The sequence below is a fragment of the Lathamus discolor genome, chromosome 3 (assembly GCF_037157495.1).
Source record: "Lathamus discolor isolate bLatDis1 chromosome 3, bLatDis1.hap1, whole genome shotgun sequence".
NCBI lineage: Eukaryota > Metazoa > Chordata > Aves > Psittaciformes > Psittacidae > Lathamus > Lathamus discolor.
In genome coordinates this window covers 67,288,324-67,349,258 of record NC_088886.1, presented here as the reverse complement: position 1 = coordinate 67,349,258, position 60,935 = coordinate 67,288,324, and the positions used below count along the sequence as shown (strand labels likewise).

The window sequence follows — 60,935 nt, the reverse complement described above, 5'->3', positions numbered from 1 at the left end:
CAAGAGCACATTGCTGGCTCATGGTCATCCTCCTATCCACCAGGACCCCCAGGTCCCTTTCCCCTTCGCTACTTTCCAGCAGGTCAACCCCCAACCTGTACTGGTACATGGGGTTGTTCTTCCCCAGATGCAAGACTCTACACTTGCCCTCGTTAAATTTCATCAAGTTTCTCCCCGCCCAACTCTCCTGCCTGTCCAGGTCTCGCTGAATGGCAGCACAGCCTTCTGGTGTGTCAGCCACTCCTCCCAGTTTTGTGTCATCAGCAAACTTGCTGATGGTGCACTCAGTTCCCTCATCCAGGTCATTGATGAAAATATTAAACAGCACCGGTCCCAGCACCGACCCCTGAGGGACTCCACTAGTCACAGACCTCCAGCCAGATTCTGCGCCACAGGCTGCAGGGGAGCCTCTGCTCTGTCACTTGGGGCACCTCCTGCCTCCATCTACGCTGACTTTAGTGTCTGCAGGGCTGTTTCTATCCCATAGTCTCACTCCTCTCTCTGCTGCCACTGCATAGGGGTTTTTCCCCTTCTTAGCTATGTTATCCCAGAGGTGCTGCCACCATCACTGGTGAGCTTCGGCTTGGCCAGAGATGGAATTGCCTTGGATCTGGTTGGGAATGGCTCCACCAGACACGGGGGAAGCTGCCAGCAGCTTCTCACAGAAGCCACCCCTGTAGCCCCTTGCTACCAAACCCTTGCCATACAAACCCAATACAGCTCTGTGCTCAGATGGTCACCATGCCTGGAGAGCCATTCTGCCCCAGTGCTTGCTTCCCACTGTGCCTATGGGTCACTGTGCCTGTTAGCCACCATGCATGGGGCCCACCAAACCCTGAGAGCCACCACACTGATGAGCCAGTCCTTTATACAGAGGTGACCACTTCAGAGCAGCTTCCATGCACTTCTGCTCCAGGTCAGTGTTCACCCACAGGCTCATGGTGCCGCTCTCCGTGTATGATGCTCAGTCACTGCTTTGTTCCTCCCCACCAGCCCCAGTGCTGCCAGGCTGGTGTAGGCTGGGAGATGTAGTCCTGCCCAGCAGCCTCAGCCCCCATGTGCTACTGGAGGCACCTGAATTACTGCTCTGTTTCAACACTGACATGTTCAGTCATGCAGCCACCAGTGAAGAATGCAAAACTGAACAGAAAGATGCAGTGAAATCCCTAGTTGTCCTGCTCCATGGAATAAACATCCCCTTCTTCCTAACCCTGACATGACTCCAGGGCTGTGCAAGATACGCCTCCCCATCTCCCAGAGCCTGATCTTCTCACTGGGCCCAGCAAAAGTCATCCTGTTGCCTCTCACTTTACATTACCTTGAGTTATGCTGTCCAAAGCTTTTGCTCTTCCACCCAAAAGCCACCTTTGAAACTGGAACAGGGGAAGTTCAGGTTAGAGACAAGGCAGAAGCTCTTCCCTGTGAAGGTGCTGAGGCGCTGGCACAGCATGTCCAGAGAAGCTGTGGCTGCCCCATCCCTGGCAGCGTTCAAGGCCAGGTTGGACACAGGAGCTTGGAGCAACCTGCTCCGGTGGAAGGTGTCCCTGCCCGTGGCAGGGGTTGGAACTGGATGAGCTTTAAGTTCCTTTCCAACCCAAACCACGCGGGGATTCCATGATTCCCACCTGTATCACTTTCACAGGGGCCTACAGTGAACAGGACCTGCTGCTTTATTCCTCTATCCTGTAAGACCCCTTTAACACCAGATGAGTAACCACCACCAAACTCATCCTTCTCCCCATTCACACCCTATTCGGGACATTGGTGTCAAACACCAGGGTCTGACCTCCTGGTGCTATGCTAACAGCACTCATTCCCATGCAGGTCCATGGAGCTGCGGTCCTCAAGAGTCACTCTGGTCACCCCTTCAGCATTTTGACAGCCCTACAGCCACCACTGCTGCATTGTCCCTACCCTCTCACTGGGCAGGCTTGCCTGAAGTGACAGCTACGATATTCAGAGCTATTATGGATAGAAAGCCAGACCCAGACACAACATACATGGGTTGTTTGGGGTTGTTTTCAAGCTGTTTGCAAATCAAAAGGTTGAATTGTTGAAATGAAACTTGATCGCTTCTTGCCAAGGGGAAAAGGAGCAGCAGCTAGTGGCATCAGAAACAGCTCAGGTCAGCAGAGCTGATGGCAGGTTGATGGGAATCGTGTTAATATGTTTGCTTATGACCTTCACAGACCCTATAGAAAGACCCCGTCATTTAGTCATGTCCTTCAATAAGGCAGGCAAGGATCCAGCTCAACCCTGGAATCACATTCCGGTGTCTCCATCCCATGGAGAAGGGAAGCTGCAGAAGCAGGGCTGCCCAGTGTCTCAGTGACAGAGCCCATGGACACCCCCAAGTTTGGGAAGGACATACATAGCTCAGCCTGTCTTTGCACCCAATGCTCTCCTCATGGATTTCTCCTCCCTAGCTTCTACAAATGCCTTTCCAAAGCAGCTCTGCATCACTCTTCTACATCTACTGCCTGCTTTCCTTTAGGAAAACCGCCTGATTTACCTCTTTCCACCCATTGGGGGTAGACTTTGTGTCAGAGATGGAGCAGCTTTTTTGAGCACACAGGCATCTACTGTAAGGCACAGCCAGGCCTGGGGCACTGCACATGTTTCAAGCCTGAAAACCAGGAACCCTTCAGGGGTGTCTCTGGCACTACCAAATGCAGCAGGGATGGGGCTGTGAATGTTCTACCTGAGCTGAAGGCCCTAAATTCATATGCCTGGAGCTGTATTGAACAGGCAAAGCCATACAGCTATAGCTGTATTCTACCTGTTGGGGGTGGAGAAGTGAATCACTTATCAGACAGAGGCAGGAATATGGTTATTGATGTAAAACAGCGATTTAACACAGTTTGATAGTGAATGTGACAGTGGTTTAACAAGACTCGATGGTGAGATTTAGGTTAGACCTTGGGAAGAAGTTCCCACGCCAGAAGGCTGGGAACCACAAGCTCTTGTCTCCTTGGGCATTGGAATACTCAAGGAAAGGATTAGCTTGAAGGTGCATGAATTAGCACCCGAGTTTGGCATTTGATGCTTTGGGATTCAATTCCAACACTGAATCACGGAATGGTTTGGGTTGAAGGGACCTTAAAGCTCATTCAGTTCCAGCCCCCTGCTATCTGCAGGGACACCTTCCACTAGAGCAGGCTGCCCCAGTGGAACTAGATGAGCTTTAAGCTCTCTTCCAATCCAAACCATTCCATGATCCTATGATCCTGGACACAGGGATGTTACGGTTTGCCGGGCACAGCATTCAGGAGAGGCTGGGACAGGAGACGATGCTCCTCGTTCTGCCTGTTCCCTGCCTGCAGAGCCAGGGCAGGCAAGGCTGTTGCGGAGGAGGCGTGGTCTATGGGGGGTGGGGGGGGCCTGCGATGAGGGGGCGTCTCTCTTCCTTGACGTCATCCCCCTGCGCCTTCCGTTCGCGTCGCTCTGTGGCTGGTCGTGTACGCTCGGCGCTGCTGTTATGTCCTTGTGGCTGGGGAGGCTGCGCCCTGCCGCGGCCGCCGCCCGCTGGGGCCGCCCGGGGAGCGCTCTGCTACCGGTGGTGAGCGGGGCCGGGGCGGGTAGGGGTGGTTCATGCTCTCTGTGCGGCTGCTATGGCCGCTGCGGCCTGCGGACGGGCTCACCTTGGGGTAACCCCTGCGGGGATGGCGGCTGCCGGGGTCTGTGGTGGTGGCGGCGTCGGTTTGGCCCCCGTAGGAGCGGGATTGCGGCTCCGGGGGCCGTGTCTATGGCTGGTTCTGCTGTGGAGGTGCCCGTGAGGAGGGGACGTTCCCCTCCTTCAGGTTTGAGGTGGAGACGTAATGCCTAGAGTAGAGTGTTGTGACTTTTAGTTGGTGAATGGGGTCTTTGGTGTCAGCAGAATATGCAGTAAAAGGTCATGTGTGTAACTGAGGCCTTTACATTGCTTAGAAAAAGGGTTATTTGGTTGTTACAAGGGTGGCATTGCTGAGCAGGGCTCAGTGAGGACCTGCCTTTGAGTTTACAGGCTAGGTGGATATGTGTTTCCACTCATTAGGAGCTGTGTTGTGCAGAACTGAAGCCATAACCCTCCTGTGAGACTGGGAGAGGGTTTGATGTTAACATACATCCACTGGCAAGCAACAATACAAGCAAAAGCCTACTGCAGTATCTCCCTTTAGAGTGGAGGTTATATCGTGTATCCATGGCCTTCAGTAAGCCTGGGGACTTCTGGTCATTGGGTTGGTTCCAGAGCAGAGCTTTGGCTTCAGGTTTAAAAAGCACTGAAAATGGTTGCTCTCATCTGTTCTTAAAGAGCTTTTCAGTCTAAATACAGTCTCAGCTGCTAAGCTGAAGTGGCAGCATTAACTTCTTACCTTTGGTGTGTGAGTGTTTATCCTCCTGCAGAAGGGCTTCAAAAGCCCTACTTTTCAGGTGAGAAAAGTGAAGCATGCTCTATTGTTTGTGTTTTCTTTCAGGCAAGAATCCATCTCAGCCCTATGCAGAACCTGGAGTATGGGTGGCTGGCTTATATGTTGGGAGACAGAGCTACAAAGAGGTTCACTGAATACAGCAAGGTCTTTACAGTGGAGGGGAACTTATCTTCTGGGAAGGGCAAGCTTGCACAACAGATAGCAGAAAAACTAGGTACTCCTTTGGCCTATTTCTCTAACAACTAGTAAGATTTAATAGGGGGATTTTTGTGTAAAGCAAGTTCACCAAACCAGCAGTTCTTGATTAGCAAATTCTTAGGGAATGCCACAGTTCATGTGGAAGGCTTGTAGTTACGGGGAGAAGAGAACATTGGTGAGGCTTTAGATGACAGCAGGTTGTTGGATCTGTGGCATACTTGTCTTACTGAGCTCCTTGAGAGGTAGGATTTTCTGCATGGATCTATGCAGAGCATCAGGGTGGCAAAAAGCTTTGTTTTAGAGCATAGCTCAGCTCACTGGTGAGGTAAAAGGTGGCAATAGTTCAAATAAGAGTTGGTCTGCTCTCCATGATGTGATTGACCAAAGAATTTTGGGCTGTTTTCAAGAGCTGTTTTGAGGCCCAGACTTTCATTTTAATTAAGTGAATAGATTCTTGCTGTAAAAGAATATTTCTGATGTGGTGGTTTCTGTTTTGTCAGGCATGAAATATTTCCCAGAAGCTGACATCCATTACCTGAACAGGATCACAGGAGATGGAACGCTGCTGCTGGAGAAGTTTAATGGTTTCTGTAACCTGGAGAGGTTTTACAATGACCCCAAATGCTCTGATGGACACTCGTATCGGCTGCAGGCCTGGCTTTTTGGCAATCGTGTTTTGCAGTATGCTGATGCCTTAGAGCATCTGCTGAGTACAGGTTAGACTTCACAGTAGATAAATTCCAGTTCTAAACTAACTTCTGAGTACAAGGTGTGAGTAAGCTGCTTTGAAGGGCTTTGCTAGTAGCTTCCAGTGTCTGAAGGGGGCTACAAGGATGCAGAAAGGGACTCTTCATCAGGAATTGTAGCAACAGGACAAGGGGCAATGGGTTCAAACTCAAACAGGGGAAGTTCAGGTTAGATCTAAAGCAACTCTTCCCTGTGAGGGTGCTGTGGCACTGGCACAGGGTGCCCAGAGAAGCTGTGGCTGCCCCACCACTGGCACTGCTCAAGCTGGACACAGGGGCTTGGAGCAGCCTGCTCTAGTGGAAGCTGCCCCTGCCCATGGCAGGGGTTGGAACTGGATGAGCCCTGGGTTAGGTCCCTTCCAACCCAAACCATTCCATGATTCTGTGATTTGCGTTTCAGAATGAGAGGCTCTCATATTCTTCAACTTTTTATATTTCCCTGCCACCCTTAGTACAAGTTAACAGCCCATTTAGAAAACCATCTTGCACATTCTATATTAGAAGTTATCTTATGTCCTTTCTAGCAAAGGAAATGCCAGTTACAAATTTAATTAGTTCTTTGGCAATCATAGGCTGGATTGGGTTGGAAAGGGCCTTAAAATCATGCAGTTCCACCCCCCTGCCATGGGGGGTTCTCTTTGCCAGGCTGATCAGCTCCAGTTTTCTTAGCCTGTCTTCATACGAGAGGTGCTCCAGCCACTGAACATCCTCGTGGCCTCCTCTGGAAAATAAAGCTCAATCACTGGTCTTTCTTTTCAGGAAGACATTTTAAATGTACCAGGATAGCTGTGGGTTGTACAGCCCTTCTAAACCTCTCCCTAGGCTTAGTTCCTGATGGTGTCTTTGGTTCAGTCTTTTGGTTTCCATTAAGTACTGTATTGTCATTGTATTGTTGTAATTTGAGTGTTTTCATGTGCAAAAAGATTTCCTGTGCCAACACTCATTTACCTGCTGCTTCTTGTTTAGGAAGTGTTTTCTGAAAAGGGTTGAAAGCTGTGAATGCCAGAAAGTTTCAGGCACATACATAAATGTGCTCCTTAAATAGAGTAGTACTTCTGATGGGCAGAGAAGGAGAATACATGAGTGAGACAGACATGTTCCACACACGTACCCAATATGTTTCTGTGAGCCAAAACCTTGTTCTTTTGTTTAACAAAGGCATTCAGAAAATAGACTGTAAGAGCAGTACTGTCTCTAATTTTCTATCTCTTTGGCCTGTGCTGACTGGAAACTCCCTTCCACTGCAGGACAAGGTGTGGTGTTGGAGCGCTCTCCCTACAGTGACTTTGTGTTCCTGGATGCAATGTTCAAACAAGGCTATATTCACAAGCGATGTAAGTTCCTTGCACTCATCTCTGAACTGTGGTAAGTCAGTTCTCCAAAAATAAATAAGAATGCCTGCTGGGAAGATGAACTCCTTTTAAACATTCAGAGTTGTTCATAAGGTGCTTAGCATCTTGCAGTTGCAGGCATCAAGGACTAATCTCAAGCCATGAGACTTTATTCAACGCTTTGGTTCTGCTTATCATAGAATCACAGGATGGTTTGGGCTGGAAGGGACCATAAAACTCATCCAGCTCCAGCCCCCTGCCACGGGCAGGGACACCTTCCACTAGAGCAGGTTGCTTCAAGCCCCTGTGTCTAACCTGGCCTTAAACACTGCCAGGGATGGGGCAGCCGCAGCTTCTCCGGGCACCCTGTGCCAGCGCCTCAACACCCTCACAGGGAAGAACCTCTGCCTAAGAGCTCATCTCAATCTCCCCTGTTCTGGCAGATTAAAGCCATTCCCCTTGTCCAAAGCCCCTCTCCAGGTTTCTTGAAACCCCTTTAGGCACTGGAGCTGCTCTAAGGCCTGTCTGGAGGGGACTCACTCTAACAGTTCCGCATGCTTCCTATGTTGGAGGGCCCAGAGCTGGATGCAGGATTGTGGGGAAGAGGAGTTGTCTCTATGGTAGAGCCACCCACTTGTACAGACCCAACCTATTCCTCTTTAGATCTGTTTTTCTGTATGGGAAGGTGACGTTCTCTACTTCTGTCCTCCAAAGTGGAGTCTGGTGGTTGTGGTTTTGGAGGGGAGGTCTGCTGTTGCTCAATAGCTCTGTGGTCTACACAAGCAACAAAAACCACTCCAAAAATTGTTGTAGATTCATAATCCAGTAGGTTATAATTTTAATGCTGCTTCTATTGCACTTGTCCTCATTTGTAGTAAATCTTCAGCTGGGTTGCCTTTAGCTCTGCAGTGTGTTTGGTTTTGTTTTTTATATAGGTCTTGATCATTACAAGGAGATCAAAGAGATCAGCATTTGTGAATTCCTGCCACCTCACTTGGTCATTTATATAGATGTACCTGTTCCAGAGGTGCAGAAGAGGCTTCAAGAGAAAGGCGAGGTAATTCTACCTCTTGCTGCAACTACTACCTGTTACTGTGTGTTTGTAGTTGTGTCATTGTGCATAAGTCCTGTGGGGTTTTATAGAATTGGGGGATGGTTTGGGTTGGAAGGGATCTCAAAGCTCATCCAGCTCCAACCACTGCCATGGGCAGGGACATCTTCCACTAGAGCAGGTTGCTCTAAGCCCCATCCAACCTGGCCTTGAACACTGCCAGGGATGGGGCAGCCACAGCTTCTCTGGGCACCCTGTGCCAGTGCCTCAGCACCCTCACAGGGAAGAGCTTCTGCCTAAGAGCTCATCTCCGTCTCCCCTGTTCTGGCAGGTTAAAGCCATTCCCCTTGTCCTGTCCCTACAGGCCCTTGTCCAAAGCCCCTCTCCAGGTTTCCTGAAGCCCCTTTAGTCACTGGGAACTTCTTTAATGTCTTACTGTAGCTTTCTCTTCCCCAGGCTGAACCAGCTCAGCTCTCTCAGCCTGGCTCCAAAGAGAGCAGAGGCTCCTGCCCTCAGCACCTTCTGTTACTGAAGTTGCTAAAATTGAAAAGCTGTGGTTTTCCCATCAGGAGCAATATCTTGTTCATTAAAGCACAGACGCATTCAGTCATTCTCTAAACTGCTGGAGGGTGGAAGGGCAGAATCACTCAAGCAGCAAACTAAGCAACTCCAGCCATGCAGATAATGAAGCAGCAACGGGAACCTTACATTTATGGCTTGAATTCACTTCAGCAATCGCCAGCTTCCCTCTTATATGAGCAGAAAACTGCAAACCAAACTGCTACAAGCTCACCCTAACAAGGATCATTTTATTACACTAGCCAAAAAGCACCCTGGATTTTCTGTCTCATGGAATACCTGTAGAACGGTAGTTTTAAGTTTAAAATGGGTTGTTTTGCTGTGTTAACACAAAAGCACCAAGCAGTAATATTCTTCCTCTCAGAAAATGAACTGAATTTGCTGATCACAAGTGACCCACACATTAATATTGACACAGGTCTGAAAACCCTGGCAACTGGGGAAGCTGGAGACAGGGACCAAATCTGGGGCTTCTGGCTCTCAGGAAGTACAGATAGTCTTAGAGTACATTACAGTATTGTGATAGGACAAGGGGAATGGCTTTAACCTGCCAGAGGGGAGATTGAGATGAGCTCTTAGGCAGAAGCTCTTCCCTGTGAGGGTGCTGAGGTGCTGGCACAGGGTGCCCAGAGAAGCTGTGGCTGCCCCATCCCTGGCAGGGTTCAAGGCCAGGTTGGACACAGGGGCTTGGAGCAACCTGCTCTAGTGGAAGGTGTCCCTGCCCATGGCAGGGGGTTGGGACTGTCTGAGCTTTAAATGTCCCTTCCAACCCAAAGCAGTCTGGGATTCAATGGACCTGAGAGTTCTTTGCTCTTGTGAACACAAATTTTGATGGCTATTTTGAGACCTTTAAGCAGAAATTGCTGGTGTAACTTGTAACTTTTTGGGTCAGTGGTATTGCTAATGACTGTAGTGCTTGTTTGAGGCTGGTATTTTGGGGAATTCTGCCTTCTCAGTAGATGGAGCATTGGGTATTCAGTATGCTGTTGTTGCAGAGCAGTGGAAAAAGAAAAGCCAACTAACAGACACGGATGATTCCAGCATGATGGGCATCTTGGATGAGCATTTGTCTTGGGTTTACCAGGAGCCGTTTTGCTCCTTCTTAGTAACTGGTGCAAGCTCTGTGTTTTGACTTCCAGCCTGGGCAGAGAGCTGATAACACCGATTGTTTTTAATTGTTGTTAAGTAATGTTTATTCTGGCCAAGGACTTTGTGAGTCTCATGCTCTGCTGGGGACGAGGGGAAGCTGGGAGGAAGCAGAGACAGGACACCTGACCCAAACTAGCCAAAGATTCCATACCACAGCACGTCATGCCCAGGGAGGTAACTGGGAGTTACCTGGAAGGGCACACGCTCTCTTCGGGGGGGGGTCGAACTCGTTCGGTGGTGGTATCATATTCTCTTGTTATTTTCTCTTATCAATATTATCATTGGTGGTAGCAGTAGTGATTTGTGTTACACCTTAGTTACTGGGCTGTTCTTATCTCAACCCGTGGGAGTTACATTCTCTTGATTCTCCTCCCCATCCCTCTGGGAACGGGGAGGGTCAGGGGGGAGTGAGTGGATGAGCTGTGTGGATTGGTTTAAACCACGACAGCGTTTCAAGCAGGAAATGTACTTAAATTTTAGGATTGAACTGAAGGAATACATGGTAGATTAGAGAAATTCTTGGTATTTTGCAAATGTGGCATTGAACTACACTGTGTGGAAGAGAAACTGTTTGACAGTAGGTATGATATCCATGTAATTAAAAGAAAAGGTTTTGGAGGGTGTGGTTGCCCACTCGTCTGGCCCCTTTAGACACTGGAAGCTGCTCCAAGGGCACATTTGCCCCCTTATTGGAAAGGCAAACTGAGAGTCTCCAGTTTTCTGGATATGACTTCCTTGAGCATGCAGGTAGGTAGGGTTACTCAGGCCTTAGAAAGCTGATGTTTTTGATGCTGGTGATGTATGGTTCTCTTATGTGAACTCAAGGAAAATTAGATGTTTCCTGTTACAGGCTGAAATTGGAAGAAACTTTTTCACTTTGATATTTTTCTCTTGAACCTGCTTTTCCCTTTCTAGATTCACAAGCACATGAGAAGAATCATACTCCTATGGCTAATCATTCAAATCATGGCTGTAGCAGTGCAGGGCAAAGCAGTGATTAACACAGACTGCCTTGTTGTTTAGGGCACTTTCAATATTTAATGCCACATAAGAGATGCTGAACACTCCAAATGTCTTGGTTCACTTGGATGTTTGACTGCTAATACAGGGCAAGCTGATGTAGCAGCAGTTTCTGCTTAGGCTGGTGTCTGTACTGGTGGGAGAAGAAAGCTCATTTTACAACTTTGTTTTCTGCTTCCTTTTTAGCCATATGAGAAGAAGGTGTCTCCTTCCTATCTCCAGCACATTGAGGATGCTTACAAGAAGACCTTCTTACCAGAGATCAGGTGAGCAAACCCGAATGTTTTGTCTCTTATGTCTTTCGAGTAAAATGTGTGCAGATCCTCAGATCTCTGCCAGTAGAAGTAAATAAACTCATGTCATGTGAGAAATCCTCCTTGTGCCATGTACAATGTTATTTCTTAGTGATGTGGTATAGCATTCATGGCATCATAACTCTTGTGTTCTTGTGTGTAGTTACCTCTGGCACCAAGAAGCCTGATGCCACTGTTACAAGGTTGGAAGCTTGAAAATGAAGTCATTTTAGGTGTGAGCCTTCTAAAACAGTACTTTGATTCTTAATGGGTTTAGAGTGGAGAAAGTGTTGTGAAATAGTAAATGGATTGGATTTCATTGATCTATATGGTGCAAAGCTAAAGAGCCCTCATCTGCAGTAAGGTTTCATCCTGCTGGCTTGGGGCATTACAACTTTGCTGTCACAGCATCAGATACAAAGAAGCATCAACTTGTTCATAGTTAAAAGAGCAATTAAGGAGCAAAGCTGGTCTGTTTGCTCTGCAAAACCAAGTTCTGTCTCTCTGACAGCACTCAAGCACGTGTTTGGCATCAATACCTTTTATTCTGTTAGCTTGCAGGAGTGGTTGGAATGCTTTCTTGGCATGATGTCTGAAATGCCATAGCTGTAGCTGTGTGTTTGCATGACCTTAGGAGAGTGTGATGTAACCCAAGGTCTTTTGGGAGCATTTGGAAGCCTTCTTTCCTAAAAGCTCCTTTCAGCTGGCATAGCTTTGGCTGGTTTCTTGGTAGTGGTATGGAGGAATAGGAAGATTATCAAGGAAGGGACTGTTCCCTTTTCTAGCTTTGGTTCCCCACCTCCTGAGGCATACCCCTGCTTCCACATTGAAAAGGGTTTAATGAATTCTTTAGTGCCGGCAAGTAAAGACTACAGTGCTGCCTGTTCTGAGAGACTAAAGGTGCTCTGCTCTGGGCTCCCCTGGCTTTCTCTTACTTCCCTGTTAGAATATGGTCCTGTGAACCAGAGACGAGGCTATTACAGTTTGCCAGTTCTCCCAATTGTTATGAAAGAGCTTTATCCAAAATCAAATAATCCTAAAATTCCTAAACAGATAGCTTTCTAGAAGGGAAACTCTTACAGGTCACAGAGCACATGAAAAGAGTCTGTAATCATTCAAGATTCATGTGTGCGTGAAGCTGACTGAGTTACGCTTAGGTGTAAGTAGATCTTTGGGTTTGTTGTGGCCTGCTTCTTTCCCTCTTGCTTTCTTGCTCCATCTCCCAGTTTAACTGCACTGTCAGCAGTTGACTGAATAACTTTGTAGAGAGCTTGTAATTCACACAAGGTGGTGTGATGTATGGTCAGCTGCATCCCAGTGTGCTGGCGGCCAGCACATGGCTCTCAGAGGGGAATGACGGGGGCGAAGGATGGAGAGGAAGGGTGGGAAGCCTTGAGTCTGTCATCCCCCTTAGGGGAGAACTGGTTTGAATGTATTGGTGAGGAGCAAAATGCTGTTTGTTCTTTGAATCAAATCAAGTGGTGTTGGACAAGGCTAAAGCAAGAGCTGGTCCTGCTGTGATTTCAACTCTTTCCCCATTGTCTCTACATGGTCAGTACACTTGGAAAGCAGACACCTTCTGGTTGGCACCCTCCTCAGCAGATGGGCTTGCAGGAACTTGTCAGATCCATCTTTGTGCTTAGATCTGAAGGATGCATCTGTCCTCTTGATGTAGGGGAGTTGTGATGGTGTGAAGCTTCAGCTTTGTGCATCTCTGGAGCTCACTGCTGGCTTGTTTATTGGATAAATATGTCCAAGCTTTAACTGTCTAACTGTTTGCTGAAGTGGTCTAAAGGCTGGTAGTCTTTAGACAGAGTAAGAAGTATTTGATTCTGTAACTTTTGAGGATGACCAAAATCTGATTAAAATAGGCTTTCATGGACCTTGAGATTCCTAATGTTCTCTTTCATATTCAATACTGCCTCCACTGAGCAGCTCTTTGCTCTTAATGAAAACTCTAAGAAGCTCAAATCAAGCGATTATAAATGAACTTTCTTATCAGAGCAGTTTTGACTGACCAGTGTCCATGCAGACCAGGAACTAGTTTGGTCTGCTGCAATTATAAGTTGTTTTGATACTGTGACTACTCAGAGCAACCAAGGTTGCCAGCTTTAATCTGAACTTGGGGGTGCTTGGGCTAAGCAGAACTCTCCATGCTCTTCAGCTTTTCAGTGTGGTGTCTGATCCATTGCACATCTGGCAGCTATTTTATTTTATCTTCAGCTTTTGTTAGCTAAAGGGAAGGTTTTCCAGGGCAACCGGTGCAGGTTTGGGATCAACGCTTGTAAGCAGGTTTTGGAGCAGCTCTGCTATGGAGCCAGGCTGAAAGAGCTGGGCTGGTTCAGCCTGGAGAAGACGAAGGCCCCTGAAGGGGAGACCTTAGAGCAATTCCAGTGCCCTAAATGGGCTACAAGAAAGCTGGACGGGGGCCTGTAGGGACAGGCCAAGGGGAATGCCTTTAACTTGCTAGAGGGGAGACTGAGATGAGCTCTTAGGCAGGAGCTCTTAGGCAGAAGCTCTTCCCTGTGAGGGTGCTGAGGGTGCTGGCACGGTGTGCCCAGAGAAGCTGTGGCTGCCCCATCCCTGTCAGTGTTCAAAGCCAGGTTGGACACAGGGGCTTGGAGCAACCTGCTCTAGTGGAAGGTGTCCCTGCAAGTGGCAGGGGGTTGGACCTGGATCAGCTTTCATATTACTGAGGGTGCCTGTGGGTATGTAGTAGTGAAACATGTTCAAGTAGTAACTCCTGTCGTGGCTCTGCTCTGCAAGTGACTCTTACGTGCTGTATGAATAAGAAAATAATCATGTAACCAGGAAGCTCTTACCTGTTTTAAGTGTTATACTTACAGATCCTGCTGCCTGCAATGATATTGGTTGAGTTAGCTCAGTCATGGTAAATAGTGCTGAATGAAGCTATTCTTCTCTTAAAAAATTACCCTCAGGTATTAATGTGCTTTTAAAAAGGAAGGTCTATGGAAGTTTGAAGTTAGACTGGTTGAAAGTTTCACTTGGCTTTCAAACAGATTGGGAATTGTAATTGGGGCCAAGTATCCCCAGTAGTGAAATGGAAACAAAGGAATAGGTGGGATTTTGATTAGTTTTCAAGTTTGAACTGAAACTCTGTAGACACCATAAGCCATTTGTCCTTTAAAAGCAATTTTCCCACCAGGAAAGGGGCAACTTACAGGTCTGATAGGAATTCAGCGGCAAGACCTCTATAAGCACTCTGAAGTAATGATTCTGGTTCTGTGTTTGGGCCTTTTCATTTCTGCTTCATTTTGGAGCAGGGGGGAGGATGGGTAGAGCAATGAGATCAGGGCAATTCACTCTTTCTCCTCTTTGCAGTGAGACCAGTGAAATTCTGCAGTACACAGCAAGTGAGGCAGAGGATGTGGAGAAGGTAAGAGTTTGCTGTGTATACCGATTAGTTGTTAAACTTCTAAGACTGAAATGTAAAGAGGACACAATGGAAAGAGGTGAGTCACCCCCAGCATTCAAATGAGACTTTGTCTTCCAGTCTAAGGTCTGTCTGGCTTGGCTTCTGTCATTGTGCAGCTTCTTGTGATCCAGGTTGGTGCAGAGGTTCCTGTGTGATAAGGTAGCTGTTTTTATCTAAAAGCTAGTCATGATTTGGTTATAGCAAAGAGCCGGATATCCAAAGCTGTTCCTAGCTCTGTAACCTTGGGTCATTCATCTGTATGACCTAGCATATGGTATCTAAACTGCTATTCTGCCTCCAAATGGTTTTGCCATGCACTTTAGCCCTGGACCAAGCCAGATGAATTGCCTTCTCACTGCTAGAAATAAGCCATCTCTTATGTGGCAGGATTTACATGAGATCAATGCTTCCTCCTGCATAAGTGTGTTAGTTTTTTTGGAGTAGGTGTAATACATTTCCCTTATTTCAGCAAGCATTATTGCTTATGGAGAGTTACTAGTGGTAACAGAAGCTTTTTGCTTCTCCACTGTTATCTGTAGCTGCTGTTCCCTGCTGTTAAGAGCAACAAGCTTTGTGTGATTTGGGACAGGTTTGTAGTGGGCCCTTTTCAGTTCTAGGGATGACTGATCCATGGTGAATCGCTAATTGAATTCTGCAGTAGCAATAAGGATCTCAGCTTGCACTAAAAATACCTTTTCAGATACGTCTTGCTGATTTTAGTATTTTTATTATGTTTCTTGTTTGAAAACTCTGATCCTTCTAGAGTCCGCTTCATGCTCTCCTTTCCTCTGTTAGAGGGGAAGAGAAATGTGAGACTGACTATATTGCTTTAGGTCCAGCCCCCAGTGCAAGAGAGGTGTGAGAATGAAGAAGGGCCACAAATAAGCCCCGAGGGCTGAGGCAGCTCTGCTCTGGAGCCAGGCAGGGAGATCTGGGCTGGTTCAGCTTAGAGAAGAGAAGGCTTCTCAAGGGGAGACCTTGGAGCAGCTCCAGTGCATAAAGGGGGGCTACAAGAAAGCTAGAGAGGGGCTTTGGACAAGGGCCTGTAGGAACAGGACAAGGGGAATGGCTTTAACCTGCCAGAGGGGAGACTGAGATGAGCTCTTAGGCAGAAGCTCTTCCCTGGGAGGGTGCTGAGGTGCTGGCACAGAGTGCCCAGAGAAGCCGTGGCTGCCCCATCCCTGGCAGTGTTCAAGGTCAGATTGGACACAGGGGCTTGGAGCAACCTGCTCTAGTGGAAGGTGTCCCTGCCTATGACAGGGGTTGGAGCTTGATGAGCTTTAAGGTTCCTTCCAAACCAGGCTGGGTTTTTTTCATCAATGGGTAGTTTTGTCGTTGTCTTTTTACTTCTTGTGAAGAGTATATTTCCTGTGCTCTCAGCTCCAGATCTGACTTGTGACTTTGCCTCTTTGTAAGACCTCAAAAATGGTTAAAGAACATTTGTACTTGCCTGAAATTTTGCATTCTTGGTGATGTCATGTCAACCATAGGTCTTTCAAGTCTTTATCAGCAAAATTAGCATTTAAGAGCTACAAATACCTCAAGGAAAATGCTAATGCAGTCATAGCTCTAAGCTGTTATTTCTTACCATAAAACCAATACTGGTAGTAAAGTGGACCTTTATAGTCAAACCTGATTTATAATAGCACTTTATTGGCTTTGAAGTGGTAATAAATGGCATTTGGTGTTTGCTGTGATTGCAGGGAATAATTAGTGGACTTAATGTACAGTAAAGAATAGCATTTTTTATTTCTTTTTCTGTCACTCACTGTATTCCTGGCATCTGCTTACTTGTCATTAATGAGTTCCCAATGTGTTAGCAGGATTTTAGAATCATAGAATAGTTAGGGTTGGAAAGGACCTCAAGATCTAGTTCCAACCCCCCTGCCATGGCAGGGACACCACACACTAAAACATCCCACACAAGGCTTCATCCAACCTGGCCTTGAACATCGCCAGGGATGGAGCACTCACAACCTCCCTGGGCAACCCATTCCAGTGTCTCACCACCCTAACAGGAAAGAATTTCCTCCTTATATCCAATCTAAACTTCCCCTGTTCAAGTTTTAACCCGTTACCCCTTGTCCTGTCACTACAGTCCCTGACGAAGAGTCCCTCCCCAGCATCCCTATAGGCCCCCTTCAGATACTGGAAGGCTGCTATTAGGTCCCCACGCAGCCTTCTCTTCTCCAGGCTGAACAGCCCCAACTTCCTCAACCTATCTTCATACAGGAGGTGCTCCAGTCCCCTGATCATCCTCATGGCCCTCCTCTGGACTTGTTCCAGGAGTTCCATGTCCTTTTTATGTTGAGGACACCAGAACTGCACACAATACTCCAGGTGAGGTCTCACAAGAGCAGAGCAGAGGGGCAGGATCACCTCCTTCGACCTGCTGGTCACGCTCCTTTTGATGCAGCCCAGGATACGGTTGGCTTTCTGGGCTGCGAGCGCACACTGCCAGCTCATGTTCATTTTCTCATCGACCAGCACCCCCAGGTCCTTCTCTGCAGGGCCGCTCTGAATCTCTTCTTTGCCCAGTCTGTAGCTGTGCCTGGGATTGCTCCGACTCAGGTGTAGGACCTTGCACTTGTCGTGGTTGAACTTCATAAGGTTGGCATCAGCCCACCTCACAAGCGTGTCAGGGTCCCTCTGGATGGCATCCCTTCCCTCCAGCATATCAACCGGACCACACAGCTTGGTGTCATCGGCAAACTTGCTGAGGGCGCACTCAATCCCACTGTCCATGTCAGCAATGAAGATGTTAAACAAGACCGGTCCCAACACCGGTCCCTGAGGGACACCACTCGTTACCGGTCTCCAGCCGGACATCAAGCCATTGACCACAACTCTTTGTGTGCGGCCATCCAGCCAGTTCTTTATCCACCGAGTGGTCCATCCATTAAATTCATATCTCTCCAATTTAGAGAGAAGGATGTCGTGTGGGACAGTGTCAAATGCTTTGCACAAGTCCAGGTAGATGACATCAACTGCTTTACCCTTGTCCATCAATTCTGTAGCCCCATCATAGAAGGCCACCAAATTGGTCAGGCAAGATTTTCCCTTAGTGAAGCCATGCTGGGTGTCACCAAGCACCTTGTTGTTTTTCATGTGCCTTAGCATGCCATCCAGGAGAATGTGCTCCAAGATTTTACCAGGCACAGAGGTGAGACTGACTGGTCTGTAATTCCCCGGGTCTTCCATTTTCCCCTTCTTGAAAATGGGGGTTATATTTCCCTTTTTCCAGTCGTTGGGAACTTCACCTGACTGTCATGATTTTTCAAATATGATGGCCAGTGGCTTAGCAACTTCATTCGCTAGCAACTTCATTCGCCTGCTCCTTCAGGACCCGCGGATGGATTCCATCAGGTCCCATGGACTTGTGCGCATTCAGATTTTTAAGATGGTCTCGAACCAGATCCACTCCTACAGTAGGCCCAAGGTCTTCATTCTCACAGTCCCTGTGACCATCTTCTAAGAGCTGGGTGGCGCAGTCAGAGCCTTTGCCAGTGAAGACCGAGGCAAAGAAGTCATTCAGAACCTCAGCCTTCTCCAAATCCTGTGTAGCCAGTTCTCCCGAGAGCTTCCTCAGGGGGCCTATGTTGTCCCTAGTCTGTTTTTTGTTTGCTACGTACCTGTAGAATCCCTTCCTGTTATCCTTAACATCCCTGGCTAGGTCTAATTCTAACTGGGCGTTAGCCTTCCTAACCTGGTCCCTAGCTTCCCGGACAACATCCCTGTACTCTACCCAGGCCGCCTGTCCTTGCTTCCATTTTTTATAAGCCTCTTTTTTCCTTTGAATTTTCCTCAGCAGCTCCTTACCCATCCAAGGAGGTCTCCTGGCCCTTTTGCCGCACTTCCTTCTAGTTGGGATGCAGCACTCCTGAGCTTGTAGCAGGTGATCCTTGAATATCAACCAACAGTCTTGGACCCCCCTGCCCTCCAGGTCTATATTCCATGGAACCTTACTAAGCAGGCTCCTGAAGAGGCCAAAGTCTGCTTTTTTGAAGTCCAGGGCAGTGAGCTTGCTACACACTCTTCTCACTGTCCTGGGGATCTCAAATTCAACCATCTCGTGATCGCTGCATCCAAGGCTGCCCTGGAGTACCACATTCTCAACAAGCCCTTCCCTCTTGGTGAGCACAAGGTCAAGCATGGCCTCCCTGTTTTATCCTTTCCTTCTGGAAACGGGTTCTGAAAAGTGATGTTTGGAGCTGTAACAACCTGTTCCTTCCCGAGTACCTCTACATAGTATCTGCACCCCATTGTGCATCTGAAGCGCATCGTCCCAGTACTAGTTCAGGTTTCCTTCATATCTACTCAGTTGTGTTTGATAACCCGAGGCTGTTGTAAAGCAATTCCCCAGTGAACCAGCAAAGATCTGTTTTTTCAATGGAGCCAGGCTGTAAATGAAGCTCAGACATGGGATTGAGAAGCTTGGGGATGCTTAAGGAATGATTTGCTCAGCTGGTGTTCCATGTCTGAATAGTTCAGTGCTGAACTGTGAGTTTTGCCTTTCTGCTTGGGGTGCATGCATGGGTAGGTCCTGATGACTGATGAAACTGTGAGCTTTTGGATAGCTGCTTTCAAGGTGTTTAAGTTTTCCAGCCTGAAACATGCCTCAGTTTCTGTGCTGTGAACCACACACAGCAACACAAGAAGTAGTTGCCATGATTGCTCTGCAACCTTGTTGAAACAGAACAAAACAATCGACAGGTTTCTTATGTAGCATGATGGGTTTTACGCAGTGTAAGCAGCAGCTCAGGGAGGGGATTCTGCCCCTCTGCTGTGCTGTAGGAAGATGCCCCCCTGCAGTCCTGATCCAGCTCTGGCTCAACAGCACAGGAGGGATGTGGAGCTGCTGGAGCAAGTCTGGAGGTAGCCACGGAGATGCTGCAGGGGCTGGAGCAGTTCTGCTCCGGAGCCAGGCTGAGAGAGCTGGGCTGGGTCAGCCTGGAGAAGAGAAGGCTTCTTAACGGGACACCTTAGAGCAGCTCCAGTGCCTAAAGGGGATACATGAAACCTGGAGAGGGGCTTTGGACAAGGGCCTGTAGGGACAGGACAAGAGTAGTGACTTTAACCTGCCAGAGGGGAGCCTGAGATGAGCTCTTAGACAGAAGCTCTGGAGCTGGTGCCTGTGTGCTTGCACAGGGAAGTAATATGACTGGGAGATGATGTGTTAGCTTCAAACATTGGCATTGTGAATACAGCTTTAACAGCTAAGCGGTTTTGCTGGGTGACTGAATAGTAGATTTTGATCATCTCATTGATTTTTGGGTAGCATGTTCATGATCAGACCACCTCTCAGATATGACTTTTGTTTACTGATTCCAGGTCATTGAAGACATCGAGTACCTGAAGTTTGACAAGGGGCCATGGCTGGAGCAGGATGATGTTTCTTTCCATCATTTGAGACTTTAGTAAGTATGATGTCTTCCAGGAGCTGCACATGACTTAACATCAGATCTCAGGGAAAATGGTGAAAGTCATGAGTTTTTAAAGGAGTGCTTATATTTGCACCCTGATTTGGCTTTTGTCAGAAGGTAGTGGTGATATCAGCAGGCTTTTGTAATGTAGGTGCTTGGCACTGTAATATGTTGTGGTATGTTGCTGCTGATGATGATCAGACAAGAGACTCATGATGAATAGATCCCCATCCCATTCACAAAGCACAAGAGCTCTCCAAGCATTTCCTCAGCGGTGTGACCTGTGGCCCTTAGGGAAGGTATTGTTGTGAGCACTTCTGTTCCTGGGTGATCATAGAAAAACATTCTAAACCAGAACACCTCTACAGTTTCTTTATCTGGAACACATGGATGAAAGTGTAGGTCTGATCTCTTTACATACACATCAGTGGTTTGGTTCAACATATTTTGGAGTTGGAGGACTACATCTCTTTCCTGCTCATCCCTGTGAGGGTGCTGAGGCGCTGGCACAGGGTGCCAGAGAATCTGTGGCTCCCCCATCCCTGGGCAGTGTTCAAGGCCAGGTTGGACACCGGGGCTTGGAGCAACCTGCTCTAGTGGAAGGTGTCCCTGCACACAGCAGGGGTTTGGAATTAGTTGAGCATTTAGGTCCTTTCCAGCTCAAACCATTCTATGATTCGGTGTTGGAACTGAATCGCAAAGCATCCAATGCTGAACTCGGGTGCTAATTCCTGCACCTTCAGGCTGATCCTTCCCTTGAGTATTCCAGTGCCCAAGTAGACAAGAGCTTGTCGTTCACAGCCCTCTGCAGATATGTAGCTGCCCCATGCCTGCATGAACTTTTCCCTTTGGAAAGACTGTGGGAATTTTAGCATGTGTGTGCTTGCAGCCCACAAGGCCGGTGATATCTTGGGCTGCATTTGAAGGAGCATGGCCAGCAAGTCAAGGTAGGGGATTCTGCCCCTCTGCTCTGGTGAGCCCCCATCTGGAAAAGGCATCCAGCTCTGGAGTCCTCAGCACAGGAAAGACATGGACATGTTGGAGAGGGCCACAATAATCAGAGGATTGGATCACCTCTCCTATGAGAAAAGGCTGAAGATTTGGGGTTGTGACAAGACCCCAAAGGGTCTTAGATAAGAGAAGACTCCAGGGAAACCTTATTGTAGCCTTTCAGATGTTAAGAGGTGCCTATAAGAAAGATTTTATCAGGGCCTGTTGTGGCAGGATGAGGGGTGATGGTTTTAAACTGAGAGGGAGATTCAGGTTGATGTGAGGAATTCTTTACAATGAGTGTGGTAAAATACTGGCACAGGTTGCCCAGAGAGGTGGTGGATGCCCCATTCTGGTAGACATTCCAAGCCAGGCTGGGTGTGGTTCTGGGCAACCTGATCTAGTTGAAGATGTGCCTGCTCATTGCAGGGAGGGTTGGACCAGGTTAGCTCTGAAGGTCCCTTGCAACACAAAGCATTCTGTGATTATGTTCCTGGTGGGTGTCTGTTCCGTATGCTTGCACATGCTGCCCTCTCGTGGGTGTTCCTGGAAGGCTGCACCAGGTATTTATTGTATTCATCTGCAATTGCTTCCTTCACTGACGCCGTTTTGCACAGCCCACTGCTGCCTTGGGCTGTCTCACATCTGGTGCTTGGCAGAGGAGCAATATGCTCTATATGAGAGGGTGCTGCAGTTGTAATCCCACTCTGGTGCTCGTTGGCTGTTGTCACTTTTGCCTCTTCACCTTCAGCTGGCTACAGCATGTTTGATCAGTGGGCAGGGGTCAGAATAACTTTTTCATTGCATGTTTATAGGCTCTAATATGTACAGAAACAAGGTCTGGTTGGACAGGGCTTGGAGCAACCTGCTCTTGTGGAAGGTGTCCCTGCCCCGTGGCAGGAGGTTGGGACTGGATGAGCTTTAAGGTCCCTTCCAGCCCAAACCAAACCCCAGCAGGGCTTCTGACTAACTTGGTAATACAAATAAGTTAAACTGGTGAGGCACACCTGTATAAAACTCAGTTGCACAATGACACCTTTCATGTCCCTGCCTTGCCCTCTCTTTCCCTAATAGAATAGTGTGTTTGTGAGGTATAACATGCCTTGGTAAAAGGTTGAACATGTATATATTTGTGTATGGAAGTTGAAGGGATCTTCCAGAGGATGCTTCTCACAATCCTCCTTTCTCTCCAAGTGCTGAGTCCAACAGAAACCACTCAAGGAGCCCCCCCCTGTTGGCACTAAACTGTCTCAGGCATGTTTTTGTCTGTGTCCTTAGCCGTGAAATTGGGTGTCTGTCAAAGCATTGCAGAATCAGTGGCTTGGAATGAAGAGCTGTAGTTGGTGTGATGTTGCCTGTGTTACTTTACCAGCTGATGGGGGGACCTTACTGCATTGGACTTGTTTCATCAGCCAGGTCCACAGTAAATCTGCCCAAAGCTCCTTTGGAATTTGCTAGAGCAAAACATATTTTGTGTGGGCAAATCTTTGGCTTTTTTCATCCACCACTAATTTAATTAACAAAAGAAAAAGGCAGGTATTAGCATTTGTTTTAGCTTGATGAAGTAGGAATCTAGTTACATTTGGAAGCAATTTAGCCATCAATAAGCTTGCCACTCTCATCTGTTCCATTGTGTTCAGTAATAACTATTAAGTGCAACCCAAACCCTGTGTATTAAATCCTCCAGTATCATATTTGGTGTGACATAAGACATAGGTGTTGAGGTTGTTACTAAAGGGCCTTGTGTCTGCAGTAACTTATAATGCCTAAGTTCTCTTAATGTTTCTTTAGCTTCTTGGAGCTAACCGCTGAGCCTCACTCCTGTTTCCTTCCTCTACATTTTGCTCTGGTTAAAGGAAATCTTGCAACAGGGAAGCATGGGAGCAAATGAGGGTGACCCTTCAGTGCTGTTTCACTGTGCCATCAAGCATGCTTAGCAAAGGGAAGAAGTGTCCAGGTGTGAATGTCTGTCTTGGCTGATTTCAGATAGCAGGACTGTGCTTGCCAGAGGGGGATTGGACTTACTTTTGAAGCTCTTTTTCCTGGAAATTCCAAAATCTCATAAAGCAATTGTAAAACTTCTGGCAGCATTGAAAACACCTTCATAGTATCCCCGCCTGGTTTGGGTTGGAATGGACCTTAAAGCTCATCCAGTTCCAACCCATTGCCACAGACAGGGACACCTTCCACTAGAGCAGGTTGCTCCAAGCCCCTGTGTCAAACCTGGCCTTGAACACTTCCATCTCTCCCACCCAGCTCTACATGCCCATGGCGTGAGTCAGGAGCATTTTTCCTTCCTTCTGGTCTCACAAGCATGGGTAAAAGGGAGAGCGTATCAAATGCTGACAGGCTCGCTTCCATGTGTTGGACCTTTCCCATGGGAGGCAGGGAAGCCGACTGCAGCAGCGCTTGAGGAGCTGTGGCTGAGGTGATAAGGGTGTGAATAGCAGAGGAATGAATGCCACCCACTCACTCAGATTCCAGCCTGGAACACAGCAACCACTTGGTGAGAACCTGCTTTCAAGGTGTGCAAGGGAACTGTCTGTTTTCCAGTGGGATTTGCTTGCCATTTCTCAAGTTACTTTCATGTATAAAGGCAGGATTTAACTAGATGTATTTTTGTGTCTAGGCCTCTCAGACCAGTGAATGCTTTCTAGGTAGGAAGAGTGGTTTTCTTATCCTGTGTATTCTCACTTCAGGCTTTGTGACTATGCTAATATCATCAGTTGAGAAATCATGGCTCAGGCTATGTAAGCTGTGCTTTGTTTGGCTGACTGGTTTTTCTTCTTTTCAGTCTCTACTTCCTTTACCCTTCCTTGTTCAGAAGTCTTTGCAATGTCCTTAGTGGTAGGCAATCTTGGGACATTGTTTTGTACACAGGTGGAAGAATAAGCTGAGTTATTGGTGTGTTAGCAAGTTTCTTTTGGGCCAGCATCCTCTAAGCTGCCTGGAAGGGAAACAGGACTTCCTTCCCAAAAAGATGCAGGAGTGCATCAGTCCCACTTCCTCCTACATTCTCATGTGTGTACTGCTGAATGTAGTGGATGCAGTAGGTGTGTGATGGGTGCATTTGGAGAATAGCTACCAGTTGCTAAAGCCTACTTAGAAATGCAATTCCTGTGTAGCAATGGGAAGAACCTTTTCTAATAGGATTATGGATGGTTGCAATGATTGTGAGCTGAAATCTGATGTTCTACAGCGTTAGGATCACGCAGTCACTTACATGCTCTTTAAGTTTGAAGTGTGACATAATATTATGGGTATGTAAAGCATGCTCTGGGAAGCTGTGTTGCTGCATGGGGAGAGCTGCTTCAAGAAAATACAGTTAAGTGCCAGAAAAGGATAAATAGTGCTCATTTAGTCCTGGGAGAGAGAGAAATGAAGGAAACAAAAGGTGCCTTTTAACACTTCCTGCTGAGAAGTAAATTAGTTCTGGCAAGCCAATGTGCCTCTTTAGTTAAAGATATTGTTGTGGCAGGTATCTTTGAATGGTGCTTTCAGTTAGTGTTCAAAGTTACTTCTTAAGGTACAGAGCAGAGCTGAACCTGGAGGAGCCCCCTTGGGTTGCACTAGGTTTGTATGTTTTTGTGGTGCAGTGATTTCTTTGGAAGCAGTGGTTGTGAGAGTAATAATGTTTCAGGAGCAGCAGGTTTCCCTCCTTATCATTATCTGAGCTATATTGTGCCTGGGATTTGGCCTTTCTTGTTGTCCTTTGGCTGAGATTCATGGAAGAATGGATTAAGTGTAGACTGGTTGACTAGTGTCAAGTTCTGCTTCATCTATGCCTGGACACATCTTTCTCCTACAGACTTGGAAGGTCCAGAACATCTGCTGCTACTTGGCAGGGAAGAAGGGCTGGAGATGTTTATTCACTGAGAGATGAGTGGATCTGCCACAGCCTGTGCTGTTAAGCCTGAGCTTAGTGAGAGGTCTTCAAGCATTGCCTGCACTTAGGGAAAGAAGAGCTGGTACCTGAAGGGCTGCTTTCTGCTGGGGTCTGTTTCTTTTAGTTCTGGGTTCGTCAGCAGTATTAGAGCTGATATCTTCTCAGCAGACCCCCAGGAGAGGAGACTTTGCAGGGGCAAAGCTGCTCTTCCTGAAGGATGCTGGCATTTAGAATTCAAACCAATTGCATCATCAAATCACTGTTCTGGGTTATTCCAAGCTGGCAGTGGGGTGGGAAGGCTGGCATTGGCCAACAGGAGGACCAGTGCTAATGAAAAGAGCTCTTGCTGTGTTGGAGAGGAGGCAAAGGAGGGCTCATTTCCTTTGTTTGCAGCATATGTGAAATGTACATTTAATGTAGGTGAAGATAAATAATGTGGTAGTTGATGGGAATCCTCTTTAGTGTTCATCCTGCTCTTGTAAAAGGACATTTACCCTTCTATCTCAATTTTCACTAGATTATTGCAATTCATTGTTTATTTGTCTGTAGTAGGATAATCTACAGTGAATTATCCATCAGGCTACATTAGCAGACATAGTTTACCTCTTGAAACTCTTCAGTGCTGTGAGATAAGGTCCCAACAGCTGGAATTTAGGGGGAAACAATGAATTGCTTCAAGATGATGAAGTGTGTGTTGCTGAGGGTGTTTGCATTGTGTGTATGTGTTTGTAAATGCCATTCACCAAACCCAACACAATTTACAGTTTCAAGTGCTCAGTTTGGTCACCATTGACTGCAAATAGATGTATTTTGCCCCCAAAACATACAGGTGGCACTGTTGCTCCATTCATGACACCAAAATGCAGAATGTGGCTTTCTAGCAGTTTCTCAGACATCTTAAATGAGGAGTATTTGAAAAGGCTGGTGCTGTGCAGGATAGTTTTGATGACCCCTGGTATCTGTTTTGGTACAGCAAGCTTCTCCCAGTTAGAGCCAGGGAAGATGCTAGTGGCACTGTTTTCAAACCCTGGCATTGCCTCAGCATCCAGCTGTTTAGGCTGGGAATCTAGGGAAGAGCATCACCTTAAATGAACCCTGAAAAGGAGTAAAGTGTGCTAGCTAATCAAACAGGAAGGAATGAAATGAAGCTGATTTAGCAAGATAGTGTGTGGGATTCAGCTTTTCATTTGCTTTTCTAGGAAAGCAGAAAGCTTAGAGGTGCCTTAAGGAGAAGGCTCCCAGAAATGACAGTGTCTCCAGGGGGGGAAGGAAGAAGCAAGGAGAAGTTGGAACAGGAGCAAACTGGAGGCAAGGGTGAAGGGAAGAAACACACTAGCTGTGTGAGGAAAAAGGACTAAGTATGCATCATAACCAGGAAAGAGCCAAAACCTTGTACAAGGACTCAACAAAAAAGGGAGTTCTTTAATATTTGATCCAACTTAGAATTGATGTCATTTTGGGCCGGATGTGGACTAACTGCTCCTTTTCCTTTCTTTTCTTTCTTGCTTCCTCTGCAGTGTTCAGGACAAAGATGGAGTGCTGGATCCTTCAGCTGTCCCTGTCTTCATTCCAGAGATCACAATTGGAGGCACTGAGTTTGATAAGACCTACTATGAGTATCGCTCGGTAAGTGATCCTGGGAGTGATGAGAGCCAAGGGGTAAGCAACGTGTTCCTAACTGGCCTGTGCACAGCTTGGCTCTCAATCCCGTGTACAGGGATACCCAAAGTTGTGGATTTTGCCCAGATCCCCACCTTTTTGAAAGCCTAACTTCCTCACAAGGGGAGTAATGAAGCAGGCTGTGTGGAGACCTCAGAGCAGCCTTCCAGTGTCTGAAGTGGGCTACAAGGATGCTGGAGAGGGACACTTCAGGGACTGTAGTGATAGGACAAGGGGTGAGTGGTTCAAACTGAAACTGGGGGAGTTCAGGTTAGGTGTAAGGCAGAAGTTTTTTCCTGTGAGGGTGCTGAGGTGCTGGCAGAGGGTGCCCAGAGAAGTAAATGCTCTACCCCTGGCAGTGTTCAAGGCCAGGTGGGGCAGAGCCTTGGGTGACCTGGTCTAGTGTGAGCTGTTCCCTACCCATGGCAGGAGTTGGAACTGGATGATCTTAAGGTCCTTTCCAACCCAAACCATTTGATTCTATAAGCTGGTTTTCATTTTTGATCTTTAGATGTGGGCTAAAGGATAAGTAGTTTTCATTTGCTTCTATTTGTCTTGCTCTGATTAGTGTTTGACCTCTGAAATGTGAAATAATCCACTGAGTCAAAGAAAAGAACTGAAACCCATGGGCACTTCTATAAAGGGCACTTCTAAAATCCTGAGGGGTGGGGTGTTTTTCCTGGAGTAGGCTGTGAAGGAATGAATGTTAAATTGCTTCCCAAAACTGGTGCTGATTTAAACAGTGGGTTTCTCTAGGAAAAGCCTAATATGGCTCAGTGTTCTTTAGACCTCATGTACGCTTCCACACAATGTTTTAACTACCTGCTTGCCTTTCTGGTTCTGGAGACACCCAGACAACCTGGCTTCCAATTGACTTAGCACTTTGCCCTGTTGATTACTGTTATTTACATGGGGTCCTCTCATACTGTGTGTCCAGACATTGTAAATTCTCATTAGAGAGCTTGTGGCACTGCTAACAGTTGCAGGTGATGGTCCAGTTTCAAGCTGGGTTGAAATCTCTGCCGCTGCATTGGTGTTTCCTTCCCCCTCTTGAAGCAATCACTGAAGACAAATGAAGATCTATATAAATAGTTGTAAACTATGATTTGCTTAGTCAAAATGCTCTCATTTTTTCTGTTCCTGTCACTATACAGTCTCTTCCTGAAATGAAAGTCATAGAATAATAGAATGGTTTGTGTTGGAAAGGACCCTAAGATAATCCAGTTCCATGGGCAGGGACGAAAACTGCAATAGACAGGTTGGTTTGGAAAATCTGACCTACCAGTGTGTTCCTCTTGGAATGTCAGTTCCAAAGTCCCTGTGGATATGTAACAATTTGTTTCTCTTCATTTAGCTATGTAATAAAGAGGCTCCTGAATTCACCCTGTTCTGCCTCAATCCATATTTAGTCTTCCCAATTTGTAAAGTAGGCTCAAGCTTAAGGTTGGAGCAGCAGGAAGCATCTCGGTACTCCTTGAGGTTTTCTAATGGGTCTGAAAACGCCCTGGTCCATCTGAGAAATTGCCATCAGAATTCCCTGCTTCTTGCTACCACATTTTGAAGTCCAAAAGCTCAAGCTCAGACTGAGGATTTTTGGAGCCCTTTGCTCCAAGAGATGTCTGTGCTTGTGCAGCACATATTTCAGAGGGATCTGCTGCGTGACTTGTTGCCAGCATGCAACATCCATCTGTACTGGCAGTGCCTTTCTTCTGAAGATGAGAGGGTTTGGGGAGCTGAAATAGCACTTTGGAGTGGAGCTGGGAATTATTGAGGCTGCCTGACACACAGCTAGATGTGACCTTGGTGCTGTGTGCTGAGAACCAGTGGTAATACTTCTGAAAGCTAGAGGCTGTACAGCAGCACGGTCCTCTTTGTCCACTGGCTCATCAAATAGCTGCCTTCCAGGCAAAAACTGTACCCTGCCTTGCATATGTATCAAAAGGGATGCTTAGGAGGAGGAATGTGGATACCTGGGATGGAAAGCTGCACTCTTGGATTGCTCTGCTCGATGCCAGTGAGTTGGCAGCAGAAGCTGAGTGCTGTCAGTGCAAAAAGACTATTGCCAAAATCTAATCTCCATTCTGCAGGCATGCTTTTAGGCCCTGGATGAGGAAAGTACTGTGGAAAGTGATAATGTCCTTTGGAATAATGAGGAGTTGTACACTTTATGAAGCATTCTGTTCAATTCAGGCAATACTAGCTACTCACTGGATGCTTAGACACATGAAATCCTTCAAGGATGGGGAATCTGTAGGGATGCTGTACAGTGTAAACAATGTTGAGTTTTCCTACTCCTATAAGCTACTGGAAGGGGAAGCACAAAGGCAGCCACACACACTGTTTCATGTTCTAGGAATTGAATTCTGTGTGTTGAAAGGCCTTAGAGCAGTTCCAGTGCCTAAAGGGGCTCCAAGAAAGCTGGACAGGGGCTTTGGACAAGGGCCTCTAAGGACAGGACAAGGGTAACAGCCTTCTATGAGGAAGTGACTAGGTGGAGGGATGATGGTAGAGCGGTAGATGTAGTTTTTCTTGATTTCAGTAAGGCATTTGATACTGTCTCCCACAGCATCCTCATAGATAAGCTAAAGAAGTGTGGGCTTGACGATCAAGTAGTGAGGTGGATCAAGAACTGGTTGAAAGGAAGAAGGCAGAGAGTTGTGGTTAATGGCGCAGAATCTAGCTGGAGGTCTGTGACTAGTGGAGTTCCTCAGGGGTCGGTGCTGGGACCGGTGCTGTTTAATATTTTCATCAATGACCTGGATGAGGGAACTGAGTGCACCATCAGCAAGTTTGCTGATGACACAAAACTGGGAGGAGTGGCTGACACACCAGAAGGCTGTGCTGCCATTCAGCGAGACCTGGACAGGCTGGAGAGTTGGGCGGGGAGAAACTTGATGAAATTTAACAAGGGCAAGTGTAGAGTCTTGCATCTGGGGAAGAACAACCCCATGTACCAGTACAGGTTGGGGGTTGACCTGCTGGAAAGTAGCGAAGGGGAAAGGGACCTGGGGGTCCTGGTGGATAGGAGGATGACCATGAGCCAGCAATGTGCTCTTGTGGCCAAGAAGGCAAATGGCATCTTAGGGTGCATTAGAAAGGGAGTGGTTAGTAGGTCAAGAGAGGTTCTCCTCCCCCTCTACTCAGCCTTGGTGAGGCCACATCTGGAATATTGCGTCCAGTTCTGGGCCCCTCTGTTCAAGAAGGACAGGGAATTGCTTGAAGGAGTCCAGCGCAGAGCCACAAAGATGATTAAGGGAGTGGAACATCTCCCTTATGAGGAGAGGCTGAGGGAGCTGGGTCTCTTTAGCTTGGAGAAGAGGAGACTGAGGGGTGACCTCATCAATGTTTACAAATATGTAAAGGGTAGGTGTCAGGATGATGGAGCTAGGCTTTTTTCAGTGATATCCAGTGATAGGACAAGGGGCAATGGGTGTAAACTGGAGCATAGGAAGTTCCACGTTAACATCAGGAAGAACTTCTTTACTGTAAGAGTGACAGAGCACTGGAACAGGTTGCCCAGGGGGCTTGTGGAGTCTCCTACACTGGAGATATTCAAGGCCCGCCTGGACAAGTTCCTGTGTGATGTACTGTAGGTTACCCTGCTCTTGTGGGGGAGTTGGACTAGATGATCTTTTGAGGTCCCTTCCAACCCTTGGGATTCTGTGATTCTGTGATTCTGTGAGGGGCAACTGAGATGAGCTCTTAGGCAGAAGTTCTTCCTTGTGAAGGTGCTGAGGCGCTGGCACAGGGTGCCCAGAGAAGCTATTGCTGCCCCATCCTTGGCAGTGTTCAAAGCCAGGTTGGACACAGGGGCTTGGAGCACCCTGCTCTAGTGGAAGGTGTCCCTGCCCATGGCAGGGGGTTGGAGGTGGATGAGCTTTAAGGTCCCCTCAGCCCAGATCAGTCTGGGATTGTATGAAACTTTGAAGATCCATGTTTTTCCTTCCAACTTTGTTTAGCAAATGAAGGTGGAGATTTCTTTATAAAACAAGCCTTATGTTCAGAGGTGATGCAGCATGAGATCAGCCAGTGCAGGATGAGCTTCTAGACATACAAATCTTTGCTATGAGGTTGCTGGATCTAACAAGAGGGAACCCTAAGTCCTTGTGCTTGCCCATGTCTATGGTTACAGCAGTGCAGTTGAAGACAGTAGGATTATAACCCACATGACTTGTAAGTAAAGCTTTAATGATGGTATAATTACAGAACTTTAACTTTTCCTTGTGGGAAATCTGTGCTTTGAAAGTGCTTGTATTGATGTTTACCGCAGAAACACAGTGCTTTGCAGAGGGGCTTTTTGTCCTGTAACTACTCATAAACCCTTGATCATACCAATAGGCAGTAGAGTGCTGTGTTTTTCAGAGGTGGATGTACACACTTCATGCTGTCTAATAATGGTGCTTTTCAGGGATTCACAAATTCCAGGCAGAAGCTGGATTTGCTTCATAATACTCATAAGTCAGGAGCAACCAAGAAGGAGGAGGAGGAAGCACTCTTCAGAGTCCAAGATTTGCCTAATGTGTGCTTTTACACAAACGAATGAGGTAGCCATAGATAGCTCTGAATCCTAGAAACGTGCTATTTTGTAATGTAAATTCTCTAAGTGTTCTTTTTGCATGTGAGGAGGTGGCTTTCTGCAGCCTTCTCTTAGCATCAAGTCATCTGGCAGGGTTCGGCTGCTCTGCTCAAGCAGTTGTAAACTTCTAAAGATGCTTTTCTGGCAAGGAAAGAGTAACCTTTTAGTCAGGATCTGTAGATCAGAGATAAGCATGTTCATTCTTCACTGAAGCAACAGTATTTTAGGAACTGTCAGACTAGTAAAGACTTGACTACTCCCTTTTTCCCCCCCTTAACAACTGCTGTATCTCTGCTTTCTTCCAACTGCACACAATCCCTATGGATAATGCTCCAAATTCCATGTGCGCCCTGCGAAGCTGGAGCGCTTAAGCAGATGTGTTTGCAGAGCGGATGAAAACAAATGGTTCTGTTTAATGGAATCATTGTGCTTAAATAATGTACTTATGTACTTCACACTCCTGAGCACTGTTGGCAAGTCCTGCTGCATCCCCTAGGGGTGCTGAAAAAAGGCTTCTTTGTGTGCAGGCTCTTTGCTGTATACCTAAAAATGCAGCTGTGCTGTCTAAGGTTCGTATTCAAGTCATCACCTCTGTCTTTAGGTCTGAAAACAAAGCTGGAGATGTTCAAAATAGCCTTTGTCACTTCTTTCACTGCAGAACATAAGGAAATGATCAGCTTATCACAAAGTGTTCCACAGCCTGGAGTCCTGGAGATCACTCAGTCCATTGGAATGGGGAATTCCTTCACTTCGAAGAGCTGAAAGCTTCCTTTCTCTTGTTACCCAGAGAAGCTGTGGCTGCTCCATCCTTAGCATTGTTCAAGGCCAGGTTGGATGGGGCTTGAAGCAGCCTGGTCCAGGGTATTCCTACCAGTGGCAGGGGGTTGGAACTGGATGAGCTTTAAGGTCCTTTAGAATTTGGTTGCTTTTCTTACCTTAGCCTTTCTCTGTGGAGGATTAGATTGTGCAGTAGGAAAAGTATCCTGTCCTCTTTAGAGTCTGCTGGAATTGTGTAAGTATATGTGCTGGGGTGTATATTAAAATGCCCAAGTGCTTGGGCACAGATTCTTCTTCAGACAGGCCTAGGCACCTAAAAGCTCCCTTTGTGCTAAGGCAGATCCTGTACCAAAATGTATCTTTTGTTAGCCTGACTTCCAAAGGAAGTCAGAGATTCGTACTGTATCCTTGAAGCAGACAGTTGTGATAAATCCTTTGAAGGATTTATTCCATCCTCTTGAACTACCTTCATAGTCTCTTCCTATCCCAACATGACTTCCAGCTCCAGCGAGTGCCTGTGCTTGTGTGTGTCGGGCTTTCTTAGAATAGCTTTAGTTGGCTTCTTTCAACCTGAAGTGCTTCCCTTCCTTGCTTTACCCTCTCACTGCTTTGCCCTGCTATGCACTGGCTAGTTGCTGATCGTGGCACTTTAACTTTGATCCGTTGACTCTCTTCCTTCATGATTCTCATTGTCCTCCTTCAAACCATCTTGTGCAGTGTCACTTGTTGTGGTGAGCTAAACTTTGCATGTGGACTATATCCCCTATGTGAGGAAAGCAGAGCCTTACTGAGCAGCCGTAGTGATCCTGCTTTGTCCGTCCTTGTCAGTGCAGCTCTGGATTGAGCAGGGACAAAATGAGTGGCTTAGATGTTTCCACCTAATACTTAAAGCAAAAGGTGGAGAGGCTCTTATTTTGTTTCCCTGTCCTTTTGGTGGAAAACTGCTTTTGGAGTATGGGGATGCTGACCATGAGGCAAGGCAAACATGAGTTAGTTACTGCTATGAGGTGCAGCCCTGCTCCCATAACTGTGTCTCTGACAAGTCCCTTCAGCTTGCTAACCTAGCAGAGATAGAGTTTTTATTCCTTACATCAGCTCAGCTGCCTTGTTATCCTGCTCCTCCTCCTCCTCCTCCTTTCTTCCTCAGGACCTGGGAGTGTGTGGCTGGTAGACCCCTGCAGCTTTGCATAGCAGCCAGTGCAGAAGAGGCAACAGGTTAGAGGGGAGGAGAGTCCCATGCTTTCCCGAGGCTTTTTATTACCCTCTTTTTCATAAGGATGCAACCTTAGGAGGGGAAATCCTCACATGTGCAATGTCTGCCAGACCTCCAGGTATTTAGAGAGATGTCGAGAACTAGCTGTAACACAGAGTGAGCTTTTGAGTGATGGGAAGGTTGAGCCCGCAACATTAATCACATCTCAGCCTCACAACCCAAATCCAAGAGCATGTGAAGATCTTAACTAGCCCAACAGGGAGAACATTAAGGGAAGACTTCCTCCAGAGTGCAGAGCACTCCTGGCTTGCACACAAATCTCCCATTTAAAAGACCCTGAACTACAAAATAAATCCTTGAGCTTTGAGGAAGCCAAAGTCTTGCTCAACAACAGGGATTGTTTGTGTCCAAATGATGCAGTGAGGTTTGTGCTGATGCTGTGTGCTGAGGTCCTCAACATCTTGGCCTTGGACTGTTGTATTGGATTACAATAAAAGCTACAGGCTTCCCTAAAAAAAAAAAAAAAACAACCCCTTTGGCCAGTTATACTTGTATGCACAGATGATATTACCCATGCATGCATATAAAGTACAGCTGCTGTGATAGGCCTTATCTAAGCCATGAATTCTCTTCCTACTCTGCAGGAGTAGGGAGATTGAGATATCTTCGTTCTCCATGCTTGTGATTGTTACCAGAATGGCTGTCTTTGATACAATCTGCTGTTTTCTCTCTCTTGCTATCTTGGCATTATGAAGATCCTTTTGTTTAGGGTCAAGGTCTTCCTTTCTAATTCTTATATTAATGGAGGGATTTGACAGCTCTAGTAGCCAGCCCTCTGCTCTTGAATCCAGGGAGGAATGAAAACAGACACGTGATAAATAAGGAAAGGCTTAATTTAAGTTGTTCTTTTTTATCTGTTTTATCTCTGCAAAAATATTTTTAGCCCTTTCTAAAGTAACAGGATGCTGCCTGGCTTAATATTGGTAAGAGCAGAAGATCCAGAAGGATAACTAAAACCTAGGAATGACAAAACTGGAATAGGTTGCCCAGAGAAGCTGTGGCTGCCCCATCCCTGGCAGTGTTCAAGGCCAGGTTGGACACAGGGGCTTGGAGCAATCTGTGCTAGTGGAAGGTGTCCCTGTCCATGGTAGGGGGCTGGAACTGGATGAGCTTTAAGCTCCCTTCAACCCAAACCAGTCTGAGATTCCATGAACCTAAGGAGAGGTATTGTGAGAGACTTGATGCGTTTTACCTGTCCTGTTAGAAAAGCAAGCTTATGGTTAGTGTAACACTTCATCTGGCTTGGATATACTTACTTGGCTTTTTTCCTGTATTAAGTTTGCTCTCTGTAGTGGATAACTGGTATTTCTAACATATTTGTTAAGGAAATACAAAGTACAGATTATTTTGCTGCTATTGAGAATAGTCTTAAGGGCAAATAGGCAGTGTGGAGGACCACTGCAATAGAATATTTAGCTGGGCTCTGTTGCTTGCTTTGTCCTACAAAAGGAAGGCTAGAGATACACCTTACATTGCTTGTGGTATCTGTAGTTGTTCAGCTTGTCACACATTCAACTTGTCCTGCTTAAGCTCCTGTGTCCTCCTTATGGATGCTTCTCTTTCCAATAGGTTTCTATTGTCTTGGCTGTCTTTTTCAATACCTGAATGAAGGGTAAGCCAACATTCACTGAGCAATTTCAGCAAATTGGATTGGTTTTAACCTAAATTCAGTAAAGGTTTTGGGCCCTCTTGTTATTTGGCCTTTAGTGAATGTTAACAGCCTGAAGAGTTTTTGTATTAGTAAAGAATGGCAGGAGTGAAGCTGTAAGCAAGTGTCTATCCAATGCTGTGCCAATCCTTTGGAAACCAAACCAGATGCACCTTGAATGTGTGTTTGGTGAGTGTTACACTCCCCTGCCCTTCTTTTGAGCTGTTGCTCTGTTACATAGGAACCAAACTCTTCCAGAATACAGCCAATACATGAAGCTGCATGCTCCTAGATTATAGGTGTGTGCCAACAGCAAATGCTGACAACAATCTTCTGGAAGTCAGGATTTCTACTGGAAAAAGCAATAGCCTTAGTTAGCAGTGCTGGAAGACGCTGTTATTGTGCTTATTAGAAACAGCCACTAGCCGAAAGGATTTGGTTATTGATGAGAAAGCCCATGCTTGCAGAGCAGCAACTCTGGTTTCAAGTGCTCTTTGATCAGTGCTGCTCCGAACATTCTATTTATAGATATAATTTAGCTGTTAATCTAAGCCATGAGTAGAAAGCAACATAGGAATAGAAGGAAAAAATCTAGGAATTCCTTCTGCTCCTGGACTCTTGGCAAACCACAGACTCTGCCCTTATGGATGGAGACCTTTTCAGGTTGTTCAGACTCTCCAGAGCTCTCCCTGTACCTGTCTGCTTGGCAACCACTGTGAGGAGTTCTGAAATGCAGGTGCAGCGTGTAGCAGACAGCTGGCTGCTGCTGTGTGCTGCTTGCTCTGCAGCCTGAACCACTTGATAGGGCTTTTCATCATGTTTATAGCTTTGAGAGACACTTCCATGGCAGGGATCTTCATTTAACTGAGGAGAGGATCTTGTTTTCATCTTTTTCCTAATGCTCTTTTCAAGTTGAGCAGTTTCATTCCTTTGAGCTGGCTCTACCTTTGGGTACAGCTCATTTCATTAGTTTCATGCTCTATGTGGTAGATTTTATCGCATCCTTTTGGAGCTAATCCTTGCTGCCAAGTGAAATTCTGCACAATGTGATGCAGCAAAGCAGGACTTGAGTCTCTGTCTCATCCATTTCCATGGAGTGGAAAAATGTGTGACATTACAAGAGCTCACACTTGCTTCCTGCCATGGAGATGTGTGTGAGCTGTTGGGTTTGTCCACTGGGATCTCTGTCCTGTCTGCTGCTTCTAAGAGCAGAGACTGAATTCTTGCATTGCAAAGCATGTGTCTAGGTGGCCGCTGTGGTAATAACATGGCTTTTCTTACTCTTCCTGGGAAGGATGGTTAAGCTTTGATGTGATGGTCAACTGCTTTCTGTGCCACTTACTGCTGGACTTTTTGGTGCCTCCATGGGTCATTTTGAACTGATGTTAGTGAAGGACCTTAGAGTGTTTTGAAGGGATTTCGTTGACCTTGTGTTCTGCTCCTTACCTGTGGAGACGTGGTGTTAATAACTGATCGTACATCATAGAATACACTACTATTATTATTAATGTGGGCATTAAGTCACACCTTTTCTTTGGTCTTATTCAGGTGTGGTTTGCAGGTAACACATGGGGAGTGTTCCTGTGAATGTGCCAGCCACTTGCAAATGATGAAGTGATGTGGCTTTGATGATTGTCATTATAGTTCTGACTGGGAAATGTGGATGTAAAGCACTGGGCTTATGGAAAAGGCAAGTCTCTTCCAAATTCCTACTTGATTTCCCATAAAACCTAGTTTTGTCAGTAGTATCCTTCAGCGAGGAGTCCTTTAAGCCGCTGACTACCTGGATCTTGTACTGGAAAAGATGGTGAATACTGAGTCCCCCGTCTGTGTTCTCTCAGCTCCTGGTATGTTCCGTAGAGCTTTGTCCCATCTCCTTTTCATCATCTGTTTTCTAGGCTGGGCAGTCTACCTCTTCTAGGTGCAGTCTCAGGGCTGGCCACTTCTTCCTACTCCTGCCCTTGTGCTTGCTAAGCAGCTATGGGCAGAATAGGCTGGGAACTTGAGCTGCATGCTCCTTGGAACACCAGTTTAACCATTTCTTGTCAAAAAAGTAGCACTTTCTCCATGCCCACATCTTAGTGCTCCCACCACTCTTCTTTGCAAGCTCAGTGAGCCAAACAGATACCAGACCACTGCATAGTCACCTAAAACTAACCTAGCCAGGAGAAGTGAATATCTTCTCCCTGGGCAAGGGGGTTGATGGAGCTTGTGGAATGATCCAGCCGAGCTGCAGCAGCAGAGATGAGCAGATGCAGCAGAGATGAGAGGATGAGTACTGTAGGAGCTGCTCTTGTAGGCATTGTGCTCTTCATTCCATTCAGCCATGCTGTGCAGTGTATTTTAATTTGGCTGGTTTAATTCAGGCTCCTTGTGACATCGGACAAATGTTTCTTCTGGCAGGAAGAGGCAGAAGACCACAAGAACACGAATGAACCCTGCTCCAGTAGTTTTCCAAATCATAGATTCATGGAATGGTTTGGGTTGGAAGGGAGCTTAAAGCTCATCCAGTTCTAGCTCCCTGCCACGGACAGGGACACCTTCCACTAGAGCAGCTTGCTCCAAACCCATGTCCAACCTGGCCCTGAACCCTGCCAGGGATAGGGCAGCCACAGCTTCTCTGGACAACATAATGCTCAAGTGCTAAAAGATCGCCAGCTTCCTCCCCTCTTCATAGTAGTGCAGCTTATTTGCTATGGTCCATAAGTGAGCCTTGAAGACCTTGGGAACTCGTCTGTTCCTTGTACCTGGCACAGACAGTGCGCAGACCATAAATTCACATCCACCTGCTTGCTGGGTAATGTGGGATTTGCTTGTTGTGCCTTCCTCTTCCCAGTTCTTTTTGGGGGGCTATTTTGAAAGCTTGGGTGTAACATACCCGCAAACTGGACTGCCTCTGACAAGCCCACTGTGAACACTGGAATATGAATGAATACTTATTCTAAAATTGGCTTTGATGTAGTGCATGTCTTTAAGCAAAGGCACATGGGGGATTTGTTTTGGACAATGAATGGAATTCTCGTGGGACTTCTATCTTGTAAAGAGGGTACATTTACCCAAGAAACAAAACTGTCAACTCCTGTGTTTTCCCAGAGAGCTCCTGTTGCTTTAATAATGCACTTATCTGGGACACTCTTCAAGTATCGAAAGGCCAGTTATGTGGTGCCTGGAAAGGCGCAGGGAGAGCTGGGTTTGTGCTTGAATTAACAGATACAGGCTGGTTACAGCAGGTCTAATGTCCTCCTCAGCCCACCACTGTACGTTTGCAGGGCAGAGATAGCAATCATTTGCTTTCATCTCGCGTCTCCTCTTTGCTCAGCTGGAGGGGCTCTTAGGAGGGCTGCATGGTTTCTGCTGCTGTTTAGACAAGACATTAAAGACAACTTTAAATGAAACCCCTTGGAAACAGCAATCAGGAATGCCTTGTGACAAGGCAGGGGAGGGGATGCCTCATGAAGGAGGTGGAAGTTGTCTTTTAGGCTGATGTTTTAGGGCAAGAAGTGTCTTATTTTCTGACCTTCAGTTGAATAATAAAGCCCACCCCATCAAATGTCACTCCCCCCTTTTCCTCAACACAACAGGCTTCATCCTGGATTCAGTAGCTGGGGTTGTGGAGTTGAGTATAGATTTCATCAAGTTGAGTCCTGCTTGTCTCTGCAGGGGCTGCTCTATCAAACAGCCTTCTGAAAGGGGAAATCATCAGGCCAAGTCAGGTGTCCTATGTGAAACCAGCACTTACGTGGAGATGAGCAGATGATCTGTGCTTCATTATTTGTAAAGGCTGCCAGTGGAGAGCTTATTTATAGAGGAAGAGTTTCATTATAACAACATTGCTTGCTTCAGGCTTTCTCCCAGAACTCATTTCCTTTTGCTTGGTGGGTTCTTGATTCCATTTTTGTATCTTGAAGATGACCACTGTTTTATCCTTCCTGGAGATAGGAAGGAGAAGAGGCTCTGGACATAGATTCTGCTTTTGAAGCTAGGACCTATGCAGCTCTGACATTCAGGTCATGGTCAGTACTGTCTGAAGGGGATTGCTTTAGCACCTGGGACTCCATAGGATCCCTCAGTTCAGAACGATTGCCAGAGCAGCTCCTTCATGCACTGCATGTTGCTGGCTGGTTTGGTTCCCATGGCTCAGTTATGTAGTGGGTACAGAGCCTGGTTTCTGTGTATTCAGGCTGAAACTGTACTGCAAATGTGTGTTGCTTTTGCAAAGCAACTTGTGAGGAGATGGTTTGATGACAGTGTTGTTGGCACGCTTGTGGGGAGTCTTCTGTCACAGGAGTGTGTTTCTGCTGACCCAACACAGCCTGCTTTGCCTGAAGGAGCTCTTCCATTGCCTGCAGAGAGAGCCTATACACTGTATAAAGGCAGCTTGCTATTTCAACTATCCTGGCAGGCTTTCTCTTGTAGTTCTGGGTGTGCTGGGTCTGTAACCTCTTAAAATGGCTGCCACTTCAACAGCCTCTTTGCCCACATCCTTAAAGCTGGAGGTAGAACAGCCTGGCCACTGTTTTTTGTGTCTGAAACACTCCCTGAATGCTTTTGCACTGTGTCTGCACGTGGCAGCAGGCTGAGAGGGCCAGGCTGGGCTTCCTGTGCCAATGTACTATCCACACTGTTGTGTGTATCCTCTTTATCCTAACCATGGTGTAAAGTTATAGCTGTGGGACATCTGTTCGGTTGGCCCAATGGACTATAGCTGTTCAGGGTCTCATGTCCTTTCACAGGCTTGGAGGTAACAGACTCTTACCTCTAGGTCTAGACACAGCTCCTTGAACTCCCAAATAATAGAGTGGTTTGGGTTAGAAGGGACCTTAAAGATACCTGCTTGCAGCTCCCCTGCCATCAGCTGTTGGCTCAAGTGCTAAGACTGCTTAGAACCACAGAATCATTGAGGGTCTAAAAGACCTTTAAGATCATTGAATTCAAGCACTGCCATGGCCACCACTAACCCATGGCACTGAGGGCCTTGTCCCCACGTCAACACTTGCGGGGACAGTGACTCCAGCCCTGCCCTGGGCAGCCTGTTCCAGTGCCTGAGCACCCTCTGGGGAAGGAATTGTTCCTCAGCTCCATCTAAACCTCCCCTGGTGCAGCTTGATGCCGTTTCCTCTTGTCCCTCCCATCCCTTGTTCCTTGGGAGCAGAGGCCAGTCCCGTCCTGGCTCCATCCTCGTCAGGCAGTTGTAGGGAGCGATAATGGAGTGATAAGGGAGTCTTCTCTTCTCCAGACTGAACCCTCCAGGTTCCTCATCTGTTCCCCATCACACTTGTGCTCCAGGCCCTGCACCTGCTCCAGTGCCCTTCTCTGGCCCTGCTTCAGCACCTCAATGTCTCTCTTGTAGCAAGGGGCCCAGGAATGAACACAGGATTTGAGGTGCAGCCTCACCTGCCACACTGGTGCTGATAAAGGCCAGGATGCTCTTGTCTGTCTTGGCTGCCTGGGCAAAGGTACTGCTGCTGTGATTTACCTCTGTTTGTTCTCATCTCAGTGATAACTTGCTTTGTCTCCGTGATGAGAGTGCAGACTCTCCAGCTTCCCTGGTACATTTAATGTCCCCCTTCCAGTGCTCTAGTACATTTAATGGCCCCCTTCCAGTGCTCTAGTACATTTAATGGCCCCCTTCCAGTGCTCTAGTACATCTGATGTCCCTCTCCAAGCACTCCAGTCCATGCAGTAGGCTCAAAACTGCTCCTTGCATGCCAGCTCTTGTAACCCGTACAACCAGCCCAAGCTGCTGAGATGCTGCCAGAAGGAAAGGCTTCCTGCTCTGCTCCCCAGCTACAGTGAGGTGCAAATCAACTATCCAGAGGGATAACTTGGTGTAGCATTACTGTGCTTCTTCAAGCCCTGGTTTGGGAACTGTAGCTAAAGGCATGTTCATGCTGCTGAATTTTGGGTAGGGGGTGAGTAGTGGTTTCTGGCTTTGCTTTTGGAGACAGGCAGATGATGCTTTTGCATTAATGAAGTTAAGTTCAGCTCTTGAAGTCTAAAGATGTGATTTCATTTGAATGGTTTAATTTAATGTTGTCATTAACTCAGTATTTCACGCGTGAAATATTTCATGTATTTAATAATGTATTCCTGGTTTGGCATGAGATTCTAGTGAGTGATTGCTGTATGCTGTGGTTAGAGGTGTCCTCTCTTCCTAAAACTGGGGACAAGGGTGTGCAGGGGAGAAGAGTTGGATGAATCCAGCTGCTGTTGTGCTGTTGAGATTATCAGCCTAGTTTTAACAGCCATTATGGCAATAGTGGGTTTTGTGGGTCCCCCCTGCAACTGCACAGCTCAGTTCTGTCAAGTAATTATGTTTTAATCGTTGTGTGGTGAAAACAAATGTAAAGGTTTCCATAAAGAGCAAAAAGACCCATGTTTCTGACTGATCCTTCCTGCTTTCTCTAGCTTCCTGGTCGCAACTTCAGGCAAGGCTACAATGCTGATGTTGGTGACAAGTGGATCTGGCTGAAATGAAGTCAGCTTCCTTCAGAGCCCTAACAGCGATGGACCACACCACTTGAGTGAAGCAGCAGAGTTCAGTGTGCTCCTGCTCTCCATCAGTTGTGTAGCATGAAGAGAACACTGGTTAAATCATTTTCCAGCTAAGAGAATAAGCCCTTAGAAGGGAAATCACTTTATTCAGCTTTGTTCTTCCCTGATGAATTTGGGGTGCTTTGGATGTTGGCTGGTTTATGTGTGATAGCAAAGTGATCTGGGATTACAGGGCCAGACTTGAGATCAGCGCTGGACTTGCTCTTCATTAAGGCTGTGGTTTATTATCCAGGATTCTTGTTGTTTTGCTGAATCAAAAAAAATTAAACCTGTCTCTCACAAGTGAATTTCTTGCTGTGTCATGCATGGGGTTTTCTTAGTTTCATTAGAAGAGTGCACATGCTAAGAAACCCCAAGCTTGGATTGTGTTCTGAAAGCCTCTTACTGGACATCAGCATCAAAGGAGGAAAGCAGAATGTTCATTGAGAGAAGGGAATAAATGTTGATCTGAATTGAAACGGTATAAAACCCCTCCAAACTAATTGCTACCAGTTGTACTCCGAGCTTCTTCCATTGCATGGGCATGACATGAAAATGTTTGTTGGGAATGAAAGACAAATGTAATTATTATTTTTGCAAGTCCCTGAAAAGTTGGAATTCTTTGTGGAGAGATGATTCATTTGGTATGAGTTAGCACCAGAACTGAGGCATCTTGGCACGGGTTCAGGCAATGCTGTCCAGAGTTAGGCTGCAGTGATTCTGTGTTTCCAACAAGGGGCTAACTCCTTCCCTCACTGAGTACAAGTGCTGCCAGGCATTCTGCTGCCTTTGCATTCAGCAGCCAAGCCTCTTTCCGTATCAAAACTAGGATGAAAAGATTCCTTCCTTGGGGGCCTGGTTGGATTACGTGATCAGTGGGATATAAATGTGGCTCATCCCACTGATCACTTAGCATTTTCTGTCTGGGTTTTATGGCTTTAAGGAAGCCAAAGGGCTGACTGCTTTGATGCCACAGGGCCAGTCCTGCACTAATGCAGGTGGTGTCCTCACAGTGCTGGGCTGCAAGTGAAAATGCAGCAGAACTGGTGAAGTCCTATAGTCCTGTGCATTTCTTGAACTGCTGCAAGATGATCTGTGCATTTTCACCTTCCAGAGGCTGGTTCTTGGGGCACTGGACCTGGTGCAGCTCAGCAATGGGCTTCCTTATCCCATGTCTCCTGCAGGTAGGTGTATCTTGGTGCACTCATGCCTGAGAAGCCGCTAGCCTGAGCGGCTGTTGTCTTCTATGCATTGAGATCCTGAGCAATTAGTGTTAGCTGTTCTTTCCCTATCCAGAGCAGCATTTCTCAGCAGTGAGTAATGAGCATGGAGATGAAAAGAACATCTGCTGTGGCTTTCAGTTGCCTTTGGAGCAGCCCAGCTCTGTTTTTATAGGTGTCCTCCACCTCAGCCTTGCTGTGACCTTCAGGTACTGTAACTCACTTGGGTGGTGAATCTCCTAGAAGGTAAAAGCACTGTTTGGGCTGAATGTAGTGCTGAGGAAGCTCTTGGCTTCAACTTTGCCATAATGGGGCACAAGGAGGGTGCAGAGCATTCCTAAAAGCCTGCTCCAGCAGCACGAGAGCTGACCTGAACTTTGGATGGAAAGGAATTGAATTCCAAGCAGGAAAAGCAGTGGGATAAGGCAGAACGTGTGTTGAGATTACTTCTTTTTTTTGTTCTAATCCAGGGTTTAACTCTGCTTTAGAAGTAAAACTGTTTATCAACCCTTTCTGTAAAGGAAATTGCTTTCTCTCCCATTGCTGTAGGAAGGAGCTGTGTTCTTCTCTTCCCTCCTCCCTCCAACACCTCAGAAAAACCCATCTCTTTGCAAACCAGCTGTAAAGATTCTGCCTTTTGAGGACTGTGCTGTGCCAGTTGGATGTATCTGTCTTCATGGGAGGCTGGAGAAGCTAAAATGGCCCAAGTCCTCTCTGCTCTTCTGCGTAGGTGTGCGTGTGATAGCATCTGTGGTCTGTCCTCTTATCCTGAGTTCCCACTGCCTGTGTTAATGTGTGGGGAAGTCTGCCTCTTGCCTGTCATATCCTGCGCTTGATTCTGCATGCTTTACTAAGGCAGATCCCACGGGAATGGTGGTGGTTCTGTTACAGCCATCAAACCATGGGCAGAACCATCAGTGTTCGTGGTGGCTGCAATCCTGCAGGTCACTCCACCTTGGATTCACTTTTTGGTTGCATAGAAAGGGGAGATGGGTGGGAATGGGTCCTACCACTAAAATGAAGGCTTGATGTGCTACAGCCTCACATGAGGTGGTGAAGATTGCTTCTCGGCCTCGGGAACCTGTGAGTTCATGCCAACACCCATCCCACTCTAAGAACTCTGCTTACTGCTTTTCAGGTTTGGTCTCTTCACCATCCACCCATGGCCTTTCCTATGGTTGACTGGTGCATGTTTGTGCTTTGCCAGTATGTTCATTAGGCACTTCCTTGTCAGCTGGGGGGCAGCTGGAGCTGTTATGGGTATGACAAGGTCAGCCTCTGTGCTTAACTGCATGTGACTGAGCCTCCTTGTGCTTTGCACTTCACATTGAGATACTCAGGTTGCCCAGAGAAGCTGCGGGTGCCCCATCCCTCGCAGTGTTCAAGTCCAGGTTGGACGGGGCTTGGAGTGACCTCCAAGGTGTCCCTGCCCATGGCAGGGGTTGGAACCGGATGAGCTTTTAAGGTCCCTTCCAACCGAAACCATTCCATGATCAATGAAAAGGATTCTCTCCTCCATATGTTCATAGTTGATGTGCATGTGACGCTGGGCAAGCTGCTCAGAGGTGCGTGGCCCTGGGAGCTCCCATCCATGTTGGTCCAAACAACCCTTCTCTGATAGTGTTGCTTCCCATGATCCTGCTTAGCTTGGATGTGAAGTGTCTGCTTTATAAATCACTGTCTGCATGATGGAACAAGCATTCCAAGCTGCGTTCTCTGCTGCTTTCCTTGGGCTGAAGGGAGCTACAGCCTGGCTTCCTCTGGCAGAAAGGTCCCATGCAGTCGTGAGAATGTGCCATACATCCTTTTTGCAGTAATGAGCAAAGCCTTGGCTCCCCAGCAGCCTGCTTCACCGCACTTTGGTGGTGTGGGTTGGAATTCCTCTTTCATACTAGAGAAAGGAGCTGTCATGAGCAAGAGAAATGATTTCCCCTTGCAGCCACTCAGTGAGAAGCTCTTAGAAGCCTCTATTCCCCCTGTAAGGAAGTCTGCATTCATTCCACAGCTACTGCTCGGTGTCATGGCAGGTGGCAGGATGTAGGGAACAGGGAGGTTTTGCTCCAGTTCCCACCTTTCCAAGTCTTTATTTGCCAAATCCATGTTCACAGTGAGATCACACCAAGCCCGTTGCCTGCTGGTGCTGTGTGATTCTCCTGCAGGTGCTGGAGCCCAGCCTAGCTGCTTCTCTATCTGATGGGCCCACTCCTGGCTCTTTGATCCCTGCTGATGTTCTCCACACTCCCAAACAAAAGCTGCAGGTACAAATGATACCTGAACTTGATGTGTCTGAAAGAGGCAGACACCACACCTCATTCCTCCACCTGCTTGTGGATCACCTCTGATCCACACGGAGCATGGTGTGGAGACAAAATCCCAGACACCGGTGCTGCTGCATGGGGGATGAAGGCTGTGTTAGTTGGCACACAGGATGTTGCACCTCCAGGACAGCATTCCTGTGTTTCCACGCATTGCTGTAAGTAGGGGAATGCAAGTGTGTGGTCAAGGAATGGCTGCTGATGGATAAGGCTGCTTGTGTTACTTTGTTGGGTGTGGGTAGAACTTGGGCTCCTGTTGTCCTCAGTGGTCAACTGGAGCAGTCCTGGAAGTCAGGCTGGGGCTGGACCTTCAATGAGGATGGGAAAGCAGAGCCACTGTGGTGCATGAGAGGTCTCACAAATCCCTGCTGACTTCTCCATAGGGCGAAGTGATCATCTGAGTGATGAAGGGATACTACAGCTTGACAGCAGAAGGGAGGCGAGGGATTCAACTGGAGTGAGGCATCTGAGGTTAGGGGGGATGAGTAAACCCTGCTGGCAGGGCACTGAGCTCAAGCATTGCGTTCAGCTGACTTGGTCCAGTATCCAGGTAATCCTTGCATCAATCTGTCCCAACACAGCAGTGATGGTCCTTCCCAATGTTGCTTTCCATGTGGTGATGAAGAGCAGCAGGGTGGAAGACTGTGCATTCAGTGTCGTGGGTTCAGCTTACATGAGCCAACATGTCTGATGGCTCCTCATGACCTGCAAATACCATTAAGCACCCCTCAGGAGATGAGCTCCCAGATCCTGTCAGCACCTCCAGGTCCTTCCACCACTCCTATGGATAGCCCCAAGTGTTCCCTGTGCTAAGCAAGGCCAGGTTGGTGAGTCCTGGGGCTGCTCCCATGTAACCTCCTGCTTCCCTTTGGGCTGGTGAGGTCAGGTGAAGCACATGTGGTGTTGCAGCAGGCACAGCGCATTGATCTCTGTGCTCTTGTGGCACACCCTCTCCTCTTTATTCTTGGCCATGGTGATTGCCACCCCATGGACTGCTGCTGGAGTCCCTGTAGGGCTGGTTTTCCCCTTGGTGTCTGTTATTCCTCTGCAGGGCTTCAGCCTGCCTCAGGCGAGCTGAGCTTCATACATGGGCCTGTGGGCTGCTGTGGAGTGGGCTGGGGCATTCAAGGCTGTGAGCATGTAGGAAGGGCCCTTTACTCCATGCTTTTAACTCTGCTTTGGCTGCTGACACCCAGAACAACCCTGGGATTCCCCATCTTATAGAATCATAGAATCATGGAATGTTTTGGATGGAAGGGACCTTAAAGCTCATCCAGCTCCAACCCCTGCCATGGGCAGGGACACCTTCCACTAGAGCAGCTTGCTCCAAGCCCCATCCAGCCTGGCCTTGAGCACTGCCAGGGATGGAGCTTTGAAGTGCTCTGTAGCATGTGGTCAGCTTGGGCCAGCCCCAGACAGGATGAGGCTCCTGCTCCCCATCCTTCCCAACAGACTTTCCCAGGCTCTCAGAGCATGGAAGGAGGCACCTGCACTGCCCTTGGCCACGGTGCTCCAGCTCTTGCTCAAGAAATGGGTGAGTAAAGAGCTCATCTGGCTAAGGGCTGACTGGCTGCTGGCCAGGGGACTTCCAGCATGGCCACAGACAGCAGTGTTGCAACAGAGAACCACAGAGAAGCTGTGGCTGCCCCATCCCTGGCAGTGTTTAAGGCCAGGTTGGACACAGGGGCTTGGAGCACCTTGCTCTAGTGGAAGGTGTCCCTGCCCGTGGCAGGGGTTGGAGCTGGATGAGCTTTAAGCTCCCTTCCCATTCCATTATTATGGGCCATGAGGAGCACTACCTCTGTAAGTGTCCTGTGTAGTGGTGGTGAGGAGCTGCCTGGATTTCAAACAGCCTAGAGGCTGCATGGGCCCCCCTAGGGAAAGTGAAAGGAATGGGGAAGACCCCATATGGTTGTGGATGTGCCCAGCTGTAGCCCTGTGCTCCATCACCCACTTTCCTGTGCTCTGCTGGGGTCATGCACCCCATTACCTGCCTCTCCCTTGTTTAGCTAGGATGTTATCTGGAGCTTGGTCCGGATCTGGAGCAGAGCAGCATTCCAGGTTAGCCTGGCCAAAGGGGAATGAAATTATATTAAAGTGTGATGTTTAATTGCTGTGTAATTAACTTCAGCTCCTTTCCAGCTCCAATAAATCACTCTCCGAGTCTGTGTTTGTATTGGGGAGGACTTTGAACTGAGTTACCAGCCCTTGTGTTGTCTGGGAGGCTGCTCCTTCTGTCTGTGTGTGGTTTGAGATACCACAGCATGGCCCCATCCAGCCCCGCTGGGGCGGGTGTGCCAGCATCCAGGGTAAGCAAAGGCAGAGCTTGTTGGCTGGGGCTGTGATTAACCCCTAAATGGAGAGCAGGCATGGGAAACCACCGCTGTCAACAGGATGTCAAACAACCCAGGAAAGCCTTTGTCTCCTCCCTTGGTGGCTTCCCTGCTGGGATATATCCTGATGCATCCTGAGATGGGTGGGAAGGGCTGGCTGCTTGGTCTGGTTGTGCCACCATCCCCAGGTCTTCCCATGTTGCTCTGTGCAAACTAATCCAGTTTGTTGGGAGGAGGAATTCAGCTTAAGCTGCTTTGTCTTGTACCTGAGAGAAGGGGGCTGGTTCAGCAGGGACCTGGGCCGCATCAAAAGGCGTGTGAGCAGCAGGTCAAAGGAGGTGGTGCTGCCCTCTGCTCTGCTCTGGTGAGACCCTGCTTGCAGCACTGTGTGCAGTCCTGGTGTCCTCAGCATAAGAAGCACATGGAGCTGTTGGAGCAAGTCCAGAGGAAGCCATGAGGATGAGCAGAGGCTGGAGCAGCTCCTGTATGGAGCCAGGCTGCAAACATTTGGGGCTGTTCAGCCTGGAGAAGAGAAGGTTGCATGGAGGCCTCAGAGCAGCTTCCAGTGTCTGAAGGGGGCTACAAGGATGCTGGACATCCAGTCACAGAATCACAGAATCCCAGAATCCCAAGGGTTGGAAGGGACCTCAAAAGATCATCTAGTCCAACCCCCCTGCAAGAGCAGGGTAACCTACAGTACATCACACAGGAACTTGTCCAGGCGGGCCTTGAATATCTCCAGTGTAGGAGACTCCACAACCCCCCTGGGCAACCTGTTCCAGTGCTCTGTCACTCTTACAGTAAAGAAGTTCTTCCTGATGTTAACGTGGAACTTCCTATGTTCCAGTTTACACCCATTGCCCCTTGTCCTATCACTGGATATCACTGAAAAAAGCCTAGCTCCATCATCCTGACACCTACCCTTCACATATTTGTAAACATTGATGAGGTCACCCCTCAGTCTCCTCTTTTGCAAGCTAAAGAGACCCAGCTCCCTCAGCCTCTCCTCATAAGGGAGATGTTCCACTCCCTTAATCATCTTTGTGGCTCTGCGCTGGACTCCTTCAAGCAATTCCCTGTCCTTCTTGAACAGAGGGGCCCAGAACTGGACGCAATATTCCAGATGCGGCCTCACCAAGGCTGAGTAGAGGGGGAGGAGAACCTCTCTTGACCTACTAACCACTCCCTTTCTAATGCACCCTAAGATGCCATTTGCCTTCTTGGCCACAAGAGCACATTGCTGACTCATGGTCATCCTCCTATCCACCAGGACCCCCAGGTCCCTTTCCCCTTCGCTACTTTCCAGCAGGTCAACCCCCAACCTGTATTGGTACATGGGGTTGTTCTTCCCCAGATGCAAGACTCTACACTTGCCCTTGTTAAATTTCATCAAGTTTCTCCCCGCCCAACTCTCCAGCCTGTCCAGGTCTCGCTGAATGGCAGCACAGTCCTCTGGTGTGTCAGCCACTCCTCCCAGTTTTGTGTCATCAGCAAACTTGCTGAGGGTGCACTCAGTTCCCTCATCCAGGTCATTGATGAAAATATTAAACAGCACCGGTCCCAGCACCGACCCCTGAGGAACTCCACTAGTCACAGACCTCCAGCTAGATTCTGCGCCATTAACCACAACTCTCTGCCTTCTTCCTTTCAACCAGTTCTCGATCCACCTCACTACTTGATCGTCAAGCCCACACTTCCTTAGCTTATCTATGAGGATGCTGTGGGAGACAGTATCAAATGCCTTACTGAAATCAAGAAAAACTACATCTACAGCTCTACCATCATCCCTCCACCTAGTCACTTCCTCATAGAAGGCTATAAGGTTGGTCATACATGACTTCCCCCTCATAAAACCATGTTGGCTGTTCTTAATGACCCCCTCATCCTTGATATGCCTAGTGATGGAGTCAAGAATAAGTTGTTCCATCATCTTTCCAGGGATGGAGGTAAGGCTGACCGGTCTATAATTACCCGGGTCCTCCTTCTTGCCCTTCTTATAGATTGGTGTGACCTTTGCCATCCGCCAATCCTCAGGCACCTCGCCCATTTCCCACGACTTACCAAAGATGATGGAAAGTGGCCTAGCAATGACCTCCGCCAGCTCCCTCAGCACCCGTGGGTGCATTCCATCCGGACCCATCGATTTACAGATGTCCAGTTTGCATAGCTGATCCCTAACCCAATCCTCATCTACCAAAGCAAACTCCTCCTTTGTCCTGACTCCTTCTGGGGCTATAGAAATCCGGGGCCCTCGGGGAGAGTCTGCAGGAGTAAAGACAGAGGCAAAGAAGGCATTCAGCACCTCTGTCTTCTTTATATCCTCTGTCTCCAGGGTACCCACTTCGTTCAGCAGTGGGCCTATATTGCCTCTTGTTTTAGTTTTATTTGCTATGTATTTGAAGAAGCCCTTTCTATTGTCTTTAACCCGACTAGCAAGATTGAGTTCCAAGGAGGCCTTAGCTGTCCTAATTGCCTCCCTACATCCTCTAACAACTGTCCTATATTCCTCCCAAGCGGCCAGTCCAGCAGGGACTGGAGTGACAGGACAAGGGGTGATGGGTTCAGACTGAAAGAGGGGAAGTTTAGATTGGAGATAAGACAGAAGCTCTTCCCTGTGAGGGTGCTGAGGTGCTGGCACAGGGTGCCCAGAGAAGCTGTGGCTGCCCCATCCCTGGCAGTGTTCAAGGTCTGTTTGGATGGGGCTTCGAGCACCCTGCTCTAGTGGAAGGTGTACCTGCCCGTGGCAGGGAGTTGGAACTGGATGAGCTTTAAGGTCCTTCCCAACCATGGAATGATTTCCATGGTTCTGTGAAAGCTGCAGGAAGTCCCAGACTGTATTCCCAAGAATGGAGTTTTCTCCTTGGGAAGACTTCTCCAGCGTGGTGCTTCATGTGCAGAGCAGCCCAGGTGGGTTTTGGTGCCTGTGTGTGGCTCACTCAGCAGCTTTCCCCACTTGTATTATGGAGTTCAGCGTTTGGTCTGAATCACAGGAGCAGCCAGGGCTGAGCTCAGCAGTTGTTTGATCCCTGCCCTTGCCTGCATCAGATGACATTGAGTTCCCCTGGAGGCAAACTGTGTCAAAAGATGCTTTTTCCTTTCCACCACTGGTGAATTTACTGTCTCAGCACTTCTGCTGAATGCCCCCTTGTCTGCAGAGCATCAGTACAAGCTCTGTCCCTCGCCCCAACCATTAGGCACCAGAGGAGCCTCAAAGATGCGTGTTCTTGAATGCACTGTTTTTCAGAGCAGCACCTTTGCTCTGGCTTTGTGCAACATCCTCAATGCAGGAGATGGCCCAAGAGGAAGATGGAGATGGAGGAAGAGCTCTGAGCCCTCCTTTGTGGTGCTGTACTATGCAGCAGTGACCCTGTCCTTCCTCTGCCCTCCAATGGTGTGATGCTCATCCCCTCCTCTGCCGGCTGCTCTCTCCCCTTTGCTTTTCACCCTGCTCTATCTGTTCAGCCACTTGGAATCTGAGTGCTCTCTGCCTTTGCTCCTGACCCTAAGGTCTGGCCTTGCACCGAGAGACCAGCTGCTGAGCTCCACAGCAGAGCCCCACAGCATGGATGGATGGATGCTCCCTGGGGCCCATAGCCTGCTCCACACATGGCCTGGCCCCATTCTGTGCTCAGCTCCTGCTTTGGTACCTCCTTGGGGATCACAGCATCCCCTCCTCTGCTCCCAGGGTGGCTGCCCCAGCTGAGATGCTCTATTTTGTGCAGCTCTTGTCCATGCCCCATCCCTGGCTGCATTCAAGGCCAGGTTGGACACCAGCAACCTGCTCTAGTGGAAGGTGTCCCTGCCCATGGCTAGATGAGCTTTAAGGTCCCTTCCAACCCAAACCAGTCTCTTCCATTGCTGACTCACCTGAGCAGAAAGGGAATCCTGCCTCCTGGTGATACAGGAGCAAATGGTGATGGATTCTTCAGAGGAGCAGCGTAAGGCTCATGTATTTCCCACCTCTTGGACTTCAACAGGTACCTGGGCATCAGGAGGGTGCTGCAGCTCAGCTCTGAGAAACAGGTTGGTGGCAGGGAGGCTGGGGGACAAGCCAGAGCACTGTGATGGGGACCCATGCACAAGATCATCATCCTTGATGGCAGCCTGTGGCCAGGTCTTTGTCACTACTCCCTTGATGTGGGGACCGAAAAGAGTCATTAGAGGTCACTGCCGCAGTGGAGCAGGAGCCTGCTCCCTACCTGAGCTGGAGTGGGGGGGCAAAGGCAGAGAGCCCCAAGGCACTGGGACCGTGCTCCATAGCCTGGTGCAGCAGATGCTGGCAGGGATGGAACTTATGTCCTGGAGGTGCTGAGCAGGGAAGTGATGCTGCTGGGTACCCTTGGGCTGTGTCCCATCCCACTGGAGCTCCGGGACCCAAATGTGTCCCCTCATGGCTCTGAACAGAAAGAGTGTGGAGGGCAGGGATTGGGTGATGCGCTGCCTCTGTGTGCATCAGGAGTGAATGGCTTGGTGCTCTCCTCCTTATTGAAGGATATGGGGCAAAGAAGCAGCCTGGCGTCCTCCTATGAGTGAGGGTTGGAAAGAAGCTGGATCTGGTTCATCTTTGTGGGTAAACATGGGCAGAGTTTGGGGGAAAACTGGGAACAGATGGGTTGGATGGGGCTTGATGCAACCTGCTCTAGTGGAAGGTGTCCCTGCCTATGGGACTAGATGAGCCTTAAGCTCCCTTCCAACACAAACCAGTCTGGAATCCTAAGACTCTATGTAATAGTGTTATGCTCTAAGTATTGGGAGCCCATGTGGGGCTCGGTTTGCTGTGTTTGTGTAATTATCTGCTTGTAAAGGGTGGGTGTTGTCAGTTCTTTCCTCGGCAGCATTGAAGTAAAACCTCTCCAATGCCTTTGATCCGTGGGGATTTGGTTGGTTTACCCTGGTTTATCTCTTTTACCTTGCAGCTCTCTGACACTGCTGCAATCACAGGAGGGATCACATCTCCCTTGTCACACCTACAGGGGGATGCTCAAAGCAGCAACCCTGTTCCTCCACAGATCCTATGCACTTCAGGCACCAGATGTCCGTCATAGTTGACTTCAGCACCTCCACAACCCTCCCCAGGCCAGCTCCCTATTGCCAAGATGGATGAAGGACAGCGGGTACCCAGTGGGGAGCATCCTGGTCAGCCCTGAGACCAAAGACATGTGCGGGACATGACAGATGGAGGAGAGTGGATGGAGCGGTCGCTCTCCTCTCCTTGCGTCTCACCCCTGTGTGCTGCTTGCTATCACCAAATTGAAGCCATGGTGAGGTTTTGGAGGTGTTTCTCACCTCTATGGAGACAAACAGGGCTCATTCGTTTCTGCATTGCTGCCCAGGGGAGCTGAAAGGCTTTGTCTGTGTGGGGTGGGAGCTGCCAGCTTTGCTCCCTTTGACTGGGTGCTCTTTTGCCCCAGCTTCAAAGATCTCTTACATACCATGTCTTGAAGCTCCACTCCTGCACAGAGGCACAAACCCATGATGGCTGAAGGCTCCAAATGCAGGGGTTTCAATACATCAGCAGCTCATTCTTTGCCAGGCAGCACTTCGCTTTTCAACTGTGGTATGCGTTGGACATGGGGAGGCCAGCTTGGGAGGGCAGAGCAGGGCATCGTTAGCTGGGATTCAGCCCTGGATGGCACTCAGTGCAGCTTTTAACCCAGTCAAACAATGATGTGTGAGCTCATCTCTTTTGGAGACAGCTGCAGGTTGGAGTTTGCCATGTAGACATGAGTTGTTCCATCCAATGAGTTGCCCTGTGAGATGGGAATGCAAAGTCCCAGTGCTCAGAGCTTGAGAAGGGTTGGCACTGAGCATCGGCTCATAGGGTTGTTGTTCTAATAGCCTTTTATTTATGCAGCTACTTCAGAGGCTGATTCACTTGCTTTGCTCGATATTTATTAGTGCTTCACCTGCCCTGAACTGGAAACTGCGAGCACTTTGATAAATGGATTGCATTTCCTGGAATGAGGGCCCAACATCAGCTAATCCATGTCCTCAGCGTGGCTGCCAAAGCACCACTCTTGTAAATCAAGGGTGGTAAGGATGAAAACCCCAAGTGGCAGCAGCACAAGGCTTGCTCGGAGGCAGGACCAAGCCCCCACCTCCATGGGATTCTGTACCTGGATAAATTATCACTGCAACTGAGCTGTCTAATTCAGGGTGCTCCTAGAGGTAACTGCATCCCCATATGTAGGGCCTGGAGCACAAGTGTGATGGGGAATCGGTAAAGGACCCCGAGGTGGGGTGTGGGGGGGGTTTAGTCTGCAGAAGAGAAGGCTCAGGGGACCTTATTGCTCCCTACAACTGCCTGACGGGAGGATGGAGCCAGGAGGGGGCTGGGCTCTGCTCCCAAGAAACAAGGGATGGGACAAGAGCTCACAGCTTGGGATGCAGACAGTGCCAGGACTACTCCTTAGTAGCTGCTTTCCCATCTTCCTTCTAGAGGTGGGTAAGGGGAAGATGTGTTATCCCCTGTCTGTGGTGAGGGGATGCATCTATAGCTACGTCTAAGTGTTGCTATGGTGAAGCTGGGTGGAGGCCACCAGGAAACAGCGCCTGGGTGAAAAGGGACCATGTCCCCATGGGGATGCTCATGTGCAGCTTTCTGCTTGCAAAGGGGGCTGGTGCTGGTCCCTCAGGGCAGGGGTGTCCATGCAAGTGTGATGCAGGCCCTGATGCCCCTGGTTATGGGTGCTGTGGGCTCTGAGCAGAGAGGATGGGCAGGCAGAGGAACTACACAGACACATGTCAGCAGCACCCACAGTGACAGCAGCACTGCACCCACAGCTGTCCCCTCTGCATGGTGAGCTTTGCTTTAAGGAATGAAATATCTGTCATTTAACAAAACTGTTTCAGGCCTTTTGGGTTTTTCACTGTGATTACGTCTAAGGAGAAGAGACAGCAGAGGATTTACCAGTATCTGCTCGCTGATTTCAGCTTTACCTCTGTTGTGACACGAGATCTAAAGCTGTTATTCCTGCGCCAGGACTTCATGCGATGTGATCGCAGCCCTGATGGCAGTGTCCTAACCCTTTCCTGGCTGCACCAGCGTGGCTAGGGTGGAAATGAAGAATTGGGATGGAGGAAAATGTTATTTATCTGGACCTTGACAGCATTGCCATGGTAACAGGGGAGCTGCCATCAGATGTTGCAGGCTGGCACTGTGGGCAGCATGGCACTGCGGGCAGCGTGGCACTGCGGGCAGTGTGGCATGCTGTTATCCAGGCTGCAGAGGGCTGGTGGGATGGAGGGAAGCTGTGATTTCCCTTAGGGAACTTGGGAAGATGCTCTGGGAGGTGATAGCAGGGTGAGAGGAAGGTCTGGGAAACCACAGACTCCCAGAATGCCAGACTGGTTTGGGTTGAAGGGACCTTAAAGCATGGTCATCCCCATCTCCTTCCCCACCTGCCTGCTAGGCTTTGCTTGAAGGCAGAGACAGGCAGAGGAGCCCCTGTTCCAAATGGACACACACAGTGCCTTGGTTCTTGCCCTGCTGATGGCTTGTGGCCAGGCTTCAGCAATGAATGCAGCCCTTTTGGCTTACTCCAGCACCCTATTGCCTTCCTGGGGCTAAAGTGCTGTGTGATAGAAGAGAGGGTCAGCATGAATTGTGTCACTTGGGGTGGTACTGTCAGGACGGGAGTGCATTTGGCTGGAGGTCTCTATAAATAGGGCTGGGTGGTGTTGGCTGGAATAACCTCCCTGTATTCCCAGTGGGAATAACCCATGGAGCAAGGTTGCAAGCAGCAATTGATTGAGTGATGCTGCACTATAATTAGCAGCAGCACGTTTGCCCCCAGCCCTGCTGTGCTGTAGAGGGAGAAAGCTCCCTTCCATCCGCTCCTGTGCCTGTGGGGTGGGGGATGCTCCCTTTACAGCCATGTGAGAGGCAATGTAGGAAAGACTTAAAGTAAAAATAAACCAGGGTAAAAATAGTCCCACGTGTGCTGCTTGCCACAGGAAACGAGGGGAATATTCATCTGAAGCAAAAGAAAGGAGAGTGAAATTCAGCCTCTGGAAACTGGGACTCACCTCTGTGCAGGGGAGAAGTGGTCCACAGCCCTTGGATGCAGGCAACGTCAGCTGCAGTGAGTGACCATCACTTCATGTGGGGAGCTGCACCCCCATGATGCAGGTAACACATCTGGGCTGATGTTCCCCAGGTAACTGCTGCTGTTGAAGGGGCAATGAGACGAGCTCCAGTGAGAGCTGCATCAGGCATCCCTTGTGCAGTGCTCCTGGTACACCTCAGGCATCTGCATTGCTGCAGCCAATGTGAACAGCAGCTCATGGCCAGTTTGCTCAGCTCCTGCCTTAGCTCCAGGCGGCTGCAGGCTGCGCTTTGAAATCCAGGGAATGCTGCTCCGTCCTGAATACGGAGTTATTACGCACCCAAATAGGACAAGGTGGAAAACCTCTGCTATTAAGGTAAAATCTGGGGTGGTTTCTTGGGAGTTTCACATCAAAGATGCCAAGTCTTGATTGAGGGTGTCACAGGGGAAAGACTCCATCTCAGCCTGTGCTAATTCCTAAGGTATGTGAATGCGCCTCTCCCCTCTTTTCTCTAAGCTGCTGTAACCTTCCTTTCTGCCCAGCTTTGCTGTCTTAAGCAATGCTTCTGGGCTGACCTAACTGTTTTGTACAAAAGGAAACATCAGGATTCATCCCTAACTGCACCACTGGGAAAAGGAAGTGTGGATGGTGTTATAATGGCACCAACCCCACCTAAGTTTGTATGCAGCCCAGGCAACAGAGGCTGGGCATACAGACAGTATTAACCATACAGACATCAGTAAGGCGTTGCTAACCCCAGGCAGAATTCCCATCCCAGATCCATGCAGGCTAGTTATGCCTATGCTGGTTTGCCTTTTGCTTTGCCATGGGTTGTTTCCTAGGTATCTTTATTAGGAAGCAAACCTCACCACAGGCTTAGATGGGGGCTATGCAATGACTTGCGGGGGCACTCTTGAGTGTCCTCACTCCCTTTGCCCCAAGTATGATGCAGATGCCTCCAACTTCTTGATAGGTACTTGGGTCCCACCTCATAGAATCCCAGCCTGGTTTGGGTTGGGAGGGGCCTCAAAGCTCATCCAGTTCCACCCCCCTGCCACAGGCAGGGACACCTTCCACTAGAGCAGGTTGCTCCAAGCCCCTGTGTCCAACCTGGCCTTGAACACTGCCAGAGATGGGGCAGCTACAGCTTCCCTGGCCTTCCAACCCAAACCAGTCTGGGATGCTGTGGCCAAGCAGCAGCAAATCTGAAGCCACTTGGGCTGAGTAATGGTCTAGGTCCCTACTTACACTAAGCTGGGAGAGATGACTTTGCAGTGAGAACTATGATAGCCACTTGCAAAGGTTATCTTCAGGACTGCTTCCCCCATCAGTGTGCCCTGCTGAGCTCTTTCTTCCAGAGACACAAGAGCTTTTGTCACATGTCGCTGGCCAGAACAAGCTTGCCCACTGCCACCAGATGGTCCTAGCTGTGTGTGGCTGGAGACATGTGCCAAGGATGCCCGATGGATGCTGACCTAGCTGTTTATTTCTGGTTTCTGTCTCTAAAGCTTTAGTTGCACCCTTGTCCTGGGTTTACCAGTAGCCGTTTTTCTCCTTCTTAGTAGCTGGTGCAAGCTCTGTGTTTTGACTTCCAGCCTGGGAAGAGAGCTGATAACACCGATGTGATTTCCTTACATGGAGGAAAGGCTCCTATGGTTACTTACCTATGGGCTCATAAAGATGCCCATCTATCTACCTATCCATCTAACATCCATTATCTAACCGTGATCATAGATGTCCCTTTGGTTAGCTCAGCAGGAAACAAGCTGTTTTACTCCTGGATAGGAGTAGCTGAGAACCAAGCTCAGTGAGGGATTAACATTAGGGTTTAGAGAAGGAGGTGTTGTCATGGCTTTGGGGAGAAAATCTCATTTAAAACATAATGGGGAGGATATCCTGCCACAGAGAGGTGGTATTTTTGCCCAGAGGATCTAATCTGAGGTTTAGGTCTCTTAGTTTAGGCTGACTGAGCCATGGGGGTGAGCCTGTGCCCTTCAGCTTCTCTATGTTTTGGGGAGAGAAAGAGGTTTATCTTTAAATTAAAAAGATAACACCCATCATCCATGTAGTTCCTTATTTCCTCAGCCTCCCTGGCAAGCCCAGCCCTATTAATGTGTATGAAAATCATTTACAACCCTTTGTGCTGGCATCTTTTCCACATTTAGTGCATTATCCAAATATTTTATAGCCGTTGAAAATAAGCTAAGGGCTTGGGAAGAGCTGCGGGTTATATTCAAGGCTTCTGAATGTGTGCAAATGGGTTTTATTAGAACTGGAGGGTTTAAAATAGAATTACTGCTCTCTTCTGTAAAGGCTCTGCCCATGGAAGGGCATCCTGGAGTGGGGTGACGGTGGTGCTGCCAAGATGTGCTCTCACATCCACTCCCCATGGCCTGCATGGGCTTGAATGTGGGCTTTACGGCTTGATGCTTTAGCCAAGCCAAGGGCTCAGGTTAAATAGTTCAATCTCTTGTTAATATAGGTTGATTTTCCTTCCTTGGAATGATGGGGGTGTGACAGAACAGGTCATCCTCATTCATTAAGATGAATAAACTAAGATGCCTGGACTATTCGTGGGGTGCAAGGGCTCCCTGGGGTCAATCCATAGTCTCAGGGAGCATCCCAGAGCTCTATACCTCTGAAGCCTGGACAAAGCCACTGTAGTCCAGGCTGTCTGTTAGGAAGTCCAACAGGGGGAACAGCATCTCTTCTGGGGCAGCCGATCTTCCCCTGGGCAGGCCATAGAGTGGAGGCTTTGCTCCCATCTCTTGTGCCAGGGTAGCAAGGATGCTATGTTGCTTGACCTGTCACCTTGTGCAGCTTGTGGGGTGGTTTGTGTAGCCATCTGCCTCACCTGAGCTGGTGCTGTTCTACACTTGGAGCATCCCTTTTACCTTTTCCAGGATGGAAAAGTGTGATAAATCTCTGAGCTCCTCTGCCTGGATGCACAATGCAGATGGTCCCATGTCACTTCTATCAGGCCAAGCTGCTGTTGGGATGCTGTAAGTCCTGTCTGAGTGGAGGGCTTCTGGGAGCACAGCTGTGGTCCAGATCTCTCCCACTTTGTCTTGCTGGCACGCTTCCCTGATAAACAAGCTGTTACGATGGGGAGGAGAATCCATTGCCCAGACCTCACGCAACAGCTGTGATCTCGATACACGGGTCCCCCTCAAGGCTGAGGCACTCTCTCTCCATGGAGGGGGGAAGGTCTCACTTGGTAGGGGATCTGCAGCCTCCTCCCCTAGACCTCAAATCCCCCAGTGTGTTGGAAGAGAGGGTGCTCTCCTGCAGAGTTTGGCTCCATCATCAGCTGTGGGTCTCTCCTCTGTGCTGGGGCTGGGGCTTGGCCCTGGTTTGCTCTGGTTTATCTGTCATTCAAGTAGCATTGCCCCTGGCAAAAGGGTGCAAGGGACAGCTTGTGTCCCCTGAGGCTGGTTCATTGACCTGACTGATGGCAGGCATCTGCTGAGAGGGAGGGCAGGTAATTTTCATTGTCCATGTTGATAAAATTATGTGGATATCCATGTGGATAAAATTAGGGAAAAGGGAAGACTGGAAAAGAAACAGGCTGCTTCTGCAGGAACAAATGAGTGTACTGAAAGGGAAGGGGAGGGAGGAGAAACTCTGCCCTTTTCCCAGCTACTTGCAGATTGAATAAGATGTCCAGTGCCCTGAGTACCAAATGGTCTCAATTTGCTCCTGCGTCAAATAGAGCTGGGGCTTTGGCAGGGCTATTAGGATGCGTTTCATAACAGCAGCTCTTGTCAAGAACAACAACAACAACAGCATCAAAAACCTGTTGAAACTGTGCTATGCTCAGAACAGAAAACACATGCAAAGAGGGGGAAAATCCCTCAATGAGAGAGCCAATGCAATTAGCCCTGACAAGCTCTGCAGGCCAGAGGCAGCCAAGTGGTAGGAAGAGGAGTGGAGAAATAACCTGATGTTGTTTTATAGGCAAATGTGAATGGGCCATTAGCTGTCTTGGAACAAAGTGTTCCTTGGTGGAGAAAGCAAGGGCCTGGCTATAGGGAATACCAAGAAAGCCTGGCAGGGCTTCCTGTGGAACAAGCTTTTGTGGGATGCTGGGTGAAAAGATTGCTCTTGTTGCAAGGAGAGGGCCTGGGAACTTTGGTTTGGAGCTAAGGTTAAGCACTGGGAGCATTAGGTGACGGGGGACTGTTCTAAGCCTCTTCACATCATCTTCTCCATCAGTAGGAGTGTTAACCTGCTCTAGGGGCTCCTGAATGAGTAACTGCAGGCTGAAGGTCTTCCTGATCAGGATGCTGTGCTGAAGATCTCTCCTGATGTTTGAGCACAGCTGGAGCAATGTGAGAGCAGCGGGTGTAAAGTGAGAGTAGCAGGAACAAGAGGAGGATTGCATCCAAACCCAATGCATGCTTGTCCAGACTCTGAATCAAAACCCACCTGAATAAATAGTACCTGATCCCCTGCAACCCACAGCTCTTCTCTCCAATGGAGACAGGACAGGAGTGCCATAGCTTTCAGCTTCTATTTCTCTACCTAGCAAGGAGGAACCTTTGGGCTTTTTAGCAGAGGCCAAGCTCAGTCACTGCTTCTGGTCTCAGTGGAGAGGCTGATGTTATCTTTCCACGTTGTTAACAGATATACCCTAGGAAGGGTGACCCTGGTGGATTCTGCTTCTCTTGGATTTATCCCATTTTCCTTCAGTGATAAAGGCACATTCAGGAATGGTTTCAAACTGAAGAGATGGACTTGGTTGCTGCACATCTATTCAGCCTGTTTGATACATATCTAACCTGTGTGGTCCTATGAAGGCCACTCAAATCAGCATCTGAAGCCTTATATAGTAGAAGCATACCTAAGACTGCTGCACCCTATAGCTTCCAGTTCAGCTTCCAGCATCACTCTTTTGGGGGATGTCCAGGCCTGGAAGTTTCCATCAGATCCCAGTGTTTAATAGGCATTGTTAGATCTATTGTCTTCACATAGGTCTAATTCTTACTGAGCCCTCTTATATTCTTGACTCCCAGAAAGTCTTGTGGGAATGAGATCTGCTGTTTAACTGTGTGCTGAGAGAAAAAGATGCTTCCTTTTGCAATGTTAAACCCATTGCCTGATCCTGGCGCTTCAGGTCCCTCAGGCCTTGGGCATATAGAACAATGACCAGCTTTTGTCTCCCTTCAGAGTTGGTTTTGTTCTCTCTTCATTCCCTTTCTGTTCATATGTTCTCTAGGCTGAAGAACAGCATCCTGGTAGTACTTGGGTTGGTCGCTATTGCATATTCTATCATGTCTTCCCTTTATGTGAGGACCTTAATTTAGTTAGGGACCTTAATTTAGTTAGAAGGCTATCTTCCTGCATCTTCCACTCTGCTCTCTTGCATCTCCCTGTCTAGCTTGACATCAACTATATAGTGCCCAAGACTTCTCCTGAAGCTCTCTTTGGATGCTCTAGTGTGAGGCATCCCTGCCCATGGCAGAGGGTTGGAACTGAATGATCTTAAGGTCCTTTCCAACCCAAACCGTGCTATGATCCTATGTTGCATTTGCCACTTTAGATGTGGGTTTGATTCAACCATAGCAGCACTTCCTATTTTCATGTCTGGGATCTATCAGAGCTCTTAGGTGAATCCACACCTTGGCTTCAGGCAGCTCAGGTCTCTCGTGACCTCTTTACCATCAACACAGATTGCAATTACCTTTCCTGTGCTGGTCTTAGTTTCCTGGGTGTGTTTGACAATCAAGTGTATATCACATGCAAGTGTTTGATGTGAGCAGGGTGTTGGAGCAAAGCCAGCATCTGTTTGGATGCTTTGCTTCTGGTGTCCCCATGGAAGATCTGAAAGGTTCAGTTCCCCTGGCCCACAAAGAGGGTGAAAGAGCTGGATGCAGATCATCGCCTCCTGCTCAGTCTCTCTTAATGAGTCTTGAACTGACTCATAATACCCTCTATCTTACCCAGCAGTGTTGTTAGCAGCCGGTTTCCAAACAGCTGGCTGATCCCTGGCTTGGAGGGAACCCACAGAGTGGGAGGAAGGGAGCCCTCCCCTTTGTCA

The 60,935-nt window shown here is 48.2% G+C and overlaps 1 protein-coding gene across 1 annotated transcript; it reads left to right on the top strand.

Moving 5' to 3' along the window:
• Window positions 1-3,413: 3,413 nt before the first annotated feature.
• On the top strand, window positions 3,414-41,286 carry NDUFA10 (NADH:ubiquinone oxidoreductase subunit A10). Its single transcript, XM_065669705.1, has 10 exons — window positions 3,414-3,559; window positions 4,455-4,623; window positions 5,108-5,323; window positions 6,601-6,687; window positions 7,620-7,741; window positions 10,670-10,749; window positions 14,119-14,173; window positions 19,544-19,629; window positions 26,029-26,137; window positions 40,853-41,286. Exons 1-10 carry the CDS (start codon window positions 3,479-3,481, stop codon window positions 40,919-40,921), a joined length of 1,074 nt encoding a protein of 357 aa, XP_065525777.1. The 5' UTR covers window positions 3,414-3,478; the 3' UTR covers window positions 40,922-41,286.
• Window positions 41,287-60,935: the final 19,649 nt, after the last annotated feature.

Bases quoted from the DNA above. Each gene is read 5' to 3' on its own strand.
- NDUFA10 (XM_065669705.1), top strand. From the start codon at position 3,479: ATGTCCTTGTGGCTGGGGAGGCTGCGCCCTGCCGCGGCCGCCGCCCGC. The intron at 5,324-6,600 runs GTTAGACTTCAC...CTTCCACTGCAG, and splicing joins AGAGCATCTGCTGAGTACAG to GACAAGGTGTGGTGTTGGAG. The intron at 6,688-7,619 runs GTAAGTTCCTTG...TTTTTTATATAG, and splicing joins AGGCTATATTCACAAGCGAT to GTCTTGATCATTACAAGGAG.